Genomic DNA, 72,089 nt, shown 5'->3' with positions numbered 1-72,089 from the left:
TAAAATCCAAAAGTGATGTTTTCTCGTGTTTCAGTTCTTTTCATAAATTGATAACTACTTAGTTTGATGCTAAGGTTAAGATCTTGTGAACTGATAATGAAATAGAGTATAACTTTAATGATTATTTAGAACTATATGGAATTTAGCATCAGACCAATTGTCTAGGTACAAATGCTCAGAATGATGTTGCTAAAAGAAAAAAATCGACATCCTTTGGTGGTTGTTAGATCACACTTATGTTCACTATGAACCTCCCAAAGCCTTACTTGAATGATGCAATTTTGGTTACAACTTATCTCAGTAATTGGATGCCTCTTTAGGTCCTTAATTTTAAAAGTCCCTAAAAAATCTTATAGGGCAAGACGGATTACCCAGTTTCACTGAAGGTCTTTAGTTGTGTTAACTTTATTCATCCTTGACATGGGAGCAAACTGGATCCTCGAGCAGTCAAATGTGTTTTCATTGGATACTCTCCCACACAAAAGGTTTATAAATGTCATCATCCGCTATCTAAAAAGTATTATGTAAGTATGGATGTAACATTTCGCCAGGGTGAGCCCTACTTTTCTTCATCACAACTATCTTTTCAGGAGAGGTTATTGAAAATGAAGAGATAACACCCTGTTCTGTTACCTTTTCGAGGGAGAATTTAGTTCCAATAGAGACTTCGGTTCAAGAGAAGACTAGTGGACGGTTGTTGGATAGGCCTAATTTAAGGACATACACAAGAAAAGGCAAGAAAGAAGACAACATCATACAATCTACTTTATGCCTTGAATCTTCACTATCAAGTGAGTATTCTTTACCTGAGGTTGCTACTGATTTAGAATTACCAATAGCCCAACGAAAAGGTGTTAGAATTTGCAATATACATCCTATCTCTGACTTTGTCTCTTATGATTCCTTATCCTCATCCTATAGAGTTTTTGCTTTGTTTTTGTTTTATATGTTTGCTCCACAAGATTGTAGAGAAGTCATCACTGATCCAAGATGGAAAAAGGAAATGATTGAAGAAATGAAGGCTTTAGCAAAAAATGAGACGTGAGAATTGGTTAATACTACTAAGGGACAAAAAATGGTTGGCAGCAAATGAGTGTTTACTATCAAGTATAAGATTGATGGTTCAATTGAAAGACTCAAACAGACTAGTAGCGCAAGGATTCACTCAGACATATGAAGTGGATTATCAAGAAATATTTCCTCCAGTTGCTAAATTGAATACGATTAGGATCCTTCTATCATGTGTAGTAAATCTCGATTAGGACTTACAATAATTTGATGTAAAAAATGTTTCCTTACATGGAAACCTAGAAAAAGAAGTGTATATGAAAGTTCCTTTAAGATTCAAGGATAAAGACACCCAAGGGAAGGTATGTAGATTGAAAAAGGCCCTATATGGACTAAAGCACTCTCCCAGACTGGTTTGACATATTTAGTAAAGCCATGGTGTCGTTTGGCTATCGACAAAGTAATGCTGATCATATCCTCTTTATCAAACATCACAAGGGTAAAATTACTCTCTTTATAGTTTTTGTTGATGACATAATTATGACAAGAGATGACAAGGAAGAAATGGTCTAACTTAAGAAACAATTGGCTCAAGAATTCAAAATTAAAAACTTGGGAAAGTTACAATATTTCCTCAAAATAGAATAGGCTATATCGAAAAAGGAAATCTTTATTTCCCCCAAAAAATATGTCTTAGATCTTCTGACAAAGACTAGCATGTTAGGTTGCAAACTAGTAAAATCACCTATTGAAAGTAATAATAAGTTACAAGCAGGGATTAGTGATGTCGAAACCATTTTTTTATTTTAAAAAACAGGAATCGACTTTAAAAAGAAATATGGAGTCGCCACCAATCCTTTTATTTAGGTGTGATTGGATCACTTATAAAACATTTTATTTTATTAAAATATTCCTACAAATTTTAAGAAAAAAGGTTCGGGAGTCGATTACATGTGAGGAAGGATTAGCACCCTCGCAGCGCCCAAAATTGGTACCTTATTAATTAATTAATGTCCTAATGTTGAAAATTTAAAAAGATTTTAAAACACAATCCCTTTAAAAATTTTGGATAACTCGAAGTGGATATTTAGATTCTCTTGTTCCGAAGAAATAAAATATCATATCCAGCACGTTAAAATATGACATTTCAAACCCTCGATACCAAGATCATCTCATGATTTCAAAAACTCATGCATTGAAATTTTAAAAGGATATTCGGTTATTTGGTCAAATGGTAAATCGAAACCCAGCACGTTAAGGCACGATTTCTCAAATTTCCAATTACGAAATATTGCCTTGTTTAAAAATTTCCCTTTTTATAAATTTGGAAGTAAATCAATGGATTATTAAAAAATAATATACGAACTGAATGCTACAAATTACAAGCACCGCATGATATGCCACTATTCCAATGACAATGCGAACAATTGAAGATACATGAAATAAAGAAAAACAACGGAATATAAAGGCATGCACATAAAGGGATAATACCAACTTAAAGAAACGAAGAAATAAATAAAATAAATGCACGAATAACATAAGAGAAAATTATTTATAAAAGCATTAAAAATTCGAGAACCACTTTAAAATACAAATGAAATTAAAGGTACATCTCGTAATGCAATATATGAAATAATATAAACAAAGATAATAATGGTAAAAATATACGTACAAGTAAAATAAATATAAGAAAAATAGTAAAGTAAAAAAAACTAAAATTTTGGAGTTAAAATCCTAATATTAAATAAATGAATGAAAAGTTTGTAAAAATAATTTTAAAATAATAATAATAATAGTAATAATAATGATAATTGTAAGAGGCCCAATCTGCCCGGGCATAAACTATAAAACAAAATAAGGTCCAAAGTCCAACATTACAAAACCCAAATAAACACGGCCCAATTGGCCTGTTTTTTACAGACCAAACCTTACCCAAATACAAGCCCAAAATGATTAAAAACTTAGGCCCGAATGGCCCAAAAAATAAATAAATTTTCAACATGGGTAACACTAACTTTCGACTACCGCAAGCCACCTCCACAACGACCTCCACACGCGCCACCCTTTAGCTGTACCTACAAAATAGAATAACAAATTTGACAGCCAAATAACAGCAAAAAAATAGCAGTAACAAATAAAGCAGAAAATCAGAAATTTGTAATTTTTATTTTTATTGCGGCTATATAAAGCCGATTGTAAACAGTGTAAGGGGATCTTTTTCTCCACATAAATATAATACAGAGACACGCAGATTCTATAAAAAAAAGTTTCGATAAGGTGATTTCAAGGGATTTTGCTATTTTGGTCTAGTTTTTATTTTGCTTTTCTTTCATTCTTTTTAGATCCGAAAATGAAGGAAAAGGGCTTACTCGAACTTACCTTGGAACAGGGTCGAAAGGTTCATTTTCGTGCGTCGCTGGCCACCAAGAATGGTGGTGGTCCGGTGGTGTGACGAAGGTTTTTCCAGGAGAAGAAAAGGGAAAGGAATAAACCCTTAAAGCTTTTAGGTTTAGTTGTGAAAAAGGGAGAAATCTTTGATTTTTTTATTAGTATTATTTGTTTATTATAGCAATAGCAGAAATATATCTTTAATAAAATTTTGGTGCTGGATCGGCGCATTCCCGCCTTAAATGGGTAATTTTCGCGATCAGTCCCTCCTTTTTGCGTTGCAGTTTGACTTTTACTTTTTAATTTTGCCCAGGAATTTTGTGTCAGTTTCATTTTAATCCGTGCTTAAACGTTGCATTTTAGGAACCTGGAATATTTGCATTTTTAATCTCATTGGTTTGTGTGTATTTTATTTTAGTCCTTTTAGTATTTATTTATAAATTATACCCAAAATTTTATTCTGATTTCAATTCAATCCTAGATTTATTTAACCTTTTTATACAAATAGTTCATTTGTTATTTTGTTACTTCATTATTTATTTATTTAGTCTTAGTTTTCAATTTAATATTTTATTGATATTCAATTAGTTATTTATCTTGTTTATTTAATATTTTTTTTGTTTTTTATAATTGTTTTTTATATATATTTTCTTTTAATTTTACCTTTGCGCATATTTATTTTAATTGTTTTATTATGTTTTTCATTCCAATATTATTACTACTATTATTATTCTTATTATTCTTATTATTATCATTATTATTACTATTATTATTATTTTAAAATTATTTTTACAAACTTATCATTCATTTATTTAATATTAGGATTTTAACTCCAAAATTTTAGTTTTTTTTACTTTACTATTTTTTTATATTTATTTTACTTGTACATATATTTTACCGTTATTATCTTTATTTATATTATTTCATATATTTCATTACAAGATGTACCTTTACTTTCATTTGTATTTTAAAGTGGTTCTCGAATTTTCAATGCTTTTATAAACAATTTTCTCTTTTGTTTATTTCTTCGTTTCTTTAAGTTGGTATTATCCCTTTAGGTGCATGCCTTGATATTCCATTATTTTTATTTATTTCATGTATCTTCGATTGTTCGCATTGTCATTGGAATAGTGGCATATCATGCGGTGCTTGTAAATTGTAGCATTCGATTCGTATATTATTTTTTAGTAATCCATTGATTTACTTCCAAATTCATAAAAAGGGAAATTTTTAAACAAGACAATATTTCGTGTTTGGAAATTCGAGAAGTCGTTCCCTAACGTGCTGGATTTTGATTTATCATTTGACCAAATAACCGAATATCCTTTTAAAATTTCAATGCATGAGTTTTAAAAATCATGAGATGATTTTGGTATCGAGGGATTGAAATGTCGTATTCTAACGTGCTGAATATGATATTTTATTTCTTCAGAACAAGAGAATCTAAATATCCACTTCTAGCTATCCAATTTTTTTTAAAAGAATTGTATTTTAAAATCTTTTTAAATTTTTGACATTAGGACATTAATTAATCAATAAGGTACCAATTTTGGGCGCTGCAAGGGTGCTAATCCTTCCTTGCATGTAACCGACTCCCGAACCCATTTTCTTGAATTTCGTAGGCCAAAATCAATATTTTAATAAAATAAAATGTTGTATAGGCGATCCGATCACACCTAAATAAAATGATTGGTGGCGACTCCATATTTTTTTAAAGTCAATCTCCGTTTTTCAAAATAAAAAAATAATTTCAACAGCTTGGCGATCCACTGGGGATAAATAAGAGAGTCAAACCGTAAAACTGATTATTTTCTATCCTTTTGTTGAAAATTGAAAGTTTGATTTGAAAACTATGATTCTTTTGTTGCATTTGTTTGTGGTCCTTATAATTGCTGTGGTTTGAGGCTCATAAAATACTCTTGCATTACATTGCATGACCGTTATGGTTACACCTTTTAAGTGGGAATGAGAAATATGCCTTCGTGAGGTTTTCAACTCCGTATGGGCTAGTGGACTGCTTCTGGGATATATCAGTACCTACGTCTTCGTAAGATTTTCATCTCTACATTGCCATAGGGAAATGTATTCCCCTGAACTGAACTCGATCCATATGAGCCTATAATGGATGAGGATTGAAGAATCTACTGGTTCAGGTACCCTTTCTTTAGAACTGAACTGCATATAGGGAACCCTAAGAGCCCACCCTAGGTAAAGATATGATGAACCTTAGCGGTTACCCAGATAGGTGTTGGACTTTTTTTTTTACTTTGAATTTTATCATTTGTATATTATACTGACTTGTTGTGTTTTATTTTGGCCGTAATTGCATGACATTGCATATTTAAACAGGTGCCGATTCATGTTCGGTTACTAAGTTAGAAGGCTTGCCACGGAGAATGAATTTCTTAATAAAGTGAAAGATAATGCGGCTGTCTGTATATGGTCAAAGAAATTGCAATTAGAGAAAAGAGATAGTCTAGTTGAGGGGTATACATCAAAATTGTGAGACTTTACCAGTATCAATGTGACACAAAATGAGCTTTAGGAATTGAGAGATATATGGGCCCATTGGGATGATGAGACTAAGCAGTTGTTCTACCATAATTATGGCGATCTACCTTGCTTGACATCAAGGTGTACAAGCATTTGTTTCAGGCTATGACTCAGTTTTGGAACCTTGCCTATAGTTGTTTCACTTTTGAGAGGGTGGACTTGGTGCCCACTGTGGAAGAATATACCACATTGCTTCGTTGTCCAAAGATCCAAGTCAAAAAAATTTACTCTAGGGCCACTAACATCCCAACTTTTGTGAAAAAGATAATGAACATTACTGAATGAGTGAACATTGGGTTATGACCTGAATTCAGCAAAAAAAGGATGGTAAATGAATTAATTGGGTGAGTTTGAGGGACCTGATCCTAGCACATCCGGATGTAAAAAAGAAAATTGACGTCTTCGCCTTGAGTATTTATAGTTTGGTAATCTTTCCTAAAGCTTTAATGCATATAGATAAAGCAGTCGCTGATTTATTTGATCGACTTGATAAAAAGGTTACACCTGTACCGGCAGTTCTAGCTGAGACATTCAGATCTTTGAACGTGTATCGGAGGACAGGTGAAGGCAAATTCATTGGATGCACGCAGCTATTATTGGTATGGTTTCATGGTCATTTCTAGAAGGTGGACAATGTCTCTTACCGAGTCTTCTCTGAGAATTATTCCCCATTAAATGAGGAAGCAGCTAAGCAAAGGAGGGATGGCATATCAGAGGAAAGGTGGATGTCAATTTTTCAGAATCTCAAAGAGGAGGATGTTGAAAGAAAAGCTCTTTGAATTGTCCCAGACGAGATCTTTTATCGGTGTGGGAGTTATAATTGAGTATTTTTTGCTTAGAATTTGAGGAGCCGTTGGGTATGCCCTTCGTTCGTATTAAGGCAGTATAAATCAAGGCAGTTTATACCATTGACTCACGGGCTAGCTCAATATGAGTTCTTGTATAAGATGGACAATTATAAGAAAAAAGTTCAAGATATTTCTGATGCTTGGAAGTAGACCCGCTGGATGAAGAGATTGGCTGTTGGTTCAATAACGACTTCTGAATACAACGAATGGTTTAGTAAAAGGATTAATAATAATATCCCTGGGCCGAATTTAAAGGGCGCTCAATCAATGGATGAATACTTGCAAGTTGTCTCATCAGAGCTAGAGATCATAATGCAAGACTTCGAAAGGAAGAATTCAGTGCTCAGTAAGAAGATAAAACAACTAGAAGAGGAAAAGATGCATTTGAGACTAGATGTCGATGTTCAGAAATTGGAGATTGGGAAATTAAGAAAAGAAAATAATAAGGCCGATGAGGATCTGGGTAGTTTGAAGACAGATTATAAGAAGCTACGTCTATCGATGAGAACTGCCAGGTTGGGGAAAACATCAGAGTAGTGGCGCTAAGAGATTCGAGAGGAAAAGATCAAAGCTGATTGGTGGGAAAGAAAATTTCAAGATGCTCAAATGCGAAATGAGGCCCTAGAGAAGAGTCTTTCAAAAGCCCAAAATGAGAAGATCGGGTTGAAGGCTAGAATGGCTGAACTAGAAAAATCGCTTCATCAGCATCGTAACCGCAACTCCGTAATGAAGCTCAAGACGAGCTTGGATAAGATTGAAAAACGAAAAAAAAGGTCTAAAAAATTAAAATTGCACTACAAAATAGTGAGCTCTAAGTTGAGCTCCTTAAAGCAAGTAATGAGCAACTCTATCAATCTCGGGGTCAAATTAGAGACAGAGACTACATTATGGGTGAGACAGTGGCCCAGATTTGGGAGGTGGCTGACCATATATAGACTTTAGCAGTTCAAGCAGATGTATTAAGTGTGAAATACGAACTAGAATCAGACCGGGGCCGGGAATTGGCTTGATTTCTTAGAAAAGTAAAATCTTTGAGCATTAGGACTAGGTCGTATCTGTAATCCATTTCTATGTAAAGAACTTTGTTTTCTAGTAAAGTTTTCTAAATGGAATTGAATCAAAATAGTCGTATTTTTTGCATTCATGCATCTACATTACATTACATCATATGCACTAAAGTCTACCAAAAGATCCTAATTAATTAAAAAATTATTTCAGTAATATAAAAACCGGCAAAAATATACCAAGTACGCATCCTTACAGTACACAAAGAAAAACCAAAGTAATGGACAAAAAACTAGAAAGGTTGAAACGAATGTAAAAAGAGATGCAATAGCAGATGGCTAAGATACAACAGGATATGAGGGACCAAATGCTGGAATCACAAAGGAACATGATGAACCAGCTAACACAACTGCTAATTGGTGGATAGGAGAAAGAAAAAGGCCTTATGGTCAATACTGGAGATGACAATAAGGATCCTCTTTACCCTCCCGATTTTACCCCGATGAACGCACAAACACAAGCCAAGGTGTGCACACGAAGGCCATCCATTACAATCAGGCCCCCAACAATTTCAAGCTAGTGTTTCAATAGCAATTAACTATCAAGCCGGCTCAGGCTCTAATCTAGGGGATAACCCAATTAATCTTATTGTCCCTGATCTGAATAACATGGTGGAAGCCAAAAGAGTGAGAGTAGAGTTCTAGAAACAATTGGAAGACTAATGCAAGTGGTTAGAGAAGAAGTTCAAAGTAATGGAAAATGTAGACTATCACTGTGGGATTGACGCTAAAGATTTGAGCTTGGTTCTAGACTTGATGCTTTCCCCCAAGTTCAAAACTCTTGAGTTCGAGAAATATAACGGGACTAGCTACCTTGAGGCTCATATTACCATGTTTTGTAGACGAATGACTGGGTACGTCAACAATGATCAATTATTGATTCACTACTTCCAAGACAGTTTAGTTGGGTTAGCATCCAAATGGTACAGCTAATTGAGCTGTACTAAAATCAACTTATGGAAAGACCTAGCTCAAGCTTTTATGAGGTAATATAGTCACGTGACAAATACAACTCCGAATAAAATCACCTTGCAGAACATGAAAAAAATCGAATAAGAGCTTCTGACAATATGCCTAAAGGTGGAAGGAGGCTGCTATACAAGTCCAGCCATCTCTCTTAAAGAAAAAAACTACCATGCTATTCATCAATACCTTAAAGGCTCCATTCATTACTTCTATGTTGGGGAGCGCCACCAAAAGCTTCTCAGATATAGTGATGACTGGCAAAATGATTGATAACGCAGTAAGGAGCGGCAAAATAGATGCAAGGGAAAGTACCAAGAGGTTAGCCCCAAGGAAAAAGAAGAATGAGGTAAACAATACAAACACGTACAACAAAGGTTATTCCAAGTCACTCACTGTAAACTAACCAAAGACCGTAACCGCCAATCATCTGGGAACTCTAAAACAAGAATCTGATATAAGGATGAACACAGAAAGACTACAGTTTATGCCTATACCCATGATGTATAGGGAGCTGTATCAAAACCTATTTGATGCACATGCAGTGGCCCCTTTTTACTTAAAGCCATTAAAGCCCCAATACCACAAATAGTACGATGCAAATGCTCAATGTGAGTATCATGCAGAGATTACAGGGCATTCGATAGAAAGTTGCACTACCTTTAAGAAGTTAGTTGAAAGATTTATTCAAATGGACATTTGAAATTTTGATAATGCACCTAGTGTAGAAAATCTGTTACCTAATCATACCGATAATTGGGTAAACGTGATAAGTGAAAATATGAGAATGATCAAGGCAGATATTACGGAAGTAAAAACTCCTTTGAGATGGGTCTGAAAGGAGATGACAAAGAGGAGTTAGTTATTTTGAATCTAGAAGAGTTACAAAAAGATAAAGAATTATTGCGAGTTCCAACATAAAGAGGAGCACGAAGTCCAAGAATGCGTAGAATTCAGAGCTTTGGTGCAAGGTTTGATGGACAATAAAGAGATAGAATTTTGTGAAGAATTTAAAGAAAAAGGAAGCATATGCGCGTTAGAATCAACAACGAATGTCTCAAAAGTCAACTACCCAGTGGTCATTATTTCACAACCTTAAAAATAATGAAGTGGAAATACGAATGCCACCAAAAGTCATAATCCAACAGCTTGCGGTCTTCCCTTATAAAGACAGCAAGAGGGTCCCATGAAATTATGACTGTAATGTGATGATCCCAAGAAGAGAGAACCCAGCCGATACTTCAAGGCAAGGTTAAGACGTAGGATCTTATATGTATAATGGAAGGTGCTACAATTTAGTGGACACAGAAGTGGAACTCACAAAAGGAAAAGCTACAGCGGTTGAACAAAAAAAAAGAAAGAACGGATAGACCTGAATCTCTAGTTAATGAGTCGGTCAATAAAGAAGAGGCTAAAGAATTTTTAAAGCACAGCGAGTACAGTGTTGTAGAGCAACTGCAAAAACAACCAACTCGTATCTCAGTGTTAACCTTACTCCTAAATTCAGAGGTCCATCGCACACATTGATGAAAGTATTAAACGAAACCTATGTCGCTAATGATATTTCTGTCAACAAACTAGATCGCTTAGTTAACAATATAAGCGTTGATAACTTCATCTTCTTCAATGATGACGAAATATCACATGGTGGCATGGAATCAACTAAGGTTCTACACATCACCACCCGTTGTAAGGGGTATATGCTACCAGGAGTGTTGATCGATAATAGGTCAGCCTTGAATTTCTTACCATTATCCACACTTAACAGATTGCCCATGGATAGCTCTTACATGAAAACCTGCCAAAATATAGTAAGGGCACTCGATGGCATAGAATGAAGGGTAATTGGCAAAATTAAAATACCTCTTCTGATCGGCCCGAACACACATGAGGTGAATTTCTTGGTGATGGATATTAAACATTCATACAACTGCTTATTCGGAAGACCTTGGTTACATTCAGTAAGAGCAGTGCCTTCGTTATTAAATCAGAAGTTAAAACTAGTATTAAAAGATCGACTAGTGATAATAAATGCCGAAGAAGATATTATCGCAACCGTAATGTATATTTATCAGATATCTGAAAAAGTCCCTCCTTCAGTTGTCTCTTCGGATATGGCATTGATATGTATATTTCTTAACATTTCCCCAATATTTACTTCTTTTAGCATCCTTTGTTCAGGATGAATAATCTCTCCCAATACGAAAGTTTTGGATATGTATGAGAATATCATTGGTTCCCACTTGATTTCTAAAAAATATGCATTGGCTGCGATAATATCTTCATCAACATTTATTGTCACCAGTCGACCTTCTAATACTAGTTTTAACTTCTAATGTAGTGACGAAGGCACTACTCCTGCTAAATGTATCCAAGGTCTTCTCAATAAGTAGTTGTATAAAGGTTTAATATCCATCACCAGGAAATCCACCTCATGTTTGTTGGGTTGATCAGAAGAGGTATTTCAATTCTGCCCATTACCTTTCTTTCTGTGCCATCAAACGCCCTTACTATATTTTGACAGGTTTTCATGTGAAAGCTATCCATGGGCAATCTGTTCAGTATGGATAATGGTAGGACATTTAAGGCTGACCCGTTATTAATTAACACCCCTGGTAGCGTATACCCCTTGCAACAGGTGGTGATGTGTAGAGCCTTAGATGATCATATGCCAACAGGTGGTATTTCGTCATTATTAAAGAAGATAAAGTTATCAGCACATATATTGCTAACCAATCGATCTAGCTTGTTGACAGAAATATCATAATGATATAGGTTTAGTTTAATACTTTCATCAGTGCGCTACGATGAACCTCTGAACTTAAGAGTAAGACTAACACCGAGATACAAGCTAGTTGTTTTTGCAGCTGCTCCACAACACTGTACTCGTTATACTTTAAAAAATTTAGAAATTTTTTAGCTTTCTCTTCATTGATTGGCTCATTAACTGGAGATTTAGGTCTGGCCTTCCTTTCCTTCTTCTGTTCAGCTGCTGTAGCTTTTTCTTTTGCAGGTTTTGCTTTTGCGTCCACTGAATCGTAGCGCCTTCCACTACGCATATAAGATCCCACGTCATGACCTTGCCTTGAAACATCGACCAGGTTCCCCTTTCCCAGGATCGTCACATTACAGTCGTAATTTCATGGGACCCTCTTACTGCCTTTATAAGGAAAGACATCAAGCTTTTGAATTATGACTTTTGATGGCACTCGTATTCCCACTTCATTATTTTGGGGTCGTGAAATAATGACCACTGGGTAGTTGACTTTTGGGACCTTTGTTGATTCTGACGTGCATATGCTTCTTCTTCTTTAAGTTCTTCATAGAACTCTATCTTTTTATTGTCCATCAGGCCTTGCATCAAAGCTTTAAATTCTGCGCATTCTTAGACTTCGTGCCCCTCTTCATGATAGAACTCGCATAGGTCCTTATCTCTTTGCAACTCCCTTCTGAATTCGAAATAACTAACCTCCTCTTTGCCATCTCATTCTAGACCCATCTTAAAAGAGTTTTTACTTCTGTAATATCTGCCTTGATCATTTTCCCTATATTCTCACTTATTGCGTTTACCCTATTATCGGTGTGATTGGGTAATGAATTTTCTACACTAGGTGCATCATCAAACTTCACAATGCCTATTTCAATAAATCTTTCAACTAACTTCTTAAAGGTAATGTAATTTTCTATCAAATGCCCTATGATCCTTGCATGATACATTCAGCATTTGCATCGTACCATTTAAGGTATAGGAACTATAATGGCTTTAAGTAAAAAGGGGTCACCAAATGCGCATCAAATAGGTTTTGATACAACTCCCTATATGTCATGAGTATAGGCGTAAACTGTAGTCTTTCTGTGTTCGTCCTCTTATTGAATTCTTATTTTAAGGTACCCGAATAATTGGCGGTTACTGTCTTTGATTGGTTTACAGTGACTTAGAATAACTTTTGTTGTACGTGTTCGTATTATTCACCTCATTCTTTTTTTCCTTGGGGCTGACCTCTTGGTATTTTCCCCTACGTCCATTTTGCGCTTCTTACTGCGTTCTCAATCATTTCACCAGTCATTACTATTCTGAGAAGCTTTTGGTGGTGCTCCCCAACATATGAGTAATGAATAGAGCTTTTAAGGTATTAATGAATAGCATGATAGTCTCTTTCTCTAAGAGAGGTGGCTGGACTTGTATAACAACCTCTCCACTTTTGGGCGTATTATCAGAAGCTCTCATTTAATTTTTTTTCATGTTCTGCAATGTGATCCTATCCAGAGTGATATCCGTCACGTGATTATACTGCCTCATAAAATCTTGAGCTAAGTCCTTCCACTAGTTGATCTTAGTGCGACTCAATTGGTTGTACCATTTGGTTACTATCTCAACCAAACTGTCCTAGAAGTAGTGAATCAATAATTGATCATTGCTGACGTACCCAATCATTCGTCTACAAAACATGGTAATATAGCAAGTCCCGTTATATTTCTCAAACTCAGGAGTTTTGAATTTGGGGGAAACACCAAGTCTAGAACCAAGCTCAAACCTTTAGCGTCAATCCCACAGTAATAGTCAACACTTTCATTGCTTTGAACTTCTCTAAGCACCTGCTTTGGACTTCTAATTGTTTCTAGAACTCCACTCTCACTCTTTCAGCTTCCACCATGTCATCCAGATCAGGGACTACAGGATTATTGAATTATCCCCTGAATTAGAGCATGAGCCAACTTGATAGTTAATTAAGATTGAAAACACCAACCTGAAATCGTTGGGGCCTGATTGTAACGGATGGCCTGTGTGCACACCTCGGCTTGTGTTTGTGTGTTTATCTAGATAAAACTGAGAGAGTAACGAGGATCCTCATTGTCATCTCCAGTATTGACCATTGGCCATTTTCTTTTCTCCTGTCCATCAGTCAACGGTTGTGTTAGCTGATTTATTATGTTCCTTTGTGATTCAGAATTTGGTTCCTTATATCCTGTTGGATCCTAACCATTTGCTTTTGTATCTATGCTTGCATTTGTTCTTGCATCCCCTTCTGCATTTGTTCAACCTTTCTAGTCTTTTGTTAATTACTTTAGTTTTTCTTTGTGTACCGTAAGAATGTGTACTTGGTAGATTTTTATCTATTTCCAGATTACTGAAATAATTTTTTAATTAATTAAGATCTTTTGGTTAACTTTAATGCATATGATGTAATATAATGCAGATGCATAAATGCAAAAAATGCATCGATTATGATTTAATCCCATTTAAAAAACTTTACTAGAAAATAAAATTCTTTACATAGAAATAGATTATAGATACGACCTAGCCCTAATGCTCAAAGATTTTACTTTCCTAAGCAACCAAGCCAATTCCTGACCCTAGTCTAATTCTAGCTTGTATTTTACACTCAATACATATGCTTGAACTGTTAAAGTCTATAGATGGTCAGTCACCTCCCGAATCTAGGCCACAGCCTCACCCATAATGTAGTTTCTGTCTCTAATTTGACCCCGAGATCGATGGAGTTGCTAATTACACTGCTCATTACTTACTTCAAGGAACTCAACCAGGAGCTCACTATTTTGTAGCGTAATTTCGAGTTCTTGGACCTTTTTCAATTATTCAAACTTATCCAAACTCACCTTCAGCTCCATTACGGAGTTGTGACTATTATGCTGATGAAGCGATTTTTCTACTTCGATCATTCTAGCCTTCAACCCGATCTTATTTTAGGCTTCAGACAGACTCTTCTCTAGGGCCTCATTTCGCATTTGAGTTTGTTGAAATTTTCTTTCCTACCGATCAGCTTTGATCTTTTCCTCTTAAATCTCTTGGCGCCACTGCTCTGAAGTTTTCCCAAACCCAGCAGTACTCATCGATAGACGTAGCTTCTTATAATCTGTCTTCAAACTATTCAAATCCTCCTCAGCCTTATTCTTTCCCTAACTTCCCAATCTCTAATTTTTGAACATTGACATCTAGTCTCAAATAAATATTTTTCTCTTCTAGTTGTTCTATCATTTTACCGAGCTCTAAATTCTTCTTTTCAAAGTCTTGTCTTATGATCTCTAGCTCTGATGGGACAACTTGCAAGTATTCCTCCATTGATCGATCGCCCTCTTAATTCGGCCTAGGGATATTATCATTAATTTTTTTACTAAATCATCCGTTGTATTCAGGAGTCGTTATTGAACCAACAGCCAATTTCTTCATCCAACGAGTCTCCTTCTAAGCATTAAAAATCTCTTAAACTTTTTTCTTATTGTCCGCCTTATACGAGAACTCACATTGAGCTAGCCCATGTGTCGCCGATATAAACTGTCTTAATTTATACTGCATTAATAAGAGCAAAATACATATCTAGCGACTCCTCAAATTCCAAGTAAAGGTACCCAATCAAAACTCTCACACCGATAAAGGATTTCGTCGAGGACCATCCAAAGAGCTCCCAATTCAACATCCTCTTTGAGATTTTGAAGAATTACCATCCATATTTTCTCTGATATGTCATCCCTCATTTGCATAGCTGCTTCCTCATTTAATGGGAAATAATTCTCAAAGAATACTCGGTAAGAAACTTTGTTCACCTTTCAGAAATGACCATGAAATCATACCAATAATAACTGCGCGCATCCGATGAATCTGCCTTCACCTGCTCTCCGACACGTTCAAAGATCTGAATATCTCAACTAGAACTGCAGGTACAGGTGTGACCCTTTTATCAAGTCAATTAAATAAATCAGTGACTGCTTCATCTATATGCCTTAAAGCTTTAGGAAAGATTACCAAACCATAAATACTCAATGCGAAGACATCAATTCTTCTTTACATCCGGATGTGCTAGGATCATGTCTTTCAAACTCACCCAAAGAATGTATTTACCATCCCCTTTTTGCTAAATTTGGGTTGTAACCTAATGTTCACCCATCCTAGTAATATTCATTAAGTTTTTCATAAAAGTTGGGACGTTAACGACCCTAGAGTAAGCTTTGCCGACTTGGATCTTTGGACAGCGAAGCAAGGTGGTATATTCTTCCACAGTGGGCACCAAATCCACCCTCCTGAAAATGAAACAACTATAGGCAGGGTTCCAAAACTGAACCGTAGCCCAAAACAAATACTTGTCCACTTTTATGTCGAGCAAGTAGGGTAGATCGCAATAATTATGATAGAACTAATTAAGTCTCATCATCTCAATGTGTAACAGCCCGATTTTGGGCCTAGTCGGAATAGTGGTTTCGGGACCACAAATCCGACGAGGGAAAATATGGTTATTATTATATTTTTATGGTCTACAATTTCACGGAAAATTTTCGTAAAAATTTCGTTCGAAATTTGAGACGTTTGGGCACTCAATTTAGTCAAAAGGACTAAATTGTAAATAGTGCAAAAGTTGAGTTCTATATGTAGAAGTATCTAATTGATATGAAATTTTAAATTGGAGGTCTTTATGTGGTAATTAGACCATTAGTTAGTTGATGGACAAAAATAGACATAAGAAATGAGAGAAATAGATTTTTTTAAGTGGGGGCATATTAGTCATTTGGTAATAAAAAAAATAAAATGGGAAAAAGATGACAAAAATCATCATCTTCCTCATTAGTTGCTGCCGAAATTTGAAGGAAGCCATAGCTAAGGTTTCTTTGCTTTCTCAAGCTCATAGTAAGTGCATCCTAGCCCCGTTTTTAATGTTCTTCGCATTTTTGGAATCCTCGTAACTCGGTTTAGCTTATTCTAGCAATAATTCGTGTTAGGGCTCATATTTGGAAAAATACCCATAGGTGAAATGTGTTTATTTTGCTGTTTTATGGTGGAATATGAAGCTATAAATTATGTTAAACAACTTTTGCTAAGCGATTTTAAGCGAAAACGGGTAAATAGGAATAATCGGTAAAAATAATTATTGTTCATAAGTGTATGTTAGAGTGAGAATTTGATGTTGCCATAGAAGGGAAAAATATTCAGCATGTCATAAAACCTAAGAATAAGTGATGAAGTTTAATTTCCGAGCTTGGGGACAAAAGTGTAATTATGCGAAAGTTTGGGGGCAAAATTGTAATTTTTCAAAAAGTTGGGTGGTGGATTATTTTAATGAATGTGAACATTAAATGAGTTAAATTTGCTATTATAGATCAAGAAAGACGTGAAGATTATCTCAAACGAGGAAAAGAAAAGATAGTAGAGTGAAGTGCAAAATTACGATATTTTGCACCGAGGTAAGTAAACACGTGACTTGATGTATTATTTTGACATTAATTGATATATGTTGAGATTTATTTGGAATTAAAATAAATGTTTGGCCATATCCTAAAAATGTTGTTAAATCGGGAAAGGTGATAAAGGGTTGCAATATATGGGTTATGGGTTGAACACTCGGAATAAGCCGTAGTATGTTGTATATAAAAGGGGTTGCTGTGTGCTGATTCCCCGATTTATGGGTGGTGCTATGTGCGTGATCCACCATATCTTTGAAATGTGAAAGGGGGTTGCTATGTGCTGATTCCCCCGAGGGGTTGCTAAGTGCGATATCCACCATATCTTTGAAATGTGAAAGGGGGTTGCTATGTGCTGATTCCCCCGAGGGGTTGCTAAGTGATGATTCCCCGATTCAGTGGTGGTGCTAAGTGCGAGATCCACCAATAACGGTTAACATTCCGAGTGTTCAACGAAAAAGTGTGGAAGGTGAATATTGCCATATGGTGGAAAATTTTATGGGGTAAATATTGAGTTGGACACTAAATCGATCCATGTATGAGATGGGAGAAAATATCAAAAACGAAAAAGGAACGATTTAATTATAAACTGTGTTGAACAACAGCAGTTGGGTAACTTTGAAAAATCACCATAAATGGTGGAAAATGAATGGGAAGCTGAATAATATATGAAATTGAAGCTGGATGTGTCTGTTTTCATATGAAAGATATAGAATAAGCAAAAGAGTTGTATTTTTGGAGATATCTGAATTTTACTAAAACAGGGCTGGATTGATTTCGAGATCCCCTGTTCTAACTTTGGAAAATTACCAAAAATTGAAAAAAAAATAATTATGGCATGAAATTTATATCCCTGGAATCCTTATTGAGTCTATTTTTATTAGAAACAAGAAAACCCATTTTTCAAATTTTGTACAGAGAGTTAAGTAAATTTTAGTGAGGAAGGGTCAGAACCGTTGGGCAGTGAAACAGGGGAAGGTTTAATGAATAAACTGTACTAATTGGCTGGGTTAAAAATTCTGAAATTTTTATGGTGAAATGGTATATGAGTCTAGTTTCAGGGAAAATTTACGGAACTCAATTTGGAGCCCTGTAGCTCCAGATAAAAATAAATTAGCGACTATGACGCAGAAAAACAGCTTGCTGGAAATTGCCTAAACAATAAAGTTATTCATGAATAAGTTTATATTTTGGTGTAGTTATGGGAGTAATTACTTATTTATCATGTGTTTACTTACTAAGCTATATGCTTACTCGATTTTATTTTTCCCTTGGTTATAGTGACTTCCAACAACTCGGAAATTGGAACGAAGTCAGACAATCATCTACACTATCCTTCACATTTGGGGTATTTTACTACTAGTGTTCCGAAATTTTATGGCATGTATAGACACTTTATGTAATGTGGGATCATCATGTAAATATATGTTATGGTTCCCTTTTAAATGTAGTGTTTATTAATAGTTAAACTATATGTGTGTTTATACAAATGAAATTGATTGGTATATTGGAATGTGTTCTAAATTTGCAGGAGGTTTAAGCAAAAATAAGTAGGAATGCTGTCGAAAATTTTTAAAAATTTAGTAATACCTCATACTCTGTTCCGGTAAGGAATACGGGTAAGGGGTGTTACACAATGAGCTCATATATCTCTCAATTCCTAAAAGTTATTTTGTGTCACACTAATACGGGTGAAGTCCCACAATTTTGACGTATACTCATTAGTTAGGCTATCTTCTTTCTCTAATTGCAATTTCTCTGACCATATACGGACAACCGCATTATCCTCCACTTTATCAAAAAAATTATTCTCCATGGAAAGGCTTCTAATTTAGTAACCGAACACGAATCGACATCTCTTTAAATGTGCAATGTCATGCAATTACAGCTAAAACCAAACACTAGTCAGTATCATATACAAATGATAAAATTCAAAGTAAACAAAAAAAATAGTCAAACACCTATTTTGGTAACTGCTAAGGTTCATCATAGCTCTACCTAGGGTGGACTCTTAGGATTCAATATATGCAGTTCAGTTATAAAAAAAAAGGATACCTGAACTAACAGATTACTCAATCCTCACCCATTATAAACTCATATGGATCGAATTAAGTTCGAGAGAATATATTTCCCTATGGCCATGTGGAGATAAAAATCTCACGAAGACATAGGTACGGATGTATCCTAGAAGTAGTCCACTAGCACATGCGGAGGTGAAAACCTCACTAAGGCATAGTTTCTCACTCCTACTTAAAAGGTGTAACCACAACAGTTATGCAATGCAAGAGTATTCTACGACTCAAACCACATCAATCATAATGATCACAAACAAATATAACAAAAGAATCATAATTTTCAAATCAAAATTTCAATTTCGACAAAAAAACAAAAAATAATTAATTTTACGGCTTAACTATCTTATTTATCCCTAGTGGAGTCGCAAAACTGTCGAAACTATTTTTTTATTTTGAAAAACGAGAATCAACTTTAAAAAAAATATAAAATCGCCACCAATCCTTTTATTTAGGTATGATCGAATCACCTATAAAATAATTTATTTTTATTAAAATATTAATTTTGACCTACGAAATTCAAGAAAATGAGTTCGGGAATTAATTACGTGCGAGGAAGGATTAGCAATCTCGCAACGCCCAAAATTGGTATCTTATTGATTAATTAATGTCTTAATGTTAAAAATTTGAAAAGATTTTAAAATACAGTCCCTTTAAAAAATTTTGGATAACTCGAAGTGGATATTGAGATGCTCTTGTTCCAAAGAAATAAAATATCATATCTAGTACGTTAGGATACGACATTTCGAACCCTCGATCCTAAGATCATCTCATGATTTCCAAAACTCATGCATTGAAATTTTAAAAGGATATTCGATTATTTGGTCAAACGGTAAATCGAAACTCAGCACGTTAGGGCACGATTTCTCAAATTTCCAATCACAAAATATTACCTTGTTTAAAAATTTCCCTTTTTATAAATTTGGAAGTAAATAAATGAATTATTAAAAAATAATGTACGAATCGAATGCTACAATTTACAAGTACCGCATGATATGCCACTATTCCAATGACAATGCGAACAATCGAAGATACATGAAATAAATAAAAACAACGGAATATCAAGGCATGCACATAAAGGGATAATACCAACTTAAAGAAACGAAGAAATAAATAAAATAAATGCACGAATAACATAAGAGAAAATTGTTTATAAAAACATTAAAAATTTGAGAACCACTTTAAAATACAAATGAAATTAAAGGTACATCTTGTAATGAAATATATGAAATAATATAAATAAAGATAATAATGGTAAAAATATACATACAAGTTAAACAAATATAAGAAAAATAGTAAAATAAAATAAAACTAAAATTTTGGAGTTAAAATCCTAATATTAAATAAATGAATGAAAAGTTTGTAAAAATAATTTTAAAATAATAATAGTAATAGTAATAATAATGATAATAATAAAAAGAATAATAATAATAATAGTAATAATAATGGAATGAAAAACATAAAATAAATTAAAATAAATATACACAAAGGTAAAAATAAAATAAAATATATATAAAAAAATTATAAAAAATGAAAAAAAAGATTAAATAAACAAGATTAACTAATTGAATATCAATAAAATATTAAATTGAAAACTAAGACTAAATAAATAAATAATGAAGTAACAAAATAACAAATGAACTATTTGTATAAAAAAGGTTAAATAAAACTAGGATTGAATTGAAATCAGAATAAAATTTTGGGGAAAAATATATAAATAAATACTAAAAGGACTAAAATAAAATACGCATAAACCAATGGAATTAAAAATGCAAATATTCCAGGTTTCCAAAACGGAGTGTTTAAGCACGGATTAAAATGAAACTAACACAAAATTCTTGGGCAAAATTAAAAAGTAAAAGGGAATGAATAGGGTTTTAATCAAACAGAAGCACAAAAGAGAGGGACTGATAGCGCAAATTACTCATTTAAGGCGGTAATGCGCGAATCCAGCACCAAAATTTTATTAAAGAAACATTTATGCTATTGCTATAATAATAATAATAATAATAAATTTCCCCCCTTTTCACAACGAACCCTAAAAGCTTAAAGGGTTTATTCCTTTCCCTGGAAAAACCTTCGTCCCACCACCAGACCACCACCATACTTGGTGGCCAGTGACGCACGAGAATGAACCTTTCGACCCTGTTCCAAGATAAGTTCGGGTATGCCCTTTTCCCTTTTCTTTTTCTTTTATTTTCGGATCTAAAAGAACGGAAAAAAAAAGCAAAATAAAAACTAGATCAAAATAGCAAAATCCCTGGAAATCACCTTATCAAAACTATTTTTTTATAGAATCTGTGTCTCTGTATTATATTTCTGTGGAAAAAATGATCCCCTTACACTGTTTACAATCGGCTTTATATAGCTACAATAAAAATAAAAATTACAAATTTTTAATTTTCTGCTCTATTTGTTACTGTTATTTTTCTTACTGTTATTTGGCTGTCAAATTTGTTATTCTGTTTTGCAGGTACAGCTGGAGGGTGGCGCGTGTGGAGGCCGTTGTGGAGATGGCTTGTGGGAGCCGAAAGCTAGGGTTACCCATGCTGAAAATTTATTTATTTTTTGGGCCATTCAAGCGTAAGTTTTTAATCATTTTGAGCTTGTATTTGAGTAAGTTTAATCTGTAAAAAACAGGCCAATCTGGATGTGTTCATTTGGGTTTTGTAATGCTGGACTTTGGACCTTATTTTGTTTTATAGTTTATGCCCGGGCAGATTGGGCCTCTTACAAGGGAAATGGTGGATAAAGAGATATATTAAAGACTCATCGAACGATTGATTTATCTCGCTCATACTAGACTTGATATAGCCTATGCGATTGGTTTGATAAGCCAGTTTATGCATGATCCTCGCGAAGCCTAGATGTAGACAGTATTACGAATTTTGTGCTATTCTAAGTCTACGCCGAGCAAAGGTATTCTATTCTTTAAAAATAGTCATCCAAGATAGAAATATTTACAGTTGCAGATTGGGCTAGCTTTCTTGATGACAGAAGGTCTACAACAGGTTATCCTACTCTTGTAGGAGAAAACTTAGTCACTTGGAGGAGCAAGAAACAAAGTGTTGTGGCTCGATCAAGTGCAGAGGCTGCATATAAGGCCATGGCTTAAGGTGTTTTTGAGCTTTTATGGCTGTAAAAGGTATTGGAAGAGCTAAAATTGTTAAACTAAAATAGATCAACCTTGTACTATAACAACAAAATGGCCATTAGCATAGCTCAAAATCTAATGCAACACGATAGAACCAAGCATATCAAAATTTATCGAAATTTTATCAAGGAAAAAGTAGCCATTGGTGCCTTAAGTCTATCTTATCTAGCATTCGAAAAACAATTGGTTGATATTTTTACTAAATGGCTCAACTCTAAGATTTATCATAATCTTCTTTGAAATTTGGGCATGCAAGACATCTATGTGTCACAGGACTAGATCTTTCGTTTTACGATCCGTTAGCTCCAAACTTGCTTAAGTTGGCCTCTACTCCCAAAAGTGAGGATTCTTTTAAAATATCCAAAATATCAACTTGTATAGCGGAAGCAATTGTGTCAAAAAAAACAAAAAACCACAGAAATAACGTACACAAAGTGTTTGAGTAAATGCTCAAAGAACTCTATTACTCTTAAGAATTCAACTTACAATGGATGAGATACAAATGAGGGGAGGCTCCATTTATAGTTGAGCTCTCCCAAAATCGATAGTGAAGATCAAATTACATCGAAAGACGAGACTAACATATCCCTTGATTTTAGGGATTTAAAAGATTACACCACATCAAATCAAATCTATAAGATATGATTCCTATAGATACTAAAAATAGCCTATGTTGCCATATCTTCATTATCGGGCCAGTTTTCGTGAACTAAATGATCCTCGTCTAATAAATAGACCTTCATGGAGTGCATCATGTGTTATGGTCACGGGCTTTATACTTTGGCCCGTGACATTCTCCCCTACCCATTCTCGCAACGCCCTCATTGCGACTTTCGAATGACACTGACTTGATTCACCTTGAAACTTTCTCGTTACCTTTAGTTTCTTCCCGAATTGTCTTGTGATCGGGTTGTCCCTTCCTTTGGAACATTTGCCTCGACTTCTGTCGCCTCTTAACTTGAACCGTTACACTTATGATACATCTCATTGGCAAGAAGTTTCCGCTATAACTAGCCCCAATTTTGACTTGTTTCCATTGGAATCACTTTGATTTTCGCATCTTTGCTTCAAACCACCCATAGTCCCTTGGCCTCATTGCTTAAGAACTTTGAAAGGGCCCCTACGACCTTACCAAGCCAACAAGTCAAAATTCAAAACACTATTAGAGTGTACACAATGTACCTTACAACATTTACTCATTTCAACTGCTTTTGTATCACTTTTTTCCCTTTGAAGTCCGATACATAACCTACTTTTCCCAAATGTGGTGGCTCCACCGTAGACTTCATAGGCCTTATATTGGTTCCATGCTCCACTAACTTTTCCAAAGGGGCTTTTGTAGCATTCCATTCTATCAAGTTAATATTACTATACGAAACATCTTCGACTAGTTGGATTGAAAACACCACCTTGGTCCTAAACTTTATATCCCAATGCACCGGCACAATAATTTTTTATAATGGACCAGTGACAAATGAATTTGATCGTCCCATGAATACAAAACTGCCTAAATCCTATCAAGAAAATTTAAGCCAAGCACATAATCGTAATAATCTAAGTGGATTACCTCAAATTCTTCCTTGCCTTTCCATTCGCCGATTTGTAGTTCCATATTTCAAACTATACCTACAATTGGGACCTTATCGAAATTTACTATCTTTATCTTCTTATTCGATTTCCTAATCAAGAGACCAAGTTTCTTCGCAGTCTTTTCCGATATGAACAAGTCTAATGCTCCCGTATCAACAAAAGCACTCCGCTTCTGAGTTACAATGTTGATGTCTACAAATACCAACCCATCTTCACCATCCTTATTCCTAGGAAAGGGCACCATCGAATTAATCCTCGATGTCTTTCTCAACAGGCTTTGCTTCTTCTAGCTCATCTTTCTTTTCGATAGCTAAAATTATCAATTTCTTCAAACATTTTCACATCATGTCTAGTTCTTGACAAATGAAGCATTTTATCCCTTCCCCTTGTTCATTGGGTTGTTGGATCCCTGCTTCACACCTCGTGATTTTCCATTGCCACTGGTGCTATCGGTACTGTTGCCAACATCGTTATGTCCCTCTTCATCTTTCTAATGGTTTCTCTCACCATTACCCTTTCCATTGAGCTTAGACAACTCGAACTTGTCTTTTGTTGGACCAAGCTCAACAAAGAACTCTGCTTCAGCCATGGCTACAATAAGTTTAGTGATTTCTTGCCTACGCACATGCTTTGCCCACGGCTCTAACCTATCTTCGAACCAATAGAATGCTTCTTTCTCGCTCAAGTTAGAGATTTGAAGCATCAGCTCACTAAATATCCGAACATACTCCCGAACAATGCCTTGTTGCTTAAGACAACGCAATTTAGACCGAGCCTCCTCAGCATATCATGGGTAAAACTACTTTTTCAACTCTCTTTGAAACTTCTCCCAAGTCCTAATTGCGTACCTACCACGTTTCTCATCCGTAGACCTACGACACCACCACGAGAGAGCCACATCAATAAAATAGATTGAAACAATGTTTACCTTAATGGCATCATCCTCGATACCTATCGTTCAAAAGTATTGCTCCATTTCCTACAAGTTGTTCACATCTCTTGTGGACCTTGCACTCTTGAACTTCTTTGGTTTGAGAACATTCATTGCTTGTTGCTTTGGCCTCAAAGTCAACATCCCATTACTCAAAGCAGCTTTGTAAATCGTGAGCTCCCCCTTAAGCTTTTCAATTTCCTTCTTTATGGCTAGCACCATATCCTCGACAGTATCATCCCTCTCTGTCAGCTTTTCTGCAGTAAAATTGACTAATTCATTCATCTTTTCCACATTGGCATCAAGAATCCAACACAAATTCTCTGAGTTACTCTTCCATCAAGTCAAACTCATCTGTGCTTACCTCGACCAACTCAAGCGTCTCCTTCATTTCCCCCACGAGTTCCTCGAGGATACCAACTCAATTTTCCAAAGTTGTCAGCATGACCCTCAAGCGACTTGCTTTTCTGGCCCTCTCACAAGCCTCCATTGGCTCATTCTGATCAGCAACTTCTTTCGACATCCTAATAGTACCTGCGCAACCAATAGCTCAAATACCACTTGTCATAAGGCTAAATCTTGCATCTTGCAATCCATACGACCTTAGGCAATTTGTTAGCTCCAAACTCGCCTAAGTTAGCCTTTAATCCCAAAAATGAGGATTCTTTTAAAGTTCTTTTAAGGCACCAATTTGTATAGCGAAAACAATTGTGCCAAAGGAAGCTAAAAAAGAAAAACAGAAAGCAACAGAAAAACGCACACAAAGTGTTTGAGTAAATGCTCAAAGAATTCTATTATTTTTAAGAACTCAACTTATAATGGATGAGATACAAATAAGGGGGACGCTCTCTATTTATAGTTGAACTCCCCCAAAACGGATGGTCAAGATTCTATTACATCGGCGAACGATATTAACCTATCCCTTAATTTTAGGGATTTACAAGATTACATCATATTAAATCAAATGTACAAGATATGATTCCCATAGTTACTAACAATATCCTATGTTGTCATATTTTTATTATCGGGCTAACCACTTCAACCTGACAGGCTTATCCAATAATTCTTGGAATCGAGCCAGTTCTCATGGGCTAAATGATCCCTATCTAATCGATAGACCTCTATAGGGCACGTCCTGTGCTATGGTCATGGGCTTTACACTTTGGCCCGTGACATATTTCTAAGAAATATAGACCTCTATATGCATCTATATGCATTTTTACCCGTGGTACTGGAGAACAATGTATATGCCTGAACTCCCTAAAGGGCTTGTTAAGATAATCCCTTAGCTTGGGGAACATCTTCTCTCCGGAAAACATCCTAAATAGCACCTCCCTGAACATCTTCCACCGCACTGTCTTCTAGTTTTGACACCCTTGCAGAACTAGTGCCATTCTGTGTGGAGTAGCCAGCAGGCTAAACTCTGTCAACTTTTTTCTTCATCCCAAATATTTCCTTCAGATCTTGCACATGGTGCCTTTCTTTTAACATCATGATGCTTGCAAGCCGCTCACCTTTAAGCTTCACTTCAGCAGCATGCACCAAAACATTCACCTGAAACAGAAAGATTAACAAATAAATTTATTTTAGAAACTAATCTGAGACCTAATAAATGATGAAAATTAAGCATAGAGTAATTCATTATCCTGCAGAAAATAGATTACTGAGAAATGCTACCTTTGTCTGATAACAAAGACCATTAAAGCTAGTTATCGATAATATCTCACCGTATGAGAAAATATGGTTCAAGTAGTCACAATTCCAAAAATCTTAACAGCCGAAGACTTGCTAAAGATAAAGCAGAAACTATTGAACTTAATGCACACAAAGTTGGAATCAATGTATAACTCAAGCTCTTTTTTAATTGTTTGGGGAAAGAGGATCTGAAAATATGACCTCTATCATGGGGAGCAGTTGATACCAACTAATATATGTCTGAGCCACACATGTAAGAGATAGAACTAAAAATGCAAGAAAACTACCAACTGAAGGTTCAAATCGAACAACCTCATTCACCCAAACTAGTGTACTAGGTAAATATTCTCTGTAGAAACACAGTCCTAAATATTCCTAGCATCTGGTCTGTACAATATACATCACAAACTCTATAAGCCTCCACACTAAATTACATCAATGCAGTCCAGTCCCAACTCACCCCCCGCAGCATCCAAAAAAGTAGAAATAGAGGAAAATAAGAAATCTAGGTATAAAAACCCTTTAAACAGAAAAAAAAAATGAAAACATGTTTAGAGGAAGTAATGCAGCTTATCCGATGCCTTTGAGGCAAGATTGATAAAATAATTGTAATGCATTAAACATAAACACATATGGATAGGAAACCCAAATAAATCTATATAATAAATAATATTTATAAAAAAATCCTAAATTGACAATACACTCCCATTCAAACTTGCATACTTTAGGAATTTCCTCCTTTTTTCTTTTTCTCATTTTACTTTGGACTAATGATCAAACAAAGATTTGAACTTAACTTGTCAAAGTTGCGGATGTAAAAAACTAGTTTACAACAACAAAGCAAACAAAGGAAGTTTACCAAATATATCTCTTCCAGTTTTTGTTGCATAAAATACATGACTATGAACCAAGAAACTACCAATGGAAACTCATTAACATTCTCCCTAGTGTTCCAAAATGCATATCGAAAATATCCGCTAGCCATAAAGGAAAACTCAGCAAACAGAAGCAGGTATATTGTCTAATATTCATATTCAATTTTTTGTTCCCACATGCATGATATGCATATGGTAAATTTGGGATTTTACATGTCTGACAAAAGGAAACTGCTAACTAGTCCTTTGCCCCATAAGTATTTGCAGTCAGCAATATCAGGCAACAAATGAACCATTGTTTTCCAGACATTATCAGATGACTTTCAGATCTTATAGATAAGGCCCATAACCCAAAGAAACATTGTTCACTGCAACAAAAGATGTTGGCATAATAATGGAAGTTCCTCAAAGTCCTCTGATCTGACGTAAAGTTTCTAATAATGCAACATTAAATATTTACAGAAAGGAGGAAAAATGTTAGCCCATATACCACATCAGACATATTGCAGTGAAGCTTGGTTACAGAGTCTCCCCGCCCAAGCTCTTGAGCTACTCCATATGCAAGATGTAACTCTGGCCCCATCTCTAGCTTAGGAAGTACCTCTGATAATTTGGTATCAAGGTTAAGGCCACAATGAGAGAGCGTGTATTCCTTGAAGGGCAAACAACAAAGAAACTCAGCATGATGACGCGGAAGGTGCTCCTCAAATTTCTTGGATGCAGGCAAGGCTTTCAATTTCAAAATTTGTGGCCATAAACAGTAACCCAAACGACCATACATATAGCCTTTGAAGAATTGATGAAGATTGATCTCTACCTGCATTTCATAGAAAGCTGATTCAAAACCAAACTTCAAGAACTGAAATGTTCGCTGAAAACATCTATAAACACCTTTAAACTAACAATAAGATTGTCAGCTTATGACTATCTATTCCATACTTTGAGGTAATTATATTTCTGACGAAAATTAACAGCAATTGCTTTCACCAGAAAATAATTTGACTATTACTCTGTGGTAACAAGGAATCCAATATGTTAAGTCAAACAATTTCTGTTCCATGTAATAGAAGGTGACAGAAGGTTTTACAGAAAAATAGAAAAGAAACAAGAATGCTGCTTTTAGTATAGAAACTATACAATGTATCATTTAACACAATAATCAATTATTTTACCATGTAGTATCATATTATAGTGCAGACAATATCGTATAATGTACAGAACCTAGAACGGGAATGGAATATTAATTTTGACTACATCACTCAATAAACATTGGTACAAGTGCATGCAATCAAGTTTAGTCATGTATGTTTATAATTTTGAACCACGACATTTGAGAACAAAACTGACCTCTGTCCAATCTAAGCAATCAATAGCCTTCACATGCTGTTCAAACTTGTTGCTTTTAATCCGACATAAGACACGCCACAAAACAAACGGTTCCCAGCTCAAACCAGGTGTATTCTCAAGCACATTAGTAACAATAACAGGCTCCCCTTTAGTCCAGTGCCTTTGGAAATGCTTTAAATTCCTGTTCTGAACATCTTTAGCTTTTGGACAATATAAATAGTTATCAGTGGAATCTTCTCGAGAAGCTGCTTTCCTTGGTTTATTATTGGCAAACTCAATTTCATCAATTGAGGTGTAACAAAGGCACTGCTGTTTAGGATACTTCAGCACGGTCTCAAGACTGAGATCTTTAGCTATTGCCTCTGACTTTTCTACCAATTCAACGACAGCATTTTCTTTAAACATAGATCTCAACTCTAAAAGAGCACTACCACAACCGCCCAAATCTTTTGGGGGGCAAGAAATGCTACCGTTTTCATTTGCTTTCCACCTAGCTGCTATACAGCTGTGTTTTGTAGAGTCAATTCCAGAAGACGAATCAAGAGGCATCCTCTCTTCTGAATATGTAAAAGACCAAAGTTCACCATGCAAGTAACATGCACCACTGTCAACATATTGAATGTTTACTTCCTCTTCTCCCACCTGCAAATGCCCCTCATGGATTTCCCGGCAACAAATAAGGCAGAGAACATATTTACAGTTAGGACAACTTCGATGATAATCAGCAATTGAAGTTCTGCAGTTGCCACTGCAGAAGAATGCATAATGGCATCAGGAATCTGTTAAATACATTATATTTTAAGTTTTAATAACAAATCAAGTGATCCTTACTCTAGCAACAATATAGAAAATGATAATATATGACAATATTTAGAACATACCAAAATATACAGTTATGACAACCAGGAACTGCCTACTTCAACTGTATTTCTGACGGGAACACCCCTACTCATCCAAAAAATCAAAGTTCACAAAAATTACTTAAAGTGAAGGAAAATATTAAATGAATATTAACTAATAATGTTCTACCGGGTACTTACATATCACATACAAAGATCCTTTCCTAGCAACAATTCATTATGTTATTTTCTATTTTGATAAGGCATAACAAACCATGCCATGAAGAAATGATGGTAGCATAAAAGACTCTGGCTTTATCAACCTGGGTACAATGTTAAGATAAAAAGAATAATTTGATCCCTGAAAACAACATGCAAATCCATCAAGAAATCCACAAGAGAAAGAGTGCAAGTAGACCAATTTTGTATCTATCAAAAGCCAAAATGTTTTAGAAATTTTGAATTCTAACAACAAACTTCAGCAGCATAGTGATTGGCATCTTCTTTCCATAATCAAGCTAACTTTGTTCTTCCACATAAAGACACAGATTTTTTAAAGACAACTGATAAAAACAAGTCAACGTAAATAACGTACTAAAATAGGTAATGTAATCTTAATTATTTAACATTTGACACTAAGAAAAGGTTTTAGACTGTTCTTTTACTACAATGCCAAGCTAGACCACATAAAAAGCCACAAGTAGCAAGAAAAAGCTCTTGCATTGCAAAAAGAGCAGACATTTCCTCCCAGATCGAAGGGAAAAAAACATACCTTGAATTTTAGCTTCTATCAACTTCTCTTTAATTTGTTCTTGACTGAATTGTTCAATGTGTGGGAGAAGACGCTGAAGCATGTATTTGGAGTGCGGAACTTGTTCATCATCAGTGAACTTTAAATGTAGATTTCTTGCCAATTTCTACAGTTTATCACAAATACTATATCATATATCACTTATTACAGGAATATGAATAAAATGTAGTAAAGCAAGAGATACAGAACCAACCATGGTAGAACCATCCTTCCGCAAGCATGCTATGCAATTGCAATTATCCCGACAAACTGGGCACTTATCAGCAATGGCATCCTCTGACATCCCTGGATACCTAGTCAAAAATTCACAATAGATAAAATGTAAAAGTATGTAACAGGAACAAGTGCTAGCAATTGCATACAAACCAGAGCAATGCACATACAGATAGCAGGATACAGATGCACTCACATGTAAATTATGACTAGAGAGAAGAAGGGAAACACTTGAAAAAGAAAACGTAAATTGCTGTTGAAGTCAACTACTCAACTATAACATTAAACAAGTGAAAAAGCGATGCATATATACTTGAAAAAAAGTTCACATTTCATGATTCTTGGTGCTTTTCAGGTGTTAATATTCTTGGCTAAAGCTAATTAATAATTTATAGGGCAATTGGGGACAATAAAGAGGAAAGAGAAAGCACCCTGGCAAAACAGCTGAAGAATAATAAACACATATAAAATTTATCTATTTAAGAAAAAACCTACAGAAAACTTCATTGGAACTTCTTTTGATTAAAATATATCCAAGTGTGCACTATTTGGAGGCACCAGCAAGGCAAATATGCAACTTTTCAGCAATTCTTCAAACCACACAATTTTATTCATTTCTCAACATATTTCAGTGTTTAAATAAAATATAGAAGGTAACAGGTCTTCTCAGTTTTATTCAACAGAAGCACTGTTTCTGACCAGATAATCACTGTCAAAGTTGAAGACCTTTAAATAACAATACTATAGCTCTCTCTCGCTAAGGTTAAATGATCATCTTGAAGCATTAATAGCATGTCATCACTACAAAACAAAATAATGGCTTTCAATTGAAATGTAGCATTGCCAACATTATCTAGTTCTGATCCAATTTATCTTTTGTGAAAAACCATCTCATGAAAACAGAAATACAAGTTAAATCTAGTATCAAAGTTTGGGGGAATGAGAAAAATGAAAAGGAAAAAAAAAGTAAGCAAACTTATGTAACTCATATAAAAGCTGAAGAATTTTTAGTGATGCTATATCAATTATCAACTAGTCCACCAAGAATAAGTAAGAAGTGTTATCATTAAGGAAATAATAAATACAAGAGCCCCAACCAACACACAGGCTTTAATTACAGTAAAGCTCTAAAGGTGAACACCTGAACTCCAATATAATCCAGTATTGCAAAAGAATTCAAACATCAGCTCTCAGCCACATACAACCTAAAGTGGCTGATGAGAAGCATCTATGAGTCAAAACCAAGTTACGGAGATGAACAATTGTAATAACAACCAATAATAAGAAGACATTAATAGTTAAAAGAAAGAAGACAAAGTTAGTGAAATAAAGAAATACCATTTTGTACAGCGAACGCAATATCGTTTCCGGCGGCAAGTTTTGCACTCAATAACTCGGCCTTTCTCATTCCTCTGGCACTGATGGCACATTAATGATCTTTCCTGAAACCAAAAAAAAAAAAAAAGAGAGAATCAAGGAGAAAAAAAGAAACACCATCAGGACCAATGTAAAAGGGTTCATTTTCTTCTTACCATAACATTTCTTTTTTTCCGTGAATAATTTGTCACAGGTTCTTCCCATTTCTTACTCTTTGCATCATCTTTACGTTTAAGGGAATGACCAGGATTATCTTTCTCTGTTTCTGTATCTTCCCCTTCATTTTCTTCACTGCCATCAGTTTCCATATCAACGCTATCCTCCATAGCAGCTGCTGCTTCTTCTTCTTCTTCAAAAATCTTCTTTTTCAATTTATTGGGAGAAAACACGGCTTGATCAGTCGTGGGTCTTTTGAAAGGAAGCTTCTTTACCCCAAATCCGTACAAATTCTTGGGTTTTGCTTGCATTTGTGTGGAGTTGGGTTTAGCTCTCAGAATCCTACTATTATCATGATGTCTCATACTCCTAGGTCGCTTCCACGTGATAGCTCCTTCCAGTTCATTATTTTACCAGTCGCTCTCGTCGGCTTTAGCCCCTTCATCGGCACCGGCACCGGCACCGGCACCGGCACCGTCGAGAAACTAAAGTAATGGATGGTGGAAATAAATACAAATGAGAGGTAGGGCGTGGTGCAGAAGATTTTTGCTTCCCAAACAAGTTTCGATACTGTCAGTGAGCTGAAAAAAAGAATAAAGAAACCTAAAATATTTTGAAAATCTAAAAATGGTTCCTTTTTTATTTATTTTACTAAATTTGAATTAATATTAATTTATATTGTCATTAAAGATTAATTTTTTATTTTTTAAGTTAATAACTATATTATTTGTTATGAATATTTTTAAACATATATTTATTATAATTAATCTTTTACCTTTCATCTTCTTTTTTAACTTTTTATTTTTCATCTTCCTTTTCAACTTTTTATCTTTCATCTTTCTTCAACTCTTCACATTCTATTTTTTTATAACCCCGTTTCTATTTATATATTAAAAAAAAGAGAAATCTACTACTAATAATGATGATGAAAAAGAATAGAAATCCCCATTATTTTCATATATTATTTTTGTGTTATTTGCACTATTATAATTTTATAATACGTTATGAGTATGAGCTTGTTGGATAATATTCAATATTCTGTTGGAAAATAAGTAAGTTAGACATATAACGTCCTTATTGAAGCAACACTATTAAGGTATGTGATTTCTATGCATGCTTGAACGATTTTGATATTTCAATATTCTTAATGTAAAAAAGTTTAAAGTGATGTTTTTTTTCGTATTTAAGTATAGATTTATATTTTATATATTCTATGATATGCTTGTTTATGATCTAAGGCTTTGAATAAGATTAAAGTATCAACAACTTGAATAACTTTACTTAAATATGTATATCTTCCATAACATATGCCATTGATATGATTAAAAAATGACTACCATTTTTTAAATATTTTATTTTGTTTGGTGACATTTACCAAATGTACTACGTTGTCTATTAAATTATTTCTAATAGAGCCACACATAATTTGTAAGTATGAATGAATTTGACTTTTTATATAGACAAAGTAAAAATTATTATTTTTGTCCAACATCATCTACATGAAGAATTAAAAGTGGAATATCTAATTACAAAATATCATTTTTGACTCTTGAATTGTGTAATAATTTGAAAGAATGATTTGACCATTAAAAAATGGTAATAAAGCTTGTTATGATTGAAATATATCATGTGCTCCTGCAGCAACAATATCGTGAAAAAGATTTTAAAAAATATTTTGAAACGATCTCATACCTTCTAGTGAAAAAGGATCTATTCCCTGACGTGAATATAACAATAAATAACAATTATGAAAAATTAAAATACAAATATCGTGGTTGTCGTTGTAATTAAAGATGTGGTTTGAGACATATTAATAATTATTATCATGGTGGTTATAATAGTGATACTTTTAACTACCAAAAAAAGAATAATAAGGAAAAATAAGAAAATAATGGTTAAAATATTCGAAGGTTATTGAAAATTTATGCTACCAATGTGGTATGGAAATGCATTGGTTACGTACCTGTAACTTTATCAAATAATCCAGTAAAAAAAAGGGAAACAATATTGAGATAAATTTCGTTATCCCAAAAATGATGAAATGAAGGATAATTTTTCGGTAAAAAATGAAAATTTTTACTATGATGCTAAAGTTGATCATACATATAAGAATGATTAATATGCTCTTAGTTTATGTCAAAATTTTGTTGGGATCCAAGCATTGAAATGGTTTAAGAATCATTAGAATCAATGACTCCTTGATATTGGCTCGAGGATGATCTCTTGCTCTCCATTACAAAAGATGCTTATAATCACTACTTCTCATCCATGGCAACCTAAGTCAGTCTAATAAATTTCTTTTGAAATTTGATTTGATTTAGTTTAATTTATATAATTCTCTATCCATAACTCTATGAATTTTTAAAACTCTTTACGCATTTAGTTATTGGGATGTTGATGTGGAGATAAATGTTTTTATTTTTCTTATTGGTTCATTTTAATAGAATTGATTGATTTAATTTTGATTTGGATTAAGATATATGATTATTTTGGAATGAAAGTAAAAGTACTTGTCATGAATTTTGGAATATTTACCCTATCTGGATAGTTTCATGATTGAGATGGAGGTTAGAAAATGTTTATGTTAAACCTTAATAGCTATAAAATTATTTTAATCTGGTCTTATAATATTTTGTATTTTGTTGTGTTATATATATATATATATATATTATCTAACCATAGTGATTTATTAGTAACATAAATTTATTATTTGTTATGTTTAATATATGTTTTATTTATACCTATTCATTTTATTTTTATATAAATAAATAAAGTTCTTGAAGATCAGAAATTTTTATCCTTCATGTTGAAAAGAAGTGTAAAAGTGTATATTATATAAAAAAAATTAAACATTCATTAATATTATCTAATAAAATAATTACATGTTCCAAAAGGGCTAATATTGCTTCAAACTGTAAAAAGCTCTTTAAGAACTAATATTTTACCTTATTGTGATGCAAAATTTTGTAAAATATAATATTATTTTTCAAATCAAATAATATATGTTGAAGGAAATCTTTGTGTTATACATTAAAACCATAAATAGAAATAACATTAGATGTATTTGTTTTATATATATTCCCCGAAGGAATACATTGCACTTAAAAGAAGTTCATAGTTTTGGTATGACCGGTTAGACATCCCGAGTCAATGATGATGCAAAATAATTTGATCATCATTTATATGATTTTATTGAAAAATTAGAAGTTATATTTTAATAATTGTCGTCAATACTAGTTCTTTAGACAACATATTGAACTAACACCAACTAAAGTTAAAAGTTGGTTGCATTTTTGGATGATAACCAAATAATATATGAACTCATGTATCACATGTGTGCAATCTAAAGTTTGCGATATTATTTCTTGAAATAAATTGATTGTGAACAATCTCTATAGTACGTAATTTGTGCTAACAACACTGGTGCATTATATCTCAAACTTGATTTTCGTAGTTTTAACTAGGATAATGTCAAGTTGTCTATGTCTATATATGCTATACTTAATGGTTAGCAAAACTATACCTCCATTTAATTACTTAACCATTAATATAAGAATAGTTTTACAATAAGCATGTAATTTTATTTGCATTAAGTCAACATGTAAGAAATATTTGTCTCGTGAGAATTTACTTTCATTTATAAGCCAATAGATTTCATCTAAGAATATCTAAATGTATTATATCTATTTAATATTCTATCATAATGTACTACGATGAATCATCAAGTATGAAATTGAGAAAATTTAGAATTTTCATTAAATGTTAAAAGTTGAAAGGAGATATATTTATAATTTTGAAAAGTATTATCATGTTACACATCTTCTTAGTATCAAGGGGAGACAAGTTGGTTAAATAATTATGTCATCATTTTTTGTGATCCTTACTAATATTTTGTGCACAAAGTTTGAAGGATAAAATTATTTTCCAGACATGTTTAGTGATGACTGTAATGGCCCAAATTTCAGTGATATCGGAACAGTGATTTGAGATCACTAAATCCGACATGTGAGTTTAAATATTAGTAAGTAAAAGTTAAGTGTGGTTTTAGAAATAATTTCGAATTAGTGAAATTATGAATTAAAAGAAATTTGTAGATTAAATGAGATAAAAACGAGGTATCGAGACCTCAAATTCATAAACCGAGCCATAAATATTTTTATAAATATTTATGGAGTGTTAATAAGTTAGTATTAAAGTTTCGTCAAGAAATTTTAAGGTTTCGGTAGTTAATTGAGTAAAAAAGACTAAATTGAATTAAGTGCAAAATTGTGAGATGAGATTAAATAGTTCTACTAATAATTAAAGAAGGACTAAATGGACAATTAAACACCTATTATTGGGCTGGACGGCATGTGTGTGCAGGAAAAATAAAAATCAAGTGTGAACAAGGGGCAAAATTGGAAATAGGGTAAAAATTTAATAGCAAAATATGATGTAGTTGGTAATTCTAGAGAATTCAACATTTTTCTTCATATTCATCAGCTAAAAACACCATTAGAGAGATTTTAAGAAGCTGGTTTTTATATTTTACAGCATGTAAGTTCAACTCTTGATTATTTCTGTAATTTTTGTGTTTTTAAGATTTTTACAACGAGGTCCACTTGTTTAATTCATTAGTTTTTGATTTCATGGGTAATTTTGGAAGTTCCCATGAATAAGTGCTGAAATTTTATGATGATTTATCATGGAATTGAAGTTTTAATTTTATTATATGATAATTTTATGAAGAGATTTTCATAGAAATTAATTTTAGGACCTAATTGTGAAAGTTGTTGAAATTAGGGTTTTGTGTTAAACCATGGAATGTCAAAGACTGAGAAGTAGTTTGTAGTGTTTAGATAAAATGATATTTGAAAGGAATTAGTTTAATTGATGAATAAATTGAGTAGGGACTAAATTGTAAAAATTAAAAAGTTTTGAGGTAATAGTGTAATTTCAAAAATTTAAGAGCATAAGTTGTGAAATAGAATAGAATTGAAATAGATGCTAATGAAGGAATGATTTTATAATTATAGATCAAGAAAACGAAGTGAATCGTGAAAATGAGAAAATTCAAGAATAATCCCTGAATTTCTACGACTTTTGCAAATTAGCCCAGGTAAGTTCATATGGCAAAGTTCAATGTTTGATATGAAAATCTTATGATTATTAAAGTATTTTATTGTAGATGAATATTATCAAATTGTATTAATTACTAAATAATATGTAACTGAAAGTACAAATTAGTTGGAACAATGGATTTGAGTGCTTTCACTTTGTGACTATGATGAATCGACGGAAAAAGATGTAATATGTGCGCCCGTTTAAGACTATAGCTGGGCTATGGCATCAGTGTAATGTGATATGTGTTCTCGTATAAGACCATAGCTAGGCTATGGCATCAGTGTGACATGATAATGTGATTCCGTATAAGACCATATCTGGGATATGGCATCGGTGTGTGGTGTGATCCGTGTAAGACCACAACAAGGCTATGGCTTCGGTGTGTGATATGTGAAAATGTGCAAGTCCATAGTTTAATATGGCAATATGATAATGAAGCACTCAATTCCATTAGTGTTCCATAATTTGTCAATGGAAATAAATGAGAAAAAGGGGCCCAAAGAAGTTAAATTCGTGAATAGCAACATGGAAATTATTCAAAGGAGTTTAATAACGAATTTGTGATTTACAGGATAAAGTAGTTAAATTAAAAGATATATGATTGTGTACAATGTTCGGTAAGATTTTTTGTTTTTATGCCTATGAGCTTACTAAGCTTTTATAAGCTTACTTGTGTATGATATTTGTTTTGTAGATTGACTTATACATACGGAGGATCGGATCTACAATAAGGATCACACTATCTAGATTTACTTCAGTAGATTTTGTTAAACAACTTTTTGATTTATATGGCATGTATAGGAGGTGATTTGATAATGTAATTGTATGAATGATTAAGTATGCAAAGTATGTTGAATGTGATGTTTTGTGTTTGAAAATGAAATATACATGTTTTGGCTTGAAAAAAAATTGATTGGTTGGACTCTATTAGTGTATAATTGTGTTTAGGTACAGGAAATGGATAAATGAATGTTATTTGATCAAGATTTATAAGTCAATGTATTGGGCATGAACTAGGTGTGTTTAATATGTGAAAATAGCTTAAAATGGTGAAAAATCAGGCTTTTACAAGGCCAAGTTACATGGGCATGTGCCCAGGCCGTGTAGCAAAGTCAGAATTGCACACAGGCTAGTCCCACGATCGTGTGAGCAAGACAGATCTGCTCACGGGCTGGCCCCACGGCCATGGGAGCCCCACAGGCAGGCGACACGGGCATGTCCCAGGCCACACAGGTGTGTGCCCCTATTTTCAAGGAAAAGTTTCCAAACTTCCCGGTTTAGTCCCAAATCATTTCCTAAGCATCTCGTAGGTCCATATTAGGGACTTAAAGATAAAATTTAAGAAATTCTAAATTGAAATACAGATTTATGACTCGGTTTTGTTTATTTATTAGGTGTAAAATTTCGGTAGTATCTCGAACCCTATCCCAGCGTTGGATACGGGCGTGGGGTGCTACAATGACATTAGAGATTGCATATACTAGTTGATAAATATGCCAACTAAAATGCTCCAAATAATTATATGTCCCAGAAGGACAATGTGTTTAAAATAAGTCTTGGGCATGCTAGAAGTATGGCAAACTAGTCGATTCCATAAAATGAAAAATTCTTTAAAGAAAGAAAAAAGAAATGAAGATGGTCACATGTTAAAAGAGGCGAGTACTCATAAAGAAACCCAAGAAATAACTTTTGATAAAACCTCAAAAGAGGTTTAGGTACCTGAAATTATGAATATAATGAGATATATCAATTAGTTATGTCATAATCAAAGATGATTGAGCTGACAAAAGAAATTTTTGTCAACAATGATCATATACATAGAACACTTCAATATTATGAAAAAAAGAGGATCTTGAATGAAAATATACTTAAAAACATTAAGATGAAAACATATCATCAAAATAAATAAGTGTTTCTATTATAACTTATGAAATGCATCTCGAACATGAAGTCCAAACACCTAGAAGATGTAAAGCCAAGTGGAGTACATGTTAACATAATAGCGGAAAAAATATATAAGTCATAATTTATATAATTGACTTGTAACACAAACTTTCATAAGACACTTGACTTTAGTTATGAAAAATAATTAATTTTTTATGGATGCAATAGTCTAACACTAAATAAATTATTTATTTAGGTCTAGTAAATTTGTATTTACCTTATATAAATTATTTGATAATATTGATGTCTGAAGCATAAAACTCGAATTTCATGAGAAAAACATTAAATGTAAATATGATTTTGTTTAGGAGTTTTTATTAATTAATGTATTTAAACCTATATGTTATTATTAGTATTGTTGATATTAATGTATCAAATATCATTAGAGTTCCTGAAGAATTTTTAAGAGTAATAATTATTCGGTAGATAAACTTTATAATGAAAGTATATTTAAAAATGAAATTTTGTCTCGACGTGAAGATTGAGTGTTCAATAAGGATAAATTGTTACACAATGGTATTATAAAGAATTACTATTGAGTATCCAATAGTGTTTATATAATCAAAATTAATCAGACTAATTTTACATGTAGATTAGAGATATTGAAAATGAATACAAATGGTCAAACAATAATGTTATAAAACGATGATCCTGAAGTACCATTTCTTTATGTGCCCAGTGCACTCATTGTATTGGTAATAGTGAACGATATAATATAATCTACAAAAGGATGGAGACGTAAATATTCAATAGATTCGTTCAAGTGAAAATTTGACAGTTCTTTTTACTAAGGCACTCCTTATTGCTACATTTGAAAAGTTAATTTCCAATATTGGATTGCATCGTTTCAAAAATCTTAAGTGATGATTAAATGAGATAAAATTCGTACTACATTTTTCTTTTAAGGTTGTGACATATTGTGTATTAAAAGATTATGTACTCTTTTTTCCTTCACTCGGTTTTTATCTAGCAAGGTTTTTCCTAATAAGGTTTTTAATGAGGCATATATTTTATACAATGAAGTGATGAACATCCAAGAGAGAGTGTTATGAATACTATTAAGTGAATGTTCATTATAATTAACTTTTCACTATTCATCTTCCTTACCTCTTCACCTATCTCTTTATAATCTCCTTGCATATATAAGAGTATACTACTTGTAATGATGGTGAAAAAGAATAGAAATGTAATAGAAATCTCCCTTAATTCTCCTATATTATTCTTGTATTCTTTGCATTATTATTATTTTATAATTTTATTCAAATTAAATTAATTTTTATTTAATAAATAATTGTTTGATCGGATGACGATTTTTTTTCTAATTTCACAGATGGTTCATGTCATAAGTGAAGTTAAAAAAAGCTTTTACCTCTAGTTATTTACTCTTTGTTTTTAAATATCAATTAAAGAGTTAAAAGAACTCCCTTATTAAGTATCGTTTTCATTAATTTATAGGCTTTTATAATATAAAGTTAAATATTATATATTTAAAAATAGAAAAAATAATGTAATTATAAAATTGATTAGCTGAAATGATATAAATCAATAAAATACTATATAACAGTTATAAATTTTCTACCTTAAATAATTATTTGTATTTATTAATGAGATAATAAATAAAAAAGTAAATGTATATTACTTTATTAAATTTTAATGAGCGAAAATATATTATTATTAAAAATAAGATTATTTTTTATGTTGTTTAAAAAAACTCTAACATAGCAAATATATATATATATAAGAAAATGAATTATGAAAGACCAAATATCACCCCAAAAAACTCAATGAATTCAGAAAATATAAAAATTAAAATTAACATAATAAAGCTTTTTTTTTTGTGTTCTTATCATTTAATTAAATTAAGTTGACATAATAAAGTAGAGTTAAAAGTATTGCCCGTCTTGTTTATGCCAAATCTGGTTTCATTGACTGAGGTATAAGATTTTTCCCTCATTTTTTAGTATAAAAATAATTTTGGACAAAAGAAAAACAATGGAATTATATGAAAAATGTCCACCTGAAACTTATTCAGGAAAAAAAGTTTTCCTTTTTCTAGGAAAAAAAAAAGGGTGTTAATTCAGGAGGCCTCTTTGCTTGAAAACATCATGCATTGCTACACCAATCTTTGCAGGAGATTCAGCAACTGTCACTCCAGCTTCCCTTAGAGTCTTGATTTTGTCCTGTGCAGTACCCTTGCCCCCTGATACTATAGCTGTTTGTATAGACATCACAAGAATAATGAGTAACTGAATAAAACATTTTACAGCAAAAAGAAATGGCTATATTATTGGTTGTAAAAACCACACCAGCCAATTCCAGCAGTTCAATCATAGAAGTTTACTCTAAAAATTAGAACATCGACCAGAACCGGAGAAAAGAGAAACCAAGAACTAAAAAATGGGAAAAACCCAGATTTTTTGAAACGAAAATTTGAGATTTTCCACTATGTTTTTGGTTTTTTTTCATCCTTGGTCTTTTGTAAAAATAAATTTTCCATTTTAAAAATATTTTTCTTCATTTTTTGAATTTTACTTCATTATTATTAATTTATATTTTTTAGTGCAACTAGTTGAACCGGAAACAAAAGATCTAACCGGTTCGGTTTTTTTAAACCATGCCCACAAGAGTAAATTTCAATCGTGTTTCCTCCCAACTTGAACACATACTTGCATACATTAACAAAAGAGTTAGCTATATAGCGTTCATATAAAATGTGAAAAAAAGGTGTTTTGATTATTATATAGGTTGAACATTTTCCTTTTAAAGAATAAAAAGGGTCTTAGGATTGCTATATTTGAGCTTATGCAGGAGTGCATGCAAGAGATATAAAGTACTTGCAACTGCAATCAGAAGCCTAATAAACAAAACATTGAAGCAATGTATTACCTCCTGCATGACCCATACGCCGTCCTGGAGGAGCAGTAAGTCCAGCAATGAAGGCAACAATGGGCTTTTCAGTCCCACTTTCCTGTTTCATTTATACAACAAAACAAGATGTTAAATCCACAAGTGGTAAAGGAAGACGATTCTCTAGCCACTTTTAGTTTTATGGAGTGCAGTAGAAATGAGATAAAGAAGGTTCGAAATTACAAACTAGTATATTGCACTATGGAAAAAAGAAATAAATTGCAAACATTTCCATTATAAATATGGCAGTAAAATTAACAAAATGTAGCATAAAGCAAAACCAATTAAGCATATGTTAGAGGGGCTGAATTATGTCTTCATCATATAGGTATATATGAGGACAAACACATACTCATTTGTGGATCCAGGGTAAAGAACTATAGATTATAAACCAATTCTTGAATAGTATATTTGATCTTGCTATTAACCAAGTGAGAATCTGCATGGAAGGCTACCATTTTTTACCCACATAAGTACCACAAGCAGTAACTAGTAAAAATTAATATCAGTTTCTGGAACAAGGAGTCCTTAGTTCCTTTAGTAAAATATTAACATTACCTTTATTAGTGCAGCAGCATCTTCTTCTGCTGTGCCTCCTATCTCACCAATTAGAATAATACCTGAATGAAATTGCAATAATCAGATAGTTTGCCTTCCTATTAGACATCAGTTTAAAGCATTTTCCACAATGGTAAGTTTTACCTACCAAATCCGTCAACCAAAAAGAGAAAGTGTAAACGAGAGAAAAGAAAACAAGAAATGGAAAAAGAAGAAGAAGAGAACTAGCCACAATAGACAAGATACAGCCACACAGTAATAAAAACCCTTTAATTCAATAACTAAAGTAGAATAAATGATAGTCACATAATACTAAATTAGGAAAATGTTACCTTCTGTCTGAGGATCAGCAAGGAATTTGGTCACACAATCAACAAAGTTGGTCCCATTAAAAGGATCTCCACCAATTCCTACGCAGGTTGATTGCCCCAAACCAACTGCAGTTGTTTGAAAAACCTACAAGATAAAATGACATATTATTATCGAAAAATAACTCAACAGGAGTGCACATGACATCAGCATATGAAAAACAGTGTTAGTTTAGTGTAAGACGCAGCTTTATTCGAGTTTTTTTGAGTTCTATGGTGGTTGAAATATAACAACTATGAGCTTATACATATAGTATGTAATATATAGTGAAGGGCAGGGCAGATTAACTTAAGTATCAAACAAAACTTCACAGGGTTAATTCTATTCATACTATTCAAAAACTTCCATCAAATCAAATTTATCACTTGAAAACTTTCCTCTTTGGACATTTGTTCTTTATTAAATAGAAACACTGTTATATGACCACCACTCCCAAGTTGTCTGTTACATACATAGATATCTTAAAAGGACAAGACCATGTGGACAGAACAAAGATACTAAAAAGATAGAGACATGCAGTTTGGCCACAAGCTCTGCCAGAAGAGCAAAACTCCCTCTTCAAAATGTCTTGAGAAATAAGTTGGGCAGTTTAGGAAAAAAAAAAAACATGTGGTGATGTATCATCAGGCATATAGATATTAAATAAGCGACTAATACACACAGATATGAAGTAATCTAGGAACATTTTAAAAAAAATGTGTAAAATAAAAAGTCTTACTGCTTCATATGTTAAAGTGCCAGATCGAGAAACAATTCCTATGTGACCTGGTTTGTGAATATATCCAGGCATAATTCCAATCTTGCATTCCCCAGGTTTAATGATGCCAGGGCAGTTTGGACCAATCAGCCTGGTTTTTGATTGCTGATTAAGGGCAGCCTTCACACGGACCTGCAGCACAAAGATATCAGCTTTGATCACAAAATATCAATAAAACTCATTTCCAATCATAACCCCAAAGGTATAAACTGTAACTCGAGCCAAAGGCAGCCCCTAGGAGCATTTTGCAGTTATGCTCTTGGAGTTACACATAATGCAAATAAGCTGACTGAATAAAAAGTTTAGACACTCAATTAAACGAACAGATTTGGTTCTAAGGTTCCTCCAATTCATTTACCATGTCATGTTGAGGAATTCCTTCTGTGATACAAACAACAAGGTCCAGCTCAGCTTCCATAGCCTCCATGATAGCCGCCGCAGCAAAAGGGGGAGGAACATATATGACAGAAGCATTGGCCTTGGTTTCAGCTTTTGCTTCAGCTACTGAGTTGAAAACAGGAAGTCCTAAGTGCTCTGTGCCGCCCTTCTTCGGTGTAACTCCACCAACCTATCAAAACAAAAAAATACATAAAACAAAGGAATAATAAGAACCCTTGGATCATTCCAACAATTCGTACAGTACATTATGAAAAAATTTATGATATGCAGAATTTTACATAACATATTACAAAACTAACTTAAACCCTGTTCTCAGACATGTATAAACAAATAATATAAAGGCTTTGACTTTCCCATATTTTCTCAATACCCCAAGTATTTGCTGTGAAAAGAAAATATACTCATTTATCAGATTCATGAAAAAAAGGGATAAAAGTTGGATTCGAATTTGAAGTACCATCTTAGTGCCATATTCGATGGCTTGCTCGGTGTGGAAAGTGCCATTCTTTCCGGTTATGCCTTGGCAAATAACGCGGGTGTTCTTGTCTACGAAAACCGCCGGTTGAGGCGCCGGAGCCGCCGAGAACGACCGTGAATGGAGGGGACTGAGTGGGGATTTGCGATGAGAAAACTGGGATGACAAAGATCGGAGGAGTCGTGAGGCTTGTCTAGCCATTGACGTTGCTGGTGCTGGTTCAGTGATGGATCTCCTTTGCCTCTCGCGCTGTAAGAACCGAAAAAAGTATGCCCTCTTTTGTATTGGTTAGCTTCCCTTTTCTTTATTTTTCTAATTTTTCATTTTATTTATTTTTTAGGTTAAACTCTACTATTAGTCCCTGTACTTTTATGAAAATGGTGTATTTAATCCTTTTACTTTAATTTGGTTATTTTTAGTCATTTTACTTTTCAAATTTTAAAATTCCAGTCCTCACCAAATGATAATTGTTAAATTCATTAGGTTAAGTTCTGATATTTTTAAAATTTGATACAACAAACAAATTATTATATGTGTAATGTTAAGTTAGCTTGCTATTTCCACATATTACTCACTAAAAATCTAGTTAATAATATAGCGTATGTTATTTGTGTCAAGATTAAAATTTCAAAATTTGAAAAGTATATGGGATTAGAATGATTCAATTGAAGAATGTAGACTAAATCTACAATTGTATACATAATACATGACTAATAATTGAATTTAACCGAATGAATTTAACTGTTAGGGTCTGGATCAAGACTAAAAATCCAAAATTTTAAAAGTAAAAAAACTAAAATTTACTAATTTAAAAAGTAAAAGGGTTTAATTTGATCAAATTAAAGTATATAGACTAAATCTATAACTTTTACAAAGTATAGAGACTAATAAAGAATTTAACATTTTTTGTATTTTGGGTTCTTTTATAAAAAGATAAATGAATTAAAAGGAGTTGGTTTTCGAGTTAATATAACACTAGACATTTCTAAACTATGACATTGATTAAATTTACTTCCAAACTTTGAAACATTCTAATCACATTTTAAACTATCGATGTTATATTAATCACTCCCTTTAATTATTAAAATCGTTAATTTAATCATTAGATGATATGTCAAATCTTATGTGGCATAATTTAAAATAAAAATTTTAAAGAAAAACAAAATATTACTGTATAACTTTTAAAAGTAAAAACTAAAAACAAAGTAAAACTGAAAAAAAGAGAGAGAATGAACGATAACGTTCTTATAAAAGCTTCGAAAATTAAAAAACAAAGATTTTTATATCCATTTTTATAATATTCACTTTTCTTTAAACTTTTCATTTTAAAATTTAAACTATGCCACATAAAATTAATGACCTTATTGATATAACTTGGATAGTTTAGGTGTAATTAGAATGTTTTAAAGTTTAGGGACTAATGTATTATGAAAGTTATAATTTGGGGATGTATGGTGCAATTAAGGCCAATTATAAAGCAAGCATGAACAATATAAGGGTTAATATAGTATTTGGTACTGATTTTCACTTCAATGTTTTATTTGGTATTTAAGTTTTTTTCCCAATTTGATACATAAGTTTGGTTTCAATATTCACTTTGATACTTAAGTTTTTTTTTCTTTTCAAATTGATACTTGAGTTCTTTTTCCCCAGTTAAGTACCTAAGTTTGGCTTCAATGTTCAATTTGGTACATGGGTTTTTTGGGTTCGTACTAAGTATCTATGTTTTTTTTACTAGAGCACATATGTCAAACATTTATTAGGTCATATGAAGTTGTTTGATTTGTGTATCAAATTGAATATTAAAACCAAATTTAGATACCAAATGATGTATTAACTAAAAAAATAATGTAAATGGCTACTTGCGATACATTTTCTTTTAGGCTCTATGCACAAATTAGCCCCATGATTTCTCAATTTGATACATAAACTTTTTATTGTCCCATTTTAGTACATGAACTTTGTATCGTTATTCGTTTTGGTACCTATCAACTAACAACATTAAAAGAATCGGCCAATCAAAATGCACCACAACATTAATGAGATGGCAGCTTGACTGATGTGGCATGTTGATCGGCATTAACCATCGTTGACCAGTCGTTGATCGATCAAAAAAAATCATTAAATTTTATTTAAAAATTATAAAATATTTTAAAATGATTTTTTTTGCAAAAACTAATAAAATTTATTTAGAAAATTTTTAAAATTTATTTTTAAAAATATAAACATATATAAAAATAGTAGAAAGTTGTAAAAATATAAAAAATGTTAACAAATTATTTAAAATTGTAAAAAATTTATAACGATTTTAAAAAACTATAAAAAATTTTTAAGAATTGTGGAAAATTCACATTAAAAAAAAGTACAATTTTTATAATTTTTTTTCAAATTTTTAACAATCATTTAACAATTATAAAAAATTATAAATTTGTAAAAATGTGAAGATCATTAAAATATTTTTTTAAAATATTAAAAATTGCAAATATTCTTTTAAAATTGTTTAAAAATTGTGAATATCATAATAAATTTAAAAAATTGTAAAAATTATAATAAAATTTACAATTTTTCTTAAATGTGTCTTATAATATTTGAATTTAATGCTTGTTTTCTAATTCAAAGTTTAGTTTATTTTTCAAAAAAATTTAAAGCATTTTATTGAAAAAAATTAAATTAGATAGTGATGCCTAATTAACCAAATATTGCATGAAATCTGTGATTGTCTACCCATAGGCATAGGGATGAATCTTCAATCTTTTTATTCGAATAATATTGTGATGTTTGTAATCATAATTTTTAATGTTTTTACAATTTTTTTAAAATTTAAATTTTTTTAATATTTTAAAATAATTTTTATACATATTTAAATAAAATTTAAAATTTGCTAAATGGTTTGTACTATTTTTTATAACTTTTAAATAATTTTTAATTGATTAACGCCTAAACAACGTAAGTCAACATCGATCAACGCATGGTCAACATACCATGTTATTATTAGTTGACTTTTTTTCTTGACATCATTAGGCACTAAAACAATAACATGCAAAATATAAATATGTAAGAAAACATATATAATCAAGAGTTAAGTAGTGAATGAAACCTTCTTTTTATTTCATAGAAGCAGGTTTGTCGAGATTTAAATTAGGATTTGACGTGGACAAAAATTTAAACAAATCAAGTTATCATATGGATGAAAATTTTGATTTTATTTAATTTTTATGATTCATTAACACCTTATCGGCATAATATTATTCTATGTACTAATAATTATATTTTATCTAACATGAAAATTTTCATATGTCAAATTCATTTGAGATTTGTCTAAAGGTTTTATTAGACTTCTAAAGTGGGAATTTAAGAAGTAAGGAAGTTTACTTATTACTGTAATAGCTAGGGAATTAAAAAAGAAAGCAGAAAAATATGAAAGGTAATGTAGATAAAATTCATTAAAGAAAGTAATTGTGGTATCTTCAAATCAGCATCTAAATACAATAGTGCTTAAACGTGTTAATGACGTACTTATAACATTGTCCTACTAATGGACAACATCCCCCGGATTTACCCGAAAACTTGCCAACTCCAACTTACAGCTTCCAGGAAGTAGAGATGTATTTTCTGTGTTGATTTTGTGGAACACTACCACCTTTTTTTTTTCTTTCTCTTTTTTCCATATGACTTTATATTTCATCAACTAATGCTATATCATTTTATATTAAGTTTAATATATAACTTGGTATTTGAGTTTGACACTTTTTTAATCTGATATATATGTTGTTTCTGGTACTCGTATTTGATAAGAAATTTATATTTGGTACCCAAAAGTAATAGTGTTAATTTTTTAGTGTTTAATTCAAGTTTTAATATTAATTTGATAAAAATTCATAAATTAACTAATAATATTAACAATTAATTTTTATCAAATCAACATTAAAACCTAAATTACATATTAAAAAATTAACACCATTATCTTTAGATATCAAAATATATATATCTTTTGTTAAATATAAATACTAAATTCAATTAAAATAAAATATCAAATTTGGATATCAAATAATATATTAAGCATAAATATAAGCACCAAACTTCCTCTATTTTGCCGTGTTGGAACTTCCATGTTGACTACAATCTCCAACAAGGTCTTTGCTTTCTTTATCTTCTACCTCCGATTCTGACAACTTAAACTTCAATACTATTGCAAAACAACCCATGAAGTGGGTGAAGGGCTAGAAATGAAATTCCACTGTGGAAAAAGCATCCAAGGGCAACTATAAATATTGACAAACTTCATACATTAATTGATGAAATAAAAAATAGATCATATATGGCTAAGCATAAGCTTGTGACGGCGATTACCAGTTGCTGTAGGTGCTTCGTACTTGTGCTTCTTTGGTTCCAAAGCCAAGGGTGCTTAGAAGAAGAAAGAGCAGCTCTTCTCCAAATCAAAGATTCCATGAGCAGCTACGAATCGTCAGCTTTCTCAAACTGGTATGTAGAAGAATGTTGCGATTGGGAGGGAGTTGAGTGTGACCCTTCTCATACTCGTATTCACAAGATTTTCTTTCCCCACTTGAGAAGTGATTCCGAACCTTGGTTTCCAAACGCTACTTTATTTGCTCGGTTCAAAGATTTGCAAGAGCTTGAACTGCCAGGAAATTATATAGGAGGATTCATCTCAATTCATGGTAAACATTCTAAACTCTCAATTTACATCTCTACATTATATATATATATATTTGTGAATTACATCTCTACCTTATATTTTGTTTGTTGGAAATTTATAAAAAAGTTATATACGAATTTTTTATTTTTATTTAGTTGGTACAAATAGTTTTAATTCGAATGAAATTATCTTTAATTTTATAATTGTATTAATTTTTATATTTGATTATAATTTTGTGTATTTTTAAATTATCTTTAATTAATTAATCTTATTTAAATTATCTTTAAACTTAAATGGTGTTAATTTTTATATTTTTTATAAATATATATTTTAAAAATGAGATGGTATATATTTTTAATTTTAAACTAATAATATAAAAATTAATATTTTACGAAAAATTAATAATATATAGAATCACTAAAAAAAGGCATGTTTGAAATGAATAGGGACAATCATTTGTCTATGTTCATTCCAATGTGAAATAATATTTATATTTTTTTTATAAATTCAAAATTATTATTTGGATAATCATTTTTTCATATTGATTCCAAGCGTGAAAATTTTTATAAACATTCTAGACCCTCTCAATTTGGTTAGACTGAGACAGATGTGATAAATTTAAACCAAACTTACTTATTATGAAATAGCTTTTCTTGACATGTTTATCTTTTACTTAATATAAAAATGAAATAACTAACAAGATTTCTTTGATAAAAAATCTATGCAGCTTTTAGAAAACTGAAGCATCTTCGAAAGTTGAATCTTCGTGACAATTTCATACAAAATGGCTCCAATCTCTGTTGGGGCAAATATCTTTTGCTTTATAACTTGGATTTGTCCGGTAACAAGTTACAAGGCAATCTTCCAGAATGCTTGTGTGACAACCTGTTTTTAAAAGAACTGATTTTGTCCCATAACAATCTTTTTGGAAGCATCAATTCATGCTTGGGAAATATGACCTCACTCCGCCTCTTGGATCTCTCTGACAATCAATTTAGTGGTTATTTTCCTTCTTTGATAATTAGCAACCTAACAAATATCGAGTCGCTTTTTCTATCAAGAAATGAGCTCCAAGGCAAGATTTCACTTTGTGTTTTTGCTAATTTGTCAAGGCTAAGTGAACTTGATATTTCATTTAATCACTTGGAAGTTGAAACAGAGATGATGTCACCAAGTTGTTTTCCATCTTTCAAACTAAGTACTTTGTCTTTAGGTGGTTGTAATGTCAAGAAAATTTCTCCTTGGATGCTTCACAATATCACTTCAGAATTATGGCTAAGTGGCAATAATTTGACTGGTCTCTTCATTAGCAATTTTCAGAACATAACCTCAAAGCTGACTCTTCTTGACATTTCTGACAATTTCTTACACGGGACACTACCCGAAGGTATCAACTTGAATTTTCCAGAGCTGCGGCATTTAGATCTTTCCAATAATAGCTTCAATGGCAACCTCCCCATATTCTTCAGTGTCCAACTTCAGATGCTGGACTTATCAGACAATCAATTCCAAGGAGGGATTCCCCATGGCATGACAAGTAATATGAGTTGTCTTCTATATTTGAGGTTATCCCGAAACAATTTGACAGGTGATTTGTTTCCAAAAAACTCGAGTTTACCTAACCTAAGATGGATTTATCTCAACAACAATCACTTGTCTGGAATATTTCCATATGCCTTGACGAAGAGCATGGAGTTAGGAATTATTGACATTCAGAATAATGACTTGTCAGGTGAGCTTTCATCATACTTGCCTGTCCTCCCAAAGTTAAAGATTCTACTCCTCGGGGGGAACCAGTTTGGAGGACAATTACCAGTGCAAATTTGCCAAATGAGGGATTTGCATGTTTTAGATCTTTCAGAAAATGATCTTTCTGGAGACATTCCCGACTGTGTTGACAATGTTACTTCTTGGTTGGATAGTTCTTATGGTGGTTATTTTCTTTATGACTCTTGGAACAAAATTGATTTGACGTTCAAAGGTTCAAGATACATTTATAGTGCCCCTCCTTTGGCATATTTAAGGGTAATAGATGTCTCTTGCAATAGACTAACAGGTAAAATTCCCATCCAAATGACACGATTGAAGGGGATTCATTCTCTAAACGTGTCGAACAACCTTCTCATAGGTCAAATACCTTCTTCATTGGGAAACTTGATAAACCTAGAAAGCCTAGATCTTTCACATAACAATTTGACCGGTGTATTACCCCATGAATTAGTTGGTCTTGTGTCTCTCTCAGCTTTTAACGTATCATTCAACAATCTATCAGGCATGATACCAATAGAGAAACAACTCGGGACATTCGAAAGTGACAGTTATTTAGGCAATCCTAACCTTTGTGGACATCCACTTCAAATCAAATGCAATGACAGTGCAGAGACACCACCAATTTACGCTAGAGCAGAGAAATCTGTTTCAATTATGTATTTTGCGGTTTTGATATGTCCTTTTTTCATAGTTATTTGTTTAGGATGAGAATTGAATATTAATAAAAATAATATTTTCACTTAACTTTTATTTTGAATGAACTTTGAAGCTAAAATTTGATTTTTGGTTAAATTTACTCTTCAATTTTAATTTAATAAAAATATTTTAAATATATTATTTAAATAATTAAAAAGAACTAATTAATTAACATAATATTAAATATTAATAAAAATGGTTATTTATGAAAAATATAGTATTCTTATTTTATATATATTTTTAAAAAATTCAAATCTTCCTTCCATTAAATGTTTACTATTAAAATTAAAATAGTTGAAATAATATTTTCCCATCAAATTTTGTTTTTCAAATGATTAAAATCAATATCTAATGGTAAAAATTTATTTTGAAAAAGTCAAAGATGATGGGAAAATTTAAAGTTTATTGCTGAATTTCAATCACATAAAAGTTGAGTGATAAATTTATCCATATTCTTAAAGTATAATGACTAACATAAATCAAAATAAAATAAAGTGACAAATTTCAATACTTACTTATATTTTAGGGGTAAAATTACACAATAATTATTTTCAGTATGCCATAATTTAATATAAATGTATAATTAAAACTTAAATTACGCGAAATTAAAATAAAAAAAATAAATCTCGAACTGGATTAAAAATTATAGTGAGAGCGAACGAAGTACTTTATTTGTTCTGATTTTGCGTTACCAAATCAATCGTTGGTTTATCTTTGCCATATTCATGACCGTAAGACCTTCATGATCTAAGGAGAAAACAAAGAATACCAATGTTGATGCAATATTTTGGAAATTTGGATTTCAAACTAGTATTAAATTAAGTGGTAAAAGAGATATAAATATAGCAATATTCATAACTTTTTAGTGATTTTGAAATTATTAAGAATTTATAAATTTAAATACTTTCCAAATATATATTATATTAAAACTCGATTAATGTATTATGTATGCATTCCATTTTTATAAACTTCTCAATCTAGTGATAAGAGTATTTATGTTGTAATATAAAATTTAGATTCAATCCTTAGCAATCCTACTCCAACTTCTACTTCAATTATATATATATATATATATAGAATTCAACCATTTGCTGTGACGAATTTAGAGACGGGATTGCAACAGAAATGTGACAAAAATCATATTTCGTCACAAATATCATCATAGAGTTTTGATATTATTTCTTGACAGCACTTTGTGATGAAAATTTTCGTTGAAATTATAAATAATAACAGTAATTTATAATAGAATATTGTGATGAATTTAATTTATTAAATTATTCCCTAAAAAAATAACTTTATAATAGATTGAGATTATAAATAATATTGGACATTTCCTTCATAAATATTAAAATTATGCTATAAAATAAAGAGAGATAGAGAAAATAACGAACAAAGAAAATGGGAAAGCAAAAGAGAGCGCATTTTATTTATCAATATTCTTTACAATGAAATATAAATGAAATAGAACTCTACTTCTAATCACTATTAGAATTTAAAGTTCATCAAAACTTATCTTAATCTTGATGGACATCCACTTAATAAGATATTCATAACACTCTCCATTGGATATCCATTGGTAGATACTGTACATCGTTAAAAACCTTACTAAGATAAAAACTTATAGAAAAAATTCCTAATGATGGAAAAAGAGTACACATATCTATAATACGCATAACATACTTCTTCATTAAAAACCTTACCAGGAAAACCCAATGGGACAAAACCTTGGTTAAGGAAAAAAGAGTACAACGCGTATTTACTTCCCCTCATGAATACATCATATAATATCTCATATTCTACGTATTCAATCTTGAATACTAGCTTTTCAAATAGCTATTTGAACGTATCTGCTAAGCATTTATATCACCTTTCTTTTGAAAATCATGAGTAAGAGGAAATTTTGGAAAAATATGTTTTGATCTCTTCAAGAGTTTCAATAATAATCATAGCAAATTTTAATCATGACCCCTCTATAAAAATACAAATAGGTATTTTGAATCATTTTATAATCCTCTTTTAACTACCATTGACTAAGTCAAATTTACCACATATGTACAAATATTTCAATTCATATAAATGAACAATTTCCTGAGAATTTCAATATGCTTCTAGCAATCTAAATCCTTCAAGGATTTTAATATAAACTTTACTATATAGTTATTCATAAAATAAGGTTGTAACAATAATCATTAGATACAAGTTAAATCTTTTATGAATTGTCAGTTTAATAATATATCAAAAGGTGATTGGATCCACCATAAAAGAATATTATATCTTTTCATAATCAATGGCAGGACTTAGCTAAAAATTTCATATTTTTATTTCACTTTTGCAAAACTACTTCATTTGTACCCTTCTTGGCTTTATACCTTTAGATATTTGAAAACTCTACGAATTTAATTGTACTTGAGTTGAGTCTTTCTATTTGACCAATTTGTTTCATATCTATATTTCCCAATAAATTTATTTAAGGTCCTCCTTTTATTTCATTATTTCAACAATAATATTGCATGCAAAACCACCGTTGATTAGCTTTATTATCGGTTCCACATTTTCTCGAATTGACATAACTTATCGAGATATCTTATTTTCATTATTTTAACCTTCAGTTTCAGGTACCTAAATCTCTTCTAAAGTTTTAGTTATGTCTTGGGTCTCTTCTGGAGTACTCACCTCCACTATATAACCATCTTAAAGAATTTTCATCTTTAAAACTGATCAATCTATTATTTATTCTAACTGATTGTCTTACTGGGACTTTGATTGAAAATATTAGAGGGTATATAATAGTTGGTTATTCTCATTAAGTTTGTAAATACATCTAACAGTTAACTTGTAATAAAGTGAGTTATCCTTTTTAAACTTTTGGTTCAAATTACTCTCCTCCTAACTCATTACAAGCTATTATTTTTCTCCCCCTAATGTTGGGAAAACTATCAAAACAGTAATCACAAATCGTGTCATAATTGAATCTCCAATACATTTAAAATATTTAATAATACAGGGAGACTCGAAATTAATATATATTCCAACTTTCTTTAAGGACTCGCTCATCTTTGTGTGTTGTGGTGGAACAATTAGAATATATATGCACATACAAAAGTTTAAAGATGGGAAATATTTAGCTTTTGACCAAAAACCAATTGTAATGGGGAGTATTTATAACTTATTAGCTTGATGCGTACAACACGAGAATCAACATAATCTCATATTGAAATAGGAAGTTTAGTTCTCATAAGTAATGGTTTAGTTGTTAATAAGATGCGTTCAATCAATAATTTCTCTAAATCATTATGCGTATAAATAACAAACTTTTACAAAAGTTTTTCAAACTCAATCAAGAAAAGACTAAGATATAAACTCATAAGTATTAGCAAGACGAATTGTCTTAATTGTATGATCTGAAGTTAATTATTTAAACATACAATCTTGCAAATGACAGGTTGCAAGTAGATAACACATATGTGATTATTTTGTAGATGCATCTACCAAAATTATATAATATCAAAATCATTCACATGGTGGATGAATAAATCCATATTCATTTCAGAAATGCAAGACATTAAATCTTAACTTAGCTAGTGAGTTTCTCAGAATCAATTTTTATTGAGAATAAGCAACAAATGAGAATTCTTTAAATTAAAGAATCTTCTGGTTTTTTAATGAATGTCCATATGAATTGTCAATTAATTTTTGTATCATATATGATCTAGGATGATCTAACCGGTCACACCAAGTAGTAAATGCATTTGTATTAGTAAATTTCTAGTTTACTTTAACATTCATTTCAATTGTACTAATAATATCAATATAAATTGTGACAAATTGATAATCTTACTGTCATTCCTTTTACTTGATATCCACATATAAGTACTACTGTGACATTTACTACTGGAAATGTCTAAATTAATGTGAAGTCTATAATGTCACTAAGTCAACAAAATAAATATAAATTCCAAACAATTATATGCAATATTCGCTTTAGGGAATATGCCAAAATCTTTATTCTTCGTTGAGTCTTGATGATTTTATCAAGAAGTAAGCAAATTGAACTCCAGTAGTAGACTTTGAATCCAATCAAAATCTATTAATAGTAAACTTTAAGGGCGGATTTTATTTTCCAGGTGTACAACAGGTACATAACCAATGACTTTTCATACATAAGTTTTCGCTCTTGCAAGTTCTTATCAGTAATATTTTTTCACGTAATTTTAATTGATAACTTATTCTGAATATCGTAGAGTTATACTCACAGTTAAAAAAAAAACTTACAACTTTAGGTGCATCCAACCATAACGAGCTTTAGATAAAATTACCATATTCTATTTCTCATAAATGATCTTTCACAGTCAGATATTTTACTTTCAATCCTTAATGGGGATGATGACAACAGTTTATCATAAAGATAGTCACAATCAATTCAATTTATAACAAGAGTAATAAATATAAATCAATAACCCAATCCTCTTTTGATTCATGTGAAATATAATCATTTCCTTATTCACAATCTCAATATGAGATCCATTATGAATATCTTTTAAAACCAATGGATTAACCGTCATAAGATATTAATATATTAGCCCTTTTTGAACTTTCGACTAGTTTTGTACTACCAAATATTGGAATAATAGTGGTTTTTATTTTCTTTTGTGCTTGTATTCACTTTAGGGAATGCAATAAATTTACTAGGACGAACTTATTAGTGTCCCAATAGATTCTTTTTTTCATAATCACCATTGCAAACATGCATGGATTTCAAATCAAAATCTATCTATTCATGTTGTCATGATTAGTCTTCAATTATAATAAACATGATATAATAAATAAATTATAGTAAAATATACTTGAGATTCTTTAACATCATTGTTATCACCATGGCTATTATCACGAGCATAACTAAAGATTATATAAATTTATTTGGATAATGATCATTCAAATTTACAAATTTAACATCCATTCGGAGTAGTCTAGTCATAGGAGCCGCAATTATAGAAAATCCATTTACAAACCGCCGATAATACCCAGCTAGCCCCAAGAAACTCCTAACTTCAGTTACATTTTTCGGTGGTTTCCAATCAATAATGGCTGAAATTTTACTAGGATCAACCCGTATACCATCACCTGAAACAATATGACCCAAAAATCCAACTTTCCGGAGCCAAAATTCACTTTTACTAAACTTAGCATACAACTGCTTATCTCTCAAAGTTTGCAAAACTATCCTCAAATGCTCAGCATGCTTTGTCTCATCCTTTGAATAAATTAAAATATCTTCTATAAACACCACAACAAATCTGTCCAGGTATGGCCGAAATATGCGATTCATTAAGTCCATAAACACAACAGGAGCATTTGTCAACCCGAATGGCATAACTAAAAATTCATAATGACCGTACCTTGTTCTAAAAGCAGTTTTAGGCACATCTGACTCTTTCACTCGCAGCTGATAATACTCAGATCTCAAGTCAATCTTTGAAAACCATGTCGCTCCTTTTAGCTGATCAAACAAATCATCAATTCTCGGCAATGGATACTTGTTTTTGATTGTCACCTTGTTTAACTGCCGATAATCAACACATAATCTCATAGAACCATCCTTCTTTTTCACAAATAACACGGGAGCACCCCAAGGTGAAAAACACGATCTCACAAAGCCTTTATCAGTCAACTCTTGCAACTGCAACTTTAATTCTTTCAACTCTGTTGGTGCCATTCTATATGGAGCAATCGAGATCGGAGCTGTTCCTGGTATCAAATCTATACCAAATTCTACTTCCCTGACTGGAGGCAAACCCGACAATTCTTCTGGAAATACATCCGCAAATTCACACACAACCGGAACTGATTCAACTTTCTTTTTAACTTCTTTTGTATTAATTACATACGCCAAATAAGCTTCATAACCCTTTCTCAAATATCTCTGAGCTGACATCTAAAAAATCATACTAAATATTGCCTCTGATTTGTCTGGTTCAACCCGCAAGATTTCACCACTTTCACATTTTAATTCTATAACCTTTTCTTTGCAATTTACTATAGCATCATGCAATGTCAACCAATCCATACCCAAAATAACATCAAATTCATCAAACGGCAACAACATTAAGCCCGCCGGAAAGTAATGACCCCGAATCATTAAAGGGCATTTCTTGCATACTTTATCAACTATCACACATTTGCCTAGTGGATTCGACACTCTAATCATAAATTTTGTGTTCTCAACAGGTATATTCATACTAGACACCAGTTTCATGCATACATATGAATGAGTAGAACCAGGATCAATCAAAGCAATAACATTAATATCATAAAGAGAAAATGTACCGGTAATCACATCGGGTGAGGAAGCATCTTCACGCGCTTTAATAGCATAAGTTCTAGCCGGAGCTCTTCCTTCAGATCTAACTGCTGCATCTCTGGCTTCATTCTTACTGCTTGTTTCACTTCCAGCTTTTCTCGGATATTTTCCCCTCGAGTTTACATCACTAGCTTTTACACTCTGAAATTTTTCTTTCTCAGCTCTCTCTGGGCAGTCTCTAATAAAATGATCCGGAGAACCACATCGAAAACATTCATTTGCTCTGTACGGACCAAAATGATTTCTACCACACCGCTGGCACTCGGGTTTAACAAATCTCGTATTTCCCACACTAGCCGCAGAAGTAGTCTGAGATTTAGGACCCACATTTCGCTTCTTAAAATTTCCATATGATTGCCCAGCTGAAACTTGGGAACGAGGATTCATATTTCTTGACTTTCCAGTTTGCTGTGAGGGTGTATTACTCATTGGTATTTTCTTCCAATTTTGTGTTTCAGATTCTACCTTTTTCTTTTCCTTCAGTAATTCTTCAGCCTTGCAAGCTCGATCGACAAGTACCACCATTTCTTTTAGTTCAAGGATCCCAACAAATACCTTAATGCCTTCGTTAAGCCCGTCTTCAAATCGTCGGCACATCTTGGCTTCTGTAGGAACATATTCTCTGGCATACTTACTCAATCGAACAAACTCTCTTTCATATTCTGAGACTGTCATATTACCTTGCTTCAGCTCAAGAAACTCTTTACATTTCTGATCAATAAATCTTTCACTAATATATTTCTTCCGAAACTCTTCTTGAAAGAATTCCCAGGTTACCCTCTCTTTCGGTACCACCGAAATCAAAGTCTTCCACCAATTATAGGCTGAATCTCTCAACAAAGATGTAGCACATTTCAAACATTCTTCAGGTGAAGATAATTCATCAAATACCCGGATAGAATTTTCAAGCCAGAACTCTGCTTTCTCTGCATCATCATCAATATTTGCTCTAAATTCTTCAGCCCCTTGTTTACGAATTCTGTCAACGGGGGTTTTGTGAAATTTTATCATATCCACTCCCTGAGGCACCGGAGGCATAGGTTGAGGAATTGGGGGAGGTGGGGGAGGTCGTACATTTGGGTTCGTACGAAAGAACTCAGTGTACCATGCACTCATCATTTGGAGAAAGGCTTCCCGATCCCTTTCTCCTCCTCCCTGACCAACAGTAGGGGGTGGGTTTTCAGTCGGCATGCCCCTTTAGCTGGAACTGGCGCATTACTCTCTACTTCATCTGCCACAGCTGAATTGGGATCCATTTACTATATAAAAATCATTTAAAAAGGTCAGAAGTCGTCACACTATCACAATTCATACATATGGCATGTATAGCAAAAATCCGTACATACAACACGTAGTCCGAGAACCGACTAAACCTGCTCTAATACCACCAAATGTAACGCCCCCACGCTCGAAACCGTCACCGGAGTCGAGCTTGAGGGGTTACCGAACATAATTTATCAAATTAAGAACTTCAAATCATTTGTTTCTACATTCACAGCTTTCTAGCTACCCGCGTCACAGTTACAAGAAAAATCATATCTCGAGTTACGAAACTCAAAATAAATATCCGTAAATTTTTCCTAAATCTAGACTCATATATATATTTACTAATTTTTTTCTAGAATTTTTGGTTGGGCCAATTAGTACATTTTATTAGTTAAAGTCTCCCCTATTTCAGGGTTCGACTGCTCTGACATCTATGTATTACGAATCAGATATCTATCTATAAAGAATTTCAATGACTACGAGGTTTGTTTCTCTTAAAACAAGACTTAATAAGGAATCTGCACATATAAATAAAAACTTCTAATTATTTTTGTAAAATTTATTATGAATTTTTAAAATCAGAATAGGGGATCCAGAAATCACTCTGGCCCTATTTCAGAAAAGTTTAAATATCTCATAAAATATAATTTATATGCCTATTTTGTTCAATCCACATGAAAATAGACTCATTAAGCTTCAATTTCATAACTTACTCATCATTTAGTTCCATTTATACTATTTTTAGTGATTTTTCAAATTCATGTCATTGCTGCAGCAATATTCTGTTTTAAGGCAAATTTTATCTTTCCATGAATTTTTATGAACTAGATAATCTTGAAACTTCCATAATATCAAACATGATCTAAATTAGTCATCACCATGACTTATCAATATCAAACATTTTCTCAACCAAACATGACCATATCATAAAATTATTTACACAAAATAGGTATATTGCTATGCATGCCATACTTAAGTAGTTGTACAAGCCATTTACCAAGATAAAAGTCCTTTGGATAGTGTGATCGAACCTTCGACCCGTCCCGATTCCCGAGCTGGCTTGTTCAAAACTACAGTAAATAAAGAGGAGGGAGTAAGCATAAATGCTTAGTAAGTTCATATGTAAATAAAAAGTAACATAACAATACAAATATACCAAACAACTTTAGCATGGTATCACCAAAACATATATCACATTTCTAAACATCATTCATCATCTTACCACCTTATCGTTGTTGTATCTATTTTCAACCCGAGGGTTAAGAACATACCTGTCCAAAGTGTCCGTTTCACAACACTTACCAAAACGCCGCTTGCATCTTAAGTTTTCTTCCATTTCACTAGAAATTTCACCGTTGAACACATCGGAATACAACTCGGATACACGGATAATTTGCACATAATTGCCTCATATGTAATCAAGAAATCATGTAACCCGCCCCTAAATGAACTCAGACTCAACTCAACAAGCTCAGGCGTTCACATCCATAAGTTAACTCGGACTCAACTCAACGAGTTCGGATTCCTAGTTACATCTCACGAACTCGAACTCAACTTAACGAGTTCGGACATTCGCATCCATAAGTGAACTCGGACTCAACTCAACGAGTTCGGATGCTCAACTATCCTAGTGACATGTCACTTGTATCCTAATCTATTCCTAAGGTTGAAACGGGCTTTTTCCCTCGATCTCACATTTGCCATCTTCCATGGAATATTGGAACCGATACTCGGTAGCAATTCATATTTATCAAGTAGTAAACATAATTTGCATATTTCTCAACATTAACCACAAAGCATAATATTTCACGATTAAAAATCAGCATATCATATAATTAGCATCAATAACTTAAAAATAACAATTATGCTACATTATTTACACATGAACTTACCTTGGTACCAAAATTTAAAGATTTTGCAATTTAGTCCACAATCTTTTCTTTTCCTCGATCGCGACTTGAATCTCGTTTCTCTTGATCTATAATGCCAAATTAATCTTATTTAATACATACATTCATCAAAACAGCATTTAATACGAACTTTGGAAAAATTACACTTTTGCCCCTAATCTTTTGCATAATTACACTTTTTCCCCTAGGCTCGGGAATTAAACTTTATTCCTTATTCTTATGTTTTATAACATGCTGATCATTTTTCCCTTCTATGGAAACATCAAATTCTTACTCTAACATATACTTGTGACTATTAGGTATTTTGCCGATTAAGCCCTTTTACTCGTTTTCACTCAAAACCGAGTAGCACAAGTTGTCTAACATAATTTAAAACCCCATATTCTCTCATAAAACATCAAAATACACAAATTTCACCTATGGGTATTTTTCCAAATATAAACCCTAGGTTGAATTATTGCTAACATAAGTTTAATCGAGCTACCGGGATTCCAAAAACGTAAAGAACATTAAAAACGGGGCTTGGAATCACTTACTATGGAGCTTGGAAGCTTGAAACAAACCCTAACTATGGAGAACCCTTGAAATTTCGGCCTAATGAAGAAGATGGACAAAAATTGGCTTTTAATTTTGTTTTTAATTCATTTTAATAACTAAATGACCAAAATGCCCTTACTACTAAACTTTCCAAAAATTTCATCCATGTCCAATTTTTGTCCATAGACTTAGAAATTGGTCAAATTGTTATTTAAGACCTCCTAATTAATATTTCAATGCAATTTCATACTAAAAAACCTTCTAGAATGCAAAATTTGCAACTTATTCGATTTAGTCCCTACTTTCAATTTAAGCATTTTAGGCATAGAATTTCATCACGAAATGTTCACACAATCATGCAATCATATCATAATCATCAAAATAATTATAAAATAATTATTTCTATCTCAGATTTGTGGTCACGAAACCACTATTCCGATTAAGCCCTAATTCAGGATATTACACCAATTTTCAAAACATAACCTCAAAGCTTACTCTTCTTGACATTTTTGACAATTTCGTACACGGGACACTACCGAAAGATATCAATTTGAATTTTCCAAAGTTGCGCCATTTAAAGCTTTCCAATAATAGCTTCAAAGGCAACCTCCCCATGTTCTTCAGTGACCAACTTCAGATGTTGGGCTTATTGACAATCAATTCCGAGGGAATCCCTATGGCATGACAAACACTGGTTCTGCATGATGTTTCTGACCTGCTATCTGAAATCATTATATATTTCTCATAATCCTGTCTTTTTTATTATTATTATAAACACAGTATCATTTTTAAATAATTTTGAATAACTTTTGACTGATCAATGTCTAGTCAACGTAGGTAAACATTGATCAACGTTTGACTAATGCAGTCAACATCGATCAACGCATGGTCAACATACCATGTCATTATTAGTTGACTTTTTTTCTTAACACCCTTAGTTGTTAGGCACTAAAACAATAACAAGCAAAATTTAAATATCAAAGTAAGAAAACGGTTATAGTCAAGAGCTAAATCGTGAATGAAACCTTCTTTTTATTCCATAGAAGTAGGTTTGTCGAGATTTAAATTAGGATTTGATGTGGACATGAATTTAAACAAATCAAGCAATCATATAGATGGAAGTTTTGATTTTATTTAATTTTCACGATTCATTAGCACCTTATCGACATAATATTATTCTATGTTTACATGTTACATATACTAATAATTATATTTTATCCAAAGTGGAAATTTTAATATATATAATTAAACTAAAATCAAAATTCATATGAGATTTATCTAAAATTTTAATTAGACTTCTAAAGTGAGAATTTTAGTCCTTGTGAATACAATATTTCCTACTCACCATATCTCAATTTACATTTCTACATTATATTTTATGTGTTGGAAATTTATAAAAAGTTATATACAAATTCTTTTATTTGTATTTAGTTGGTACAAATGGTTTTAATTCGAATGAAATTATCTTTAATTTTATAGTTGTATTAATTTTTATATTTGATTATAATTGTGTATTTTAAAATTATCTTTAATTAATCAATCTTATTTAAATTATCTTTAAACTTAAATGGTGTTAATTTTTATATTTTTTATAAATATATTTTTAAAAATTAGATGGTATATATTTTTAATTTCAAAATAATAATATAAAAACCTAGTGTTTTATGAAAAATTAATGATATATAGAATCACTAAAAGAGGCATGTTTGAAATGTATAGGGACAATCATTTGTCTATGTTCATTCCAACGTGAAATAGTAATTATATATATTTTAATAAATTGATGCATTTTTAATTATTTTGCTTACTAAAATTATTATTTGGATAACCATTTGTTCATATTCATTCCAAGTGTAAAAATTTTTATAAACATTCCAAACCCTCTCAATTTGGTTAGCATGAGGCAAATGTGATAAATTTGAACCAAACCTACTTATCATGAAATAATTTTTCTAGACATGTTTATCTGCTACTTAATATAAAAATCAAATAACTACCAAGATTTCATTGGTAAAACCTATGCTGCTTTCAGAAAACTAAAGCATCTTCGAAAGTTGAATCTCCATGACAATTCAATACAAAATGGCTCCAATCTCTGTTGGGGCAAATATCTTTCGCTTTATAACTTGGATTTGTCTGGTAACAAGTTATAGGCAATCTTCCAGATTATTTGTGCGACAACTTACTTATGAAACAATTGATTATCTCATAATAATCTCTTTGGAAGTATCAATTCATGCTTGGGAAATGATCTCACTCTGTCTCTTAGATCTCTCCAACGATCAGTTCAATGGCACTTTTTCATCCTTGCTAATTAGCAACCTAACAAATATTGAGTCACTTTTTCTATCGAACAATAAGTTTCAAGGCATGGTATCGCTCAGTGTTTATGCCAATTTGTTGAGGCTAATTGAACTTGATATTTCTTTTAATCACTTAGAAGTGGAAGCAGAAATGATGTCACCAAGTTGTTTTCTATCTTTCAAACTAAGTACTCTGTCTTTAGATGGTTGTAATGTTAAGAAAATTTCTCCTTGGATGCTTCACAATATCACTTCAGAATTATGGCTAAGTGGCAATAATTTGACTAGTCCATTCATTAGCAATTTTCAAAACATAACCTCAAAGCTTACTCTTCTTGAAATTTCTGACAATTTCCTACACGGGACACAACTCAAATATTTCAACTTGAATTTTCCACAGCTGCGTCATTTAGATCTTTCCAATAATAGCTTCAATGGCAACCTCCCCATGTTCTTCAAAGACCAACTTCAGATGCTGGACTTATTAAACAATCAATTCCAAGGAAGGATTCCCCATGGTATGACAAGTAATATGAGTTGTCTTGTATATTTGAGGTTATCTGGAAACAATTTGAAAGGTGATTTGTTTCTGAAAAACTCGAGTTTGCCTAACCTAAAATGGATTTATCTCAACAATAATCACTTGTCTGGAACATTTCCATATGCCTTGTTGAAGAGCATGGAGTTAGGAATGATTGACATTGAGAATAATGACTTGTCAAGTGAGCTTTCATCATACTTGCCTGTCCTCCAAAAGTTAAAGGTTCTACTCCTTGGTGGGAACCGGTTTGAAGGGAAAATACTGATGCAAATTTGCCAAATAAGGGATTTGTGGATTTTAGATCTTTCAGAAAATGATCTTTTTGGTGACATTCCTCACTGTGTTGACAATTTTAGTTCTTGGTTAGATAGTTCTTATGGTGGTTATCTTCCAGTGGACTCTTGGAACAAAATTGATTTGATAACCAAAGGATCATGATACATTTATAAGGGCTTTAGTTTTCTATATTTAAGGGTAGCAGATGTCTCTTGTAATAGACTAACAGGTAAAGTTCTCATCCAAATGACACGACTGAAGGGTATTTATTCTCTAAATGTGTCGAACAACCAGTTCACAGGTCAAATACCTTCTTCTTTGGGAAATTTGAGAAACTTAGATTTCCTAGATCTTTAACATAACAATTTCTTCGGTGTATTGCCCACTAAATTAGCTAGTCTTGATCTCTTAGTTTTTAATGTATCATTCAACAATCTATCAGGCATGATACCAATAGAGTACCAATTCAATATATTCAAAAGTGACAGTTTCTTAGGCAATCCCAGCCTTTGCGGGCCCCCACTTGAAATCAAATGCAATGGTAGTGCAGAAACACTGTTGGAAGTAAGAACAAAGATGAAGGTTTGATAGAACCTTGAGGTTGAAGGCTCGTTGGTTGGTGACCAAACAAAATAAAATTTTCTTTAATGATAAAATGAAAGCAAAGAAAAAAGAGTTTTCGTAATAAGTTCTGATAAATTTCATTAATTTTTGAATGAAGGCTCTAAGCCATTATATATACCAGTCCATATACTGATCAAAATGAGACAAACATCACCTAATCATCACTTACTACCACTAATTACATTGAAACTTATGAAAACATTGCTTGCACACATAGCTATATTGATTAATCAATCCATCAGCACCTAGTTATATCAAAAACTATACCAACTAAGTTCATTTTGAACTAAGTAACTAAACTAATGCTTGAAGTAACAAAACAAAATAGCAGCTTGATCTTCAACTGCAACTTCATGGCTCGGGCTGCATGGTCTTCTCCTTAGCTACTTCATGTGCTGCATCTAGGCCAACTTCAACACTCCTTCTTGGTTTGCATGCTGCAAACTCCCATATTGGCTCTTAAATCCGCAAACCTTTACACACTAAAGGGCTTTGTTAAGATATCAGCAAGTTATTCTTCAGAACTGTAATGAATCAGTCTCACTTCATAAGCTCGCTCCATCTCCCTAACAAAATGAAACTGGATCTTGAAGTGCTTTGTTCTTCCATGAAACACTGGATTCTTTGCAATTGCAATAGCAGATTGGTTGTCACATTTAATCTCTATTGCTTATTTTTAGTGTAGATTCAAATCAACCATGATTTTCCTTAGCCAAATGGCTTGGTTAACAGCACCAGCAGTTGCTACATACTCAGCTTCAGCAGTTGACTGAGCAACAACATTTTTCTTCTTCGAACTCCAACAAAAAAGGCTAAACCAAGGGTAAGCAGATAGCCTGAGGTGTTCTTCATGTCATCTATCGATCCAGACCAACCAGTATCAGCATATCCAAGTAACTTCATGCTATCAGCCTTGGTGAACTTTATCCCATAACTTAGTGTACCTTTTATGTACCCGATAACTCTTTTGGCAGCTTGAGAATGCTTCATATTGCAGCAATGCATGAATCTAGATAGTAGACTCACATCAAACATGATGTCTGGTCTAGTGGCAATTAAATAGAGCAAACATCCAACCAAACTTTTGTAGGTTGTTCCATAAACCTTTTCAAAATCACCTTGGCTCGATAGCTTTTCTCCAACAACAACTGGTGTGCTTATTCTTTGCAATTCAGTATGGAGAATTTGTTTAGAATATTTAAGGCAAAAGCCTTCTGATTTAAGAAGATCCCTTATTCAGTTTGAGACACTTCTATGCCAAGAAAATAAATCATCTCTCCCAAGTCAGACATCTCAAACATTTGTTCCATTTTGGCTTTGAAATCAGCCAACATTTCATGATTTCCTTCAGTCACCAGCAGGTCATCTACATACAAAGACACTATGAGCTATGTTTCAACACCTTCCTTCTTCACATACAAGGTTGGCTCACTTATTCTCCTTTCAAATCCCAAACTGACTAGATAGCTGTCGATTTTGCCATACCAGGCTCTAGGTTCTTGTTTTAAGCCATGCAAGGCCTTCTTCAGCTTGTAGACACTATCTTCCTTGCCAGTTACCTTGAAGCCTTCAAGTTGCTCAACATAGATTTCCTCTTCAAGAAAACCATTGAGGAAAGCTGACTTTACATCAAATTGATGTATTTTCCATTGATTTTGTACAGCTAAGGCAACTAGCAGCTTGATTGTGTCAAGCCTGGCCACTGGTGCAAAGGTTTCAATGTAGTCAATACTATATTTCTGACTGAATCCTTTTACAACCAGCCTTGCTTTTAGCTTGTTCAAGGTTCCATCAGCATTTTGCTTGGCTTGAAACACCTACTTCACTCCAATGACCTTCATGTTGACTGGTCTTGGAACTAGCTCCCAGATTTGATTTTTTTCAATCATGTTAATTTCATCAGGCATGGCCTGTTTCCATCCTTGGTAAGCTTCTGCTTCTTCAAAGCAGCATAGTTCAACTGCAGCCGCTTCAACTCTCTCATATATCTCAACCAATAGTCTAATGCCCCTGACTGGTTTATCATCAATATCCAATCCAGGATCATTTTGATAAGTTTTAGTCTGATCTGTCACAAGTTCTTCAGTAGTAGTCTTTGGTTCATTTTTACCCTAATTCCAGCTTGTTTTCTCATCAAATACAACATCTCTGCTTACAAACACTCTGTTGGTTGAAGGTTTCCAAGATCCTATAGCCCTTCTTGATATTGCTATAGCCCACCAATATGGCAGTTTGAGCCTTCTTGGCTAGCTTGTCTCTCTTTATTGCTGGAACATGAGCATAGCATGTGTATCCAAAGACTCTCAAGTGAGCCAGTGATGGTTTAAACCCAAACCAGGCCTCAAATGGAGTTTTCTGAACCAATATCTTGGTTAAGAGTCTGTTTTGGAGGTACACAGCAGTGTTAACTGCCTCAGCCCACAAAGTCTTAGGCAAATTCCTTTCAAACAACAAATATCTTACCATATCTATTAAGCTTCTATTCTTTCTTTCACTAACTCCATTCTGTTGAGGTGTGTAGGTGTTAGTAAGTTGATGCTTGATACCTACTTCATCAAAAAAACCCTGAAACTTTACTGAGGTGTACTCAATCCCATTATCAGACCTCAATATCTTCAGCTTGCAACCTGTTTCTGTTTCTACTGCATCCTTGAACTTCTAAAATACTGAAGCCATTTCTAACTTGTGCTTTACGAAGTAAATCCAACAATACCTTGAGTGGTCATTAATGAAAAGGATGAAATACCTGCTGCCATTCAAAGACAGTGTCTTCATGGGGCCACACACATAAGTGTGGACTAGCTACAACCTTTCAGAAGCTTTCCAAGCTTTGTTTGAAGGGATGGCAGTTTGATTTTCTTTCATAATTGGCAAACTTCACAGACTTCTTCTCTCTCAACTGATTTGGAGAAGTTTTCAACCAAATCTCATTTGGTCAGTTGAATCAATGACTTGTAGTTGACATGCCCAAGCCTTTTGTGCCACAACTTAGACTCATGTAAAGCAATTGTGTAGGCACTATCTGAACCCTAGTTCTATTCCACCACAAAGCTTCTGTCAACCATGGTCACTGAGATAAATTTGGATCTATTTGGATCACTGATCAGGCATTCTTTGCCTTTGAACACTATTGAATAGCCCTTTTCAAGAAGCTGAGCTATACTAAGCAATTCAGGCAAAAACAAGACATTTGAAACAAGTTTGTACCTGTAGGAGTATCAATCAGCACATCTCCCTTACCTTCAGCTTTGATGAAGTGTCCGTTTCCAACTTGCACCCTTGTTTTGAAACTTCTGTCAATGTTCTTGAAGATAGCAACATCAGGGGTCATATGGTTGGTGCAACCATTGTCTATCAGCCATCCTTTTATGGCTTTTCTTTTGGCAGATGAGTAAGAAACTACAAAGACTTGTTCTTTTTAGTCACTACCTTCTTCTGCCACTTGAGCTTCAGCTCTTGGCTGTTGAGGTTGGTTTTGTCTTAGCTTGCCTTTGTTTTTGCAAACTTTCTCAGCATGACCCATCTTTTTGCAGACTTTGCACTGCACATCAGGCCTAAACTAACAGTTTGCCTCTAGATAACCGAGCCTTTTGCAATGTTTGGAAGGTTGATTCTTTCTTCTTACACCATATGATCTAGGCTTGTCTGTCCAGGTTTTCTTCTCTTTGTAGCTAGAGGAGCTTGAGGCAGGTCTACTTTTAGCTTGGAAGGCACCTTCTTGGTGCTCCTCCTATCTGCTAGCTCTCCTTTGCTCTCGAGCGTAAAGAGCATTGATCAGCTTAGTCAATGAGATGCTAGTTAGATCTCTCGAGCCTTTAAAGGATGGGATCCTGGCATCATATCTTTCAGGCAAGGTGGAGATGACCTTTTCTACAATTCTTGCTTCACTAAACTGGTCCCCAAGCAATCTGATGCTGTTCATTACAACCATAATTCTGTCTGAGTATTACTTCATTGTTTCTTCCTCCTTTATCTTCAAATTTTCAAAGTCCCTTTTCAAATTTAGTAGTTGTTGCTGTCTTGTTCTTTCAGTCCCTTGGAACTCTTCCCTCAGCCTATCCCAAGCCTACTTTGGTGACTCACAAGCCATGATCCTTATGAAGATCACATCAGACACACTATTTTGGATACATGACATGCCCTTGTGTCTTTTGGTTCTTTCATCTGTGTGCTGCCTGATCTGAGCCACTGTAGGATTGGCTCTTAGAGGTGCTGGTTTAGCATCCGAGTTGACAACTTCCCATAGGTCAAATGCTTGCAAGTAGGTTCTCATTTTTACTACCCAAATGTGGTAGTCTTCTCCATTGAAGACTGGTGGTGCAGCTGGAGAGAATCCTGATAAAGACATGGTTTTGAGGGTTAAAGAAATAACAGGTCCACTAAGAAATGAGCTCTAGATGCCAGTTGTTGGAACTAAGAACAAAGATGAAGGTTTGACAAAACCTTGAGCTTGAAGGCTTATTGCTTGGTGAACAAACAAAACACAATTTGCTTTAATGATAAAATGAAAGCAAAGAAAAGAGAGTTTTCGTAATGAGTTCTGATAAATTTCATTAATTTTTGAATGAAGGCACTAAGCCATTACATATACCAGTCCTTATACTGATCAAAATGAGACAAACATCACCTAATCATCACCTACTACCATTAATTACATTGAAACTTATGAAAACATTGCTTGCACACATAGCTATACTGATTTATCAATCCATCAGCACCTAGTTATATCTAAAACTATACCAACTAAGTTCATTTTGAACTAAGTAACTAAACTAATGCTTGAAGTAACAAAACAAAACAACAGCTTGATCTTCAACTACATCTTCATGGCTCGGGCTGCATGGTCTGCTCCTTAGCTGCTTCATGTGCTGCATGCAGGCCAACTTCAACAGACACCACCAGTTTATGCTAGAGCAAAGAAGTCCATTTCAACTATGTATTTTACGATTTTGGTATTTCTTTTTTTCATGATTATTTGTCTAGAATGAGAACCATGTATGGTGAACTTATCACTCAAGAGGAAGAAAATGATGCCATTTTATACTGTCATAAAAGAAGCTTTACTGTTCCATTACAGTAGTATATAGAAGCTAGCACTTCACCCATCTGAAAAACATTACTCAAATCAACTAATTCAATCACATAAAATGAGAAGATAGCAAGTCAATATGGAAATAGTCAATTTCTATTGAGTACAAACATTTTAGGTGGTGAGGAATACACACCACATAATTATTTTGTTCCCTAAGAAATTCCAAGTTTTTTCTAGCTCTCTTTTCCTTCTCTATATTTTCATTTCTATATTCATCGAGAATTAAGCCAACAAGAAAAGTAAGCAAAGCCTCTAAAACACATGGAAGCTTTTAATCCAAAATTCATGGTTACCATTGATAACCTTGTATACTAATTAATTTGTTGTATACATAAGAGAAGGAAATATGGAGGTTATTCGAGGGAAGCTAGAATTGATGTTAAACCAAAACAATGTTGCGTCACTGTCCACGAAAATCACCAAACAACCCCAATAATTCATAACAAAATTTATATTTTATAGATTTTAGAGGGTTTAAAGAGAAATTTTGATGTCATTCTTTTCTTTTCTTGTTATTTAGGAAAGAATACAACTCGAAACTTCTCGCTTGTATAGGCAGCTTGGGGGATAATCCTTTGGCAGGTTTATATCCTTTCAATTTATTATTTAGAATTCTGCTTATTTTTCAAAAAAATTCGTTTTGATTGCCATCTGAAAATTTTCTGTAGCAATTCAGAGTTTAGGACTACATTGTTGAGAAGAAAATTGCAATGCATGAATATATACAAAGGATGACACTTGTTTGGGCAGCAGTTATGCTGCCAATTGAAGAATAGAGGGTATTCTTTTATTTTATTCAATCTAAAATTTGAATTTACTGAAAGTAGTTTAACTTCAACATATGGTTTTAGATTTTATTTTTTATCTTTTTAACTTTTTCTTTTAGTTAATATTTTTGTGTTGAAAAGATGAATGACAAATTCTAGGCTGAAATACTTCCAAATTCCAAGCCTTTGCTGGATCCTCTTTGTTGGATAATCACAAATCAAGGCAGAACTTGTTATTTTATTAAGCAAACATCTTGTAACATCACCGTTATACTCTAAGTCAGTTAGAGGTGAGCAAAATTTAATTCGACTAAAAAAAAATCAAATTTTGAATTATTCGAATTGAGTTAATCGAGTCAACTTGAATTTTTCTTTTCAAATTTCGAATTCGAATCGAGTTGAGTTTTTGAATTCAAATAACTCAAATAATTCAAATAAACCGAATATTAAACTATCCCACCCCTAACCCCCTTTCTTCTCTTCAATTTTTTTTATACTTTCCCTCCCCTTTTACCTCAAAAATCAAATCCCCCCAAATTATTTATCCTCCTTATCTCCAAATTTTTTTACTTTCCCTCCCCTCTTAATCCCAAATATCAAAATCCCTCAAAAAAACTTTTATTTCTCCCTCTTTACCCCCAAAAATAAAAAATCCTCTCTTTTTTTTCATCAACTGCTTTTATTTGTTCAGTTCAAATTTTCTTTA

At 32.7% G+C, this 72,089-nt stretch overlaps 3 protein-coding genes, 2 long non-coding RNA genes and 1 pseudogene across 8 annotated transcripts; 3 read left to right on the top strand and 3 right to left on the bottom strand.

The window, feature by feature from the left end:
- Positions 1–2,816: 2,816 nt before the first annotated feature.
- On the bottom strand, positions 2,817–3,801 carry LOC107894051 (uncharacterized). The gene is made up of 2 exons (XR_001683134.2): positions 3,388–3,801; positions 2,817–3,083 (listed from the first exon to the last, which is right to left on the bottom strand). It is a non-coding gene; the product is annotated as an uncharacterized lncRNA (long non-coding RNA).
- A 17,276-nt stretch (positions 3,802–21,077) lies between these two features.
- LOC121212395 (uncharacterized) lies at positions 21,078–22,394 on the top strand. Of its 3 annotated transcripts, XR_005907495.1 has the most exons (4): positions 21,083–21,251; positions 21,560–21,669; positions 21,792–22,005; positions 22,098–22,394. It is a non-coding gene; the product is annotated as an uncharacterized lncRNA (long non-coding RNA). The 3 variants fall into 3 exon arrangements; XR_005907494.1 differs by having other exon boundaries at positions 21,089–21,251; positions 21,560–22,005; XR_005907496.1 differs by lacking the exon at positions 22,098–22,394 and having other exon boundaries at positions 21,078–21,251; positions 21,560–21,858.
- Positions 22,395–25,529: 3,135 nt separating this feature from the next.
- Positions 25,530–32,673, bottom strand: LOC107894050 (lysine-specific demethylase JMJ25-like; annotated as a pseudogene). Its single transcript, XR_005907432.1, has 7 exons — positions 32,074–32,673; positions 31,880–31,983; positions 30,522–30,621; positions 30,290–30,434; positions 28,679–29,451; positions 27,822–28,148; positions 25,530–26,315 (listed from the first exon to the last, which is right to left on the bottom strand). The product of XR_005907432.1 is annotated as a lysine-specific demethylase JMJ25-like (transcript).
- An 8,260-nt stretch (positions 32,674–40,933) lies between these two features.
- LOC107894049 (succinate--CoA ligase [ADP-forming] subunit alpha, mitochondrial) lies at positions 40,934–44,884 on the bottom strand. The gene is made up of 7 exons (XM_016819250.2): positions 44,569–44,884; positions 44,071–44,280; positions 43,674–43,844; positions 42,919–43,042; positions 42,587–42,648; positions 42,008–42,089; positions 40,934–41,333 (listed from the first exon to the last, which is right to left on the bottom strand). The coding sequence occupies exons 1-7, from the start codon at positions 44,785–44,787 to the stop codon at positions 41,194–41,196; spliced, it is 1,008 nt and encodes a 335-aa protein (XP_016674739.1). The 5' UTR covers positions 44,788–44,884; the 3' UTR covers positions 40,934–41,193.
- Positions 44,885–48,842: 3,958 nt separating this feature from the next.
- LOC107894656 (receptor-like protein 15) lies at positions 48,843–51,757 on the top strand. The gene is made up of 2 exons (XM_016819911.2): positions 48,843–49,265; positions 49,971–51,757. Exons 1-2 carry the CDS (start codon positions 48,905–48,907, stop codon positions 51,719–51,721), a joined length of 2,112 nt encoding a protein of 703 aa, XP_016675400.1. The 5' UTR covers positions 48,843–48,904; the 3' UTR covers positions 51,722–51,757.
- A 12,105-nt stretch (positions 51,758–63,862) lies between these two features.
- LOC107894655 (putative receptor-like protein 16) lies at positions 63,863–65,062 on the top strand. Its single transcript, XM_016819910.1, has one exon. The coding sequence runs from the start codon at positions 63,863–63,865 to the stop codon at positions 65,060–65,062; it is 1,200 nt and encodes a 399-aa protein (XP_016675399.1).
- Positions 65,063–72,089: the final 7,027 nt, after the last annotated feature.

Source organism: Gossypium hirsutum, chromosome A13 (assembly GCF_007990345.1).
Source record: "Gossypium hirsutum isolate 1008001.06 chromosome A13, Gossypium_hirsutum_v2.1, whole genome shotgun sequence".
In the NCBI taxonomy this organism is placed as follows: domain Eukaryota; kingdom Viridiplantae; phylum Streptophyta; class Magnoliopsida; order Malvales; family Malvaceae; genus Gossypium; species Gossypium hirsutum.
Note: the sequence above shows the minus strand (reverse complement) of the source record. Positions and strands in the feature narration are given on the sequence as shown.

What these genes read in the sequence shown, in the direction of transcription:
- LOC107894655 (XM_016819910.1), top strand. Translation starts at nt 63,863, where the DNA reads ATGGCTCCAATCTCTGTTGGGGCAAATATCTTTCGCTTTATAACTTGG.
- LOC107894049 (XM_016819250.2), bottom strand. Translation starts at nt 44,787, where the DNA reads ATGGCTAGACAAGCCTCACGACTCCTCCGATCTTTGTCATCCCAGTTT. An exon ending in ATGCTGCTGCACTAATAAAG is followed by an intron (nt 42,090 to 42,586) that starts GTAATGTTAATA and finishes TAAATGAAACAG; the next exon opens with GAAAGTGGGACTGAAAAGCC. An exon ending in GCGTATGGGTCATGCAGGAG is followed by an intron (nt 41,334 to 42,007) that starts GTAATACATTGC and finishes CTATACAAACAG; the next exon opens with CTATAGTATCAGGGGGCAAG.
- LOC107894656 (XM_016819911.2), top strand. Translation starts at nt 48,905, where the DNA reads ATGGCTAAGCATAAGCTTGTGACGGCGATTACCAGTTGCTGTAGGTGC. An exon ending in AGGATTCATCTCAATTCATG is followed by an intron (nt 49,266 to 49,970) that starts GTAAACATTCTA and finishes AAATCTATGCAG; the next exon opens with CTTTTAGAAAACTGAAGCAT.